This window comes from Botryllus schlosseri, chromosome 13, assembly GCF_051294905.1.
Source record: "Botryllus schlosseri isolate E-star chromosome 13, Bs_hap1, whole genome shotgun sequence".
NCBI lineage: Eukaryota > Metazoa > Chordata > Ascidiacea > Stolidobranchia > Styelidae > Botryllus > Botryllus schlosseri.
In genome coordinates, this window is record NC_137248.1 from 16,685,806 (window position 1) to 16,757,894 (window position 72,089).

The 72,089-nt window shown below is 41.2% G+C and overlaps 4 protein-coding genes across 7 annotated transcripts in view; 3 read left to right on the top strand and 1 right to left on the bottom strand.

Moving 5' to 3' along the window:
- LOC145453903 (uncharacterized) overlaps positions 1–3,172 on the top strand; it is a 13,265-nt gene extending 10,093 nt beyond the window's left edge. Inside the window, exon 7 of one of the 2 annotated variants that reach the window (XR_013919965.1) lies at positions 3,039–3,157. Coding sequence is in view for 1 of the 2 variants with exons in the window: in XM_080331870.1 (XP_080187996.1) it covers positions 3,039–3,110 (72 nt within the window). In the remaining variant the exon portion in view is untranslated. Of the gene's footprint in view, positions 1–3,038 lie in introns of both variants that reach the window. The other variant, XM_080331870.1, reaches the window with a different exon arrangement.
- Positions 3,173–14,057: 10,885 nt separating this feature from the next.
- On the bottom strand, positions 14,058–21,134 carry LOC145454058 (peroxisome proliferator-activated receptor delta-like). Of its 2 annotated transcripts, XM_080332044.1 has the most exons (2): positions 15,911–16,039; positions 14,058–15,840 (listed from the first exon to the last, which is right to left on the bottom strand). In XM_080332044.1, exon 2 carries the CDS (start codon positions 15,815–15,817, stop codon positions 14,921–14,923), a length of 897 nt encoding a protein of 298 aa, XP_080188170.1. In that variant the 5' UTR covers positions 15,818–15,840; positions 15,911–16,039; the 3' UTR covers positions 14,058–14,920. The 2 variants fall into 2 exon arrangements, with proteins under 2 accessions (XP_080188170.1, XP_080188169.1); XM_080332043.1 differs by having other exon boundaries at positions 14,058–21,134.
- A 7,078-nt stretch (positions 21,135–28,212) lies between these two features.
- Positions 28,213–40,349, top strand: LOC145454147 (uncharacterized). 2 transcript variants are annotated; one of them, XM_080332169.1, is made up of 12 exons: positions 28,215–28,869; positions 29,666–29,876; positions 29,940–30,046; positions 31,945–32,014; positions 32,070–32,202; positions 32,277–32,439; positions 35,076–35,244; positions 36,379–36,479; positions 36,555–36,626; positions 37,212–37,367; positions 37,669–37,831; positions 39,636–40,349. In XM_080332169.1, the coding sequence occupies exons 1-12, from the start codon at positions 28,768–28,770 to the stop codon at positions 39,752–39,754; spliced, it is 1,566 nt and encodes a 521-aa protein (XP_080188295.1). In that variant the 5' UTR covers positions 28,215–28,767; the 3' UTR covers positions 39,755–40,349. The 2 variants fall into 2 exon arrangements, with proteins under 2 accessions (XP_080188294.1, XP_080188295.1); XM_080332168.1 differs by having other exon boundaries at positions 28,213–28,869; positions 29,666–30,046.
- Positions 40,350–70,964: 30,615 nt separating this feature from the next.
- LOC145454544 (uncharacterized) overlaps positions 70,965–72,089 on the top strand; it is a 3,893-nt gene continuing 2,768 nt past the window's right edge. The window contains exon 1 of the mRNA XM_080332522.1: positions 70,965–72,089. This exon is cut by the window's right edge and continues 2,768 nt beyond it. Within this exon, the coding sequence (XP_080188648.1) occupies positions 71,807–72,089 (283 nt within the window). The 5' untranslated portion in view covers positions 70,965–71,806.

The following is a 72,089-nucleotide window of genomic DNA, read 5'->3' on the forward strand; positions in this document are numbered from 1 at the left end:
ATGTTATTCACTCAGAACATATATTCATGTTATCAAGTTGTACGTAGGTAGGTAGGCTCGGATCAGACGTAGTGACAGGTACCGAGTCCCATCGAATCCCAATGTAAGAGTAGGGCTGGGCACAATGATTCGAGTACTCGAATCTGAATCGAGTATTAATTTTAATGATTCGAGTCGAGTAGTAAAAGACGATTTTTCGAGTACTGAAATTGTACGCTCCTCACAACTGAAAGTTAATGAACTAACGAGAATTATAGTTTTGATAATATTTGCCACTGAGGAAGTCTTGAAACCTTGATTGGCCGTGTCGTAGCATGATAGACATAGCACAAAGCTACGAACATTACTGGAAATAACACATTTCCGAAGTCATGATCGTTCCACAATATTGGCAAGAAGAGCAATGAAGTCAGTATGGTCGAAAACATATCGAAGTATCATTAATGTGACGGGTAACAGGCATTATGTTCTTCGTGGTGGCATAAAAGGTACAAATTTGAACTTTGACATAGTACATTCTGTTGTGACGTCATAATGAGTGATACTCGAATACTCGACTCGACTCGAAGCATTTTACGTGATTCAGAATCGAATCACTTGGGTACTCGATTTTGCCCAGCCCTATGTAAGAGTCAAAAATGGGAGGGGAATGGCGTCTTTTGTTCCACAGCTACGCCTATGATGGCAACCTACGGCCAACAGCAACGAGAATAATTTTGATTATGCAATAACTGGAAGTTAATGCTGAAGTCACCAAGTATTCATGCAGGGTCATCAGATGTAGATTTACGGTAATTCGTCTAGTCGTATTTTGACAACATAGAGATAGCCATAATGGCAATTTATTATTTATTATTAACTTCCTGTGGACGTATACGGCAAAACGGCAACGAATCGTATTGGATTGAGGATTTAGAGCAGCGCCTAAATCTTCGGGGGTCGGTCGAGAAATGTCCGAATTTGGAATCATTGTATAGGCTACATATTGTAAGAGGAATATGAATTGTTCGCATCATTGGATTGAATGTTTCGAAATCGCAGCTTCAGTAGGTACCAGACGTCCAGACATTTACGCACAGCTTGTATAGTAAAAATTCTTTCCTTACTTCTCTGTTGTGTCCCATTAACCGAAATCACGTTAAGATTTGTTTGAAGCTGACCCAGACCCGTTTCGCTACCACAGTTTTTGCACCATATTGGAACTAACCTTGTCCGTAGTCTACAATTAACCGAAATCACTCTGAAGGCCCAACGGCCCCTCGTCGTCTCCCAGTCTATACCGCTCTTTGTTTGGTATAGGCCTACATCTTTATTTATTAATGTGACGAATAAAAGACTTTCTATCTATCTAAGATTTGTTTGAAGCGGGGGCAGAATCGTTTCGCCTCCACAGTTTTCGCACCATTGTGAACTAAAATCCCAATCACGCAAACGGAGTTCGTGGATGCGGGGATACGATCATTGCGTTTCGCGACGTAACTCAAACAGTGGATGGATATAATGTACACAAGAGATATACGTAGGGTTGCATTTAAAACAAAAATCAATTTGAAACAAACATGTTTAAAACAAGGCCCTAATATAAAACATGTTTTTTTATTTCCTATTTTATTTGCAAATTGAAATTACGAATTCACTCCAAAATCTTTGAGAGATTTCAATTATTCTTGAAATTTTTCTTCACAATCCGCGCAATTCAACATAACCTAATTTTTCGATTTTAATATAGTAGCGCCCTTCTCACTCTTAGCCGGAATCGGAATCGTGCGATCCGCACGAAAGAAATTTGTTTATGGTACATTTGGGCGATTTTAATATATTTCCACTACCAATACAATCGACTATCCTGATCGGGGGTCAAGCAATAACAGCATGCAACCAAGTTACTAATAACATTTGGCCCACCCGAAGATGCATTATCATTTATAACTTGCCCTAGATTTTCAAAACCACTCTCTCAATGAACCCTGACGGTATATCTGATCACATGGGCTAAGAGAGGATAAATATTTGATAATAATACGTGATACTGCTACTATTAATTACGGAATTCATTCGTGAATCTGAAATTTTCGCGCTCATCGCGACAATATACAATTCCAGCATAATATTGCGACTCGCGATTTCGGTACGTACAAAACAGGCTTTTGTTAAAAGTATAATCGTCCAGACTCCGTAGTTCACCGGCAATGGATATGGACAGTTTAGCATAGGTATTTCGCGTCCAGTTAGTTCATTACGGCTATGCCCAGGAATGCGGCCTCAGGCTACATAAGTATTCGAAACAGGCCGTGATTAGCAAAAAGGTTGCCTACCTCTGTATTAGATGATGTTCTCTTTTTGACATGACGAAAAGTGTAGGGGGAGGCAGGGGGCGCAATATTCTCGACCATCCCCAAGGGGGCGCATGTCCAAAAAGGTTGAGAACCGCGGCTCTAGGCTAAGAGACGATTTTCAAATCGCAAAAAGGGCCACGGCCAATAAATGGCTGAGAACCCATGATCTAGCTAGCAACTCCGGTTCTCACCAAAGCATTTTCTGTAACACGGATTCTACCATTCGGGCGTCCTATATATATATCGACTCTTCAATTAGAGTAAAATGAAAAGGGCAAAAGAAAACAGGAAACAAAAAAAACATCAAGATAATCAGTTTTAGGCTCGTATTAAGCGTCTCCAACGTAGGCGGTCGTGGGCGTCTTCAAGCGACAGCCCGCGTTGCGCTAGATCAGTCTCCATTGTCGAGCGCCATGTTTTCCGATTCCAGCCACCTCTGCGCCATGGCCCCGTCGGAATGTGATTGATGTCCTGTCCAACGCAATCTATCGCGAACCAGATAACTGCCATTTGTATTTTATTTTCATCTACAGTTGTTCATATCTAAAACAACAAGTGACGATAAAAGCAACATGTGACGGTAAAAGCACCATTTCAAAGCAAGGTTATAAAAAGGCCTTCACATTCGCTGCTGTGAATACCCTTTACCACGATTTAGTATCAGATCTACATATGTATATGAAATATGGTTGAAAATTTCAGGAACGACGCCCCCCGTATCTCTGGAAGAAGCCGATTCACAAAAGAATGAGAAACCAAAAAACGCGAGGCTGACGCACAACAATCGGCGGGTGCCAAGGGTGGTGCGTCATGACCGGGAAGAAGACTGTGAAGAATCAGAAAATTCGATTGTTTAGTATAGAACGAATCATATAAATGTCACATTTTTACGTCAATTGAATATCTTTTAGTGTGATCAATATATATATACATCAGATGTTACGTGATAACGTGCTCATTTTGACACACGCTAAACCGCTCGGGCATTGGTCAGGTTACATAAGTTGGATATTATTTTTGAATTGAGCGTAGCAATCTGTATCAATAGCGTAGCAATTTATATCGATAAAGGCGGAAATGGCATTGGAGTTTTACACAACAGATTGATGAACTTCCAATAAACTTATTTTATGTTCTTCTGCACAAAATTAGGCCGATTCATTTTTTTCTGAAGTCGTCTAGACTAGTTCGAACTTTTTTGGCCGCAACCAAAATCGGAGTTTTCTTTCATCTCGCGACCCAAGATTCCTACATCGACATGACCGCATTTTTAATGCCAGCAATCAGGTCCTAGTACCTAGGTCCTAGTGATAGGCATCTATGAAATATAGAGAAGGCGTGCATTACCTAGTGATAGGTATGTCTGAAATAGTGAAAAAGCGTGTACTACCAGTTGCACGCAATGCAGTTCTCTGAAACATGTGTGACACGCGCGATTTCAAATCGGGCTGTAATATATTCCAATGCGGGTCGCATTTGTACTTGGGGCTAGGATTGCAAGGACGAGATTATTCAGTATCGCCGAATTTAAAGACCGGACATACCAATAACATTAGGTAACCATACGTCCTTTAGAAGGATTTTATCTCCTTTTCCAAGAAATCGAAGATGTCCTCCGACGACACCCAAACGACGAAGCTGACGTCAGAGTGGGTTTACTAGGACTCAATTTTGAAAAAGTAGTTTTTTCAGTCAACCATACAACAGTATTTACAGTAAAAATATACAAATTACCCGTTCCATCATCCGATTCTATAAGTAGGGCTGCTCACAATGATTCGAATACTCGGATCTGAATCGAGTAATAATTTTGAGGATTCGAGTCGAGTAGTAAAATACGATTTTTTCAAGTACTGAAATGATACGCTCCTCGCAACTGAAAGTCAATTTACTGATGAGAATTATAGTTTTGATAGTATTTTCCACAAAGGAAGGCTTGAAATCATGATTGGTCGAGTCGTAGCACACGAGACATAGTACAAAGCTACGAATGTTACTGGAAATAACACATTTCCCATGTCATGATCATCCATCCCACAACATTGGCAAGAAGTGCAATGAAATACGTATGGTCGAAAAAATACCATAGTATCCTTAATGTGACGGGTAGGGGTAACAGGCATTATATGTTCTTTCTGGTAGCCTAAAAGGTACGGTATCAGCTTATTAATATTTTCATCATTTCAAATCACCACAAAACTGCGATACGATGAAATAATAGGCAGTACAAAGTACATTATTTTGTTACGTCAGAATGAGTGATAATAATCGAATACTCGAGTCGAAGCGTAATAGGCTACGTGATTCAGAATTGAATCACTCAGGTACTCGATTTTACCCAGCCCTATTTATAAGTTTGTGATTTGCCTCTTTTCCGAATCTCAAAATATGGTAACCCTAATCAATATTGAAGGTTTTGGCAAACCAGTCAAGATTTAATCGCATCTATCCGATATGTTGGCCCTGCATTTTGGTCATTCGCATGTGGACCAAAACTTTATGTCTTCACGTGTCCCCGGCAGGGGCGAATAGGGTGACCTCGAATTACCACACCCCAGACTATAGCACTGGCGTCGTTTTTTACAGAGATCGACCGACAATCGACACACTGACAAGGCCGATAACCGATATCATAGGCCGATATTATTGTGGAAGGAGCAGAAAACCATTTCGCCGAAAATATAGTATATTAGGCAAAATGGCACTTGTTCATGCCACAGAAAGCTGAACAACTAACGGGAAAACTGATATTATAAAGAATTATTGCTTAATTCCGCACAACATTAAAATTTGGGATACTGAAAAAGAGAAATGTGATACAGAATTGCAGATCAGTCCAGTAGAGGTAGTTTGTAATGCAGGAAGCATGGTTGATCTGCATGCTCTGCTCACTAATAAAACTCTTCCTGCAAGAGTCAGTCACGTATCGCCCTTTGCGTCGTTGATTTCTTGTGATTGAAAACACGGATCATTGAATTTCCAATATTTTTGAATTTTTTCATACATAAAATATCGGCCTTCATAGGCCGATATCCATAACCGAGAGAGCTCCAAATATCGGCCGGTCCGATAATCGGCTAGGTCGATAATCAGTCAACCTCCAGTTTTTATGTACACTATTGCAAATTAGGTTGATTAATTTCGGTACATTGTGAAATAAAGTACATATCTTGTGCGGTAGTTACGGCCACTTTCCCTCCCGAACACAGTGATCTTGTACACCACCTCTTCGGCCCAACGGCCACATGAGATATAAGAACCACCGCGTGGGCCACTCGAATGTTGATGGCCTTTTTTAGTCGTCCGATAGGATCAAACCGCATCAGGTAACGGCAAAATATAGGAATTTTATTACTATGCATCAGCATCGATAATAATAATTATGTCATGAACACTCTGTGTACAAGTCGTAGCCGCGCAATGAGCGAAATTTTTTTTAAAGTTGATAAATGAATTCGGTGAGTAATTATGTTGATTGAAAACTTGGGACACCTCGAGTAATCATCGCGCGTAATCCTTATCCAATGTTATGCGTCGCGATTAGCACAGTTTTCAATCACAAGATTAGCATTCTTCTGGATCAGCTACTTCTCTGATATCTGCCTAAAATGTGTCCCGATTAGCAACTTTTAATCACGCGATTTCGTGTTCTCCCGGATCTGCTAACTTATTGATCTCCGCCCCTAGTCTTCCTGGCTGCAAATCCAGTGGCTCTCCAACGACAGCTTAAGGCACTGGTAAGGGAATTGACTGCTGCTGCGTTGAAGTTGAACCCTGAGTACTGCAACTCGCTCTGCGTCCGGGTTGATGGACGAGCTAAGAGGTGGACGTTGAACCTTCGTACGATGGTGAGCGTGAACGGCAAAGGAGTCAGAGTCCTTACGTTATCTCGGGATATCGGTTAATGCACGAATCACACGTGCTGCGGTCATGGAAAGGGTCCAGCGAGAGCTATTAGAGATCAAGCAAACTTTCCTCGAGCCGCAACAATGCTCACGCACAATGCACATGCTTATGTTATTCAGTCCCCTATCACGAACTCGTACTCGCAAGTTGTACGGCCAAGTAACTGAAGCGGCTCGATAAGAAAGCAGCTGAGGAGCTGGCTCAAACCGCCGCACGATACCGCACTCGGGTACTTTCAAGCTACGCATAGTCGCATACCCAGATGACGGGGGGGGGGTCTTATTGGAGTGGTCTCACTGTTCCAAAAGATACCATCTTATAAGGACGCCGGTACGAGAAGCTGGGGGTCGGCGGAAGACTCAGAGGTAACCGCAGCTTGGCGATATCGTCAAAGACCCGTAAGTTACAAAAAATAACACAGACTTCCCAACTCGAAATAACACGGATTTCCCAACCCAGAACTAAGGGGAACTTCAACAAAAGAACCGAGATCTGCTATTGAATTCCCTGGTCGGAAGAGGGCTCGCCGAGTGCGCTTCCGTCTCCTTTTGCAATCGATGGTCAGATCGTAACAACCTCAGTTGACGTAATTTCATAGGTGTCCTGAAGGTTAATGGTAACCTGCTACCGACGCCCGCGAGATCCGCAAAATGTGAAGGTTCCTGTTTATGACCATTGGCCAAGGTATTCCAATTTGGAAGTGCCGATTCCGCGCCAGTTATAACGACCGAAAACGTTGGCGTGAATTGACCAATACTATGCAAACCTTCAAGTTGAGGTCCCCCTATTCGGCCTAATGTCTCATCAGCAGAGAACGCTCCACCTTCTAGTGACATTATCTCTTCTCTGCTCTCCATACCGTTTGCTAACCGCGAAACTAACTGTAATGACTTAAGAATTTAGTTCGCTCTACAAAGCATCTCTCGCAGTGAAGTAATACTCGGTGAGGCTTGATTACTCCCGATGATCTGCAATCTGATTTGAGGGTCTGGCGCGATAAGCGTCGCTTTAGGCAACCCCTAAGAGGACGATCTTTTAGAGAAGGTTCCCTAGAAATGCGAACAGATGATGTCATGTGAGGTCAGAAAGCTAATTCTCACAAAGCAATGCTTGCCTTCGTCTGTATAAAATAATGTCGGAGTAGTGGTCATTATTCCAGAATACGCTTTGTCTCATTCTAAATATGTGGGTGGAGCTGTCGATGTTACTTAAATTCACTCACACCGATTATTAGTATTGGGCTGCTAAGGAATCGCTAAAATCAGGAAGAGCTGGCGTCGTGAGTATCGAATGCCAATTTTGTTTCCAGTAAAAATAGATAACTATTCTGCGCAGGATAAGCTCATCATTTATCTCCAGTAGTTTTCAGACAAGCAAGTTTCGGCGACAGTGCCGAGTCATAATTAGTAGGGCGGGCAAGTTTTTGCAACTTTTTCTAGAGCTTCCGACAGATTCCTAGATACTCAGAACCTATGTACGGTCATGTATAATAATGTTTTAAGCTGTTTGGAGGGATTTTATAGTGCAACTTTTTGCAACTTTCCTCTATTTTTCATACCAATTATTACTGCAACTTTGATCAAATATTGCATCAAAATGTAAAGCAGTGATTTAAAAACTCTATAAACTATTTCTAGTATGGTTCTATTCTCTTTGATTTGCATAACAAAGAAGTATGTGATGGGTTAGCTGCATCTCACTCCGTTATTTATGACACAATGGCTTTCAAGCAAGATGTTGAAATACCCTTATCAAGCACGACCGTGTCCGAACAATATGTAGATAGCTCGCTTCAGTAATTCTGTCGTTCAAATCTGAGAGTTTCCCGTGGCGTAGCAGGATGTGCTGCCGCCCATGGCTTTCCTTGAAAATGCCGCCCCTCAAGTAGTCGGCGGCGAATTTCAACATAGTTTCGTGTTAAGGCAATTTTTTAATAAAAATAATTACAAATAAAATGCTGCGTCTAAGAAGTTCTATATTGCTTCAGAAAGAAGCCTAACCGTCTCAGCGTTTGTAAGGCCAAAAATAGTAAAGACAAGAAATTGTGAACGAATATATTAGACACATAAAATATCGAAGGCCGCCTCAAAACTGAACTTTTCGGGCTGTCGCCGAAGCTACATCAGCAACAATATCCTCAAAATCAAGTTTTTGAACGTCGTCTCTTTTTATAGAAAGAATGGATAAAGCTAATAGCCGATCATCATTCATGGTAAAACGTAAATAAGAATTTATCCGTTTGAGATTTGAGAAATCCTCTCACATCTCGCAATTGAAACACCAATGGCCAGACACGAGCATAAATATGGTGTCGAATCAAGTAGGTGTGATTTAACTAATCACTGTAAAACATCAAACGCTGTTGCATTACGATCAAACGTGGTTTCCCTGCTCCGCACCAGCCTCTTGAATCAATCAATCGCTCGTTACAATTTCTATTATCATGGTCAATTGGTGATTGTGTTGCGGCGCTCCGATTCGGCCTTGACGGCTATTTCGGAGTTCCATTGCCATGCTCATTGCTCACATTTTAATTTGTGTTTTCGGAATCAGTGCTGCATTAGCTTTCGATGGAGACCAGTTTGATTGAATTTTATCTCTCGGGTCGCCAGCTATACGCTGCTTTTAGCCAGCTGTGTACACTGTGCAAGTGTGCATGTGGACTGTGCAGCCTCGTTTTACCGCCCTCTTGGAGCCTGCCGCTCCTGGTGTAGAGCCATAACCGCTAAGTGGCTGCTACGCTACTGATAGTTTCCCATTTCACGGAAGCCCAGGTGAGACCTCCGAAAAATTACATGCTCACTGGGTCACCTTATTCAGGCTATTATTGATTTTATTACAGTCGCCAAGAAGGAGTTTTCCCGCAACACCTTGGGTCAAGTTTGCAGACCTATGGGGTTTGTGGTGAGTTATTGACCTGTTTTAAGGGGAGGGGGATATTGCTATGCTGTTTGGCTTTTTGGGGGGAAATTATTCCTGCATTGCGTAATTTTCTTGCTGCGTACCGGATAAGAGCATAAAATTTTGACGGTCTCGCAAGAATGTCCGTGAAATGGCAAAGTAGGAAATTTTACAGCTCTGCGGCAATTAGGTTATATAACAGAACCTTCCGAGTATCTCATATCGTACTAATTCAACAAAAATTATAAATTCAACTTTTTCCTGCAACTTTTGCCAAAATTAAGTGCAACAAAAACTTGCCCTTAGTATTCATAGCCAGCAGTGTGATCTTTCTAGCAGAGAAATATGGAAAATCAACGCAACTTCAAATATGTTGGAATACTTAATTGTCTTGATTCTCAACGACAATTTCCCAGCGTCAAATTTGACCAGCAATCGTAGCAGTCGTAATATTACAGCCTGTTTCGACAACCCTCGTGGGACCCAGGCGTTGGCAATTTCGCTATTCCGTGCGAACATATTACACGTCTTCTCCGAGTATGATGTCATGACATGGCATTATATTAGAATATTTGTTACCAACTTTTTCAAGATAACGGCCAGTTCAGCGCCGTTGCACAAACCTACTATGTACCGAAAAGGCCAGCACCGGCCCGGTCCTACTAATTATTACAAAATGCCAGCACTCAGCGCCGTCGCCCAGAACTACTCTCGGGCTTATTAGGGAAGCTGACTCCTAAGAAAAGCCCTGCACATTCGTCAATCCTAGGTCGTAACCGGTGCAGTACACCAGAAAAGTTCTGTGGCCCGCTGAAAACAACGTCATGCCCCATTAACTCAGTCATGGTGCATGGTTTTAAAACTTGTGCATTAAAACAAACTTGAATGGCGGCGAATCCTTCGCACGGTCAAAACTCAACTTCGTAATTGCATTCTGTTGGTTCATTGCATGCGATTTGTATAATACGGATGGATTATAATTATGCGGGGTTGTTATTACTCAATCACAGCATAGTGTCATATATGGTGTCGACACTAGCAAATCTCACGGCTCAATGACATTGTATCACGTCACACTTTCCATTTGGCTCAAGGCAATTTGACGGTCATTTTTGACCGACTTGCCGAGCATCAAATTTGATAAAACAGGTATCAATCGAAAGCTGACGCTGTACTGCTTGCAAAAATATAAATTTTATTCCGCTCGTCGCCCTGGAACCCCCACAGTCAGCCCCAAATTATTCATCGTTGAGGATATTGGCAGTGTGACGCAACAATGCTGTCTGGCGAAATGAGAGAGTAGCTCAAGAGCAAGGATGCGGCTGCGCGGCGAGAGTACTTCTGGTACTTCCTCAAGTAGATCTGATTTTCTCTACTTCTACTACTACTTCGTAATATTTTCTGATCTACTTACTTACTTTTCACTATTTTCAGTTAGTCAAGTAGAATTAGGTTAATCCCTAATACAAAAGATAGCCTGAGGAATTTCGGGGCTGTTTTCACTGAGAACCAACATTTCATATTCATAAAAGTCAAGTGAGGCCCAGAAATTTTGTTGCGCTTCGCACATAGTAGTTATTGGAGTGACAGATATGTTTCACGAAAGTATCAGTGAATATAATTTAGGTACCGGATTGCTTGATTGCTTGCTCATACGCCATTGTCACCCATATCAAATATCTCATCATAGTAGGCTAAATATGGCCCACCATAACGTTTGAAACTACCGTTTCGCAATCTAGCAATTACCTATCATATCGTAATCGATCAGCCTGTATCCATCTAATTTTTCTTAACGTTACACCCATTTTAGCAGATAACCTTTGAAGCTTTATGGACTTTATGGCTTTTTAGAAGTGGTATTTGTATTTCATTTTAAATTCCGAGTATCATACTTTGAGTTTTAATTACCTTCAGTTCTTTTGTCTGCAGAACATACATGTTGAAGCATAAAAGCAAGTGTAGTAATGCCTCTATTTTTCGAAAGTAAAGCTATACTAAATATAAATCTTACGATCCACAATATTTGGTATTACCGTATACTAATCGCGCAAAGTGTTGAAACCGTATCCGATACAACTTCTCCGTATTGCTCTCGGCAGAATTTGGGGGCCTTATAATATGGGGGAGGGTGCCATGTCATGATATTCTTTAAAACGGGGTCTTCTAGTAAACAAAGAGTTAATATCGCATTTCCATATCAATACTATAATTTGCATCCCATGATGCGAAAGAATGCTTATTTTGTCGAAAATTGATACCTAACGGGATGCATCAATACGAATCTCTGCAAGTTCGCAACGCTCAATTTGCAGCTTTTGACAGTCCATGCGAACGAATCAAGACTGTTCTCAAAACTACATACTTACTTGAGTAGATTTAGAGTCAGTAAATTCTACTTCTACTTCAAGTCGTTTTAGGTGGCTTTGGGAAAAAGTATTTCTACTTGTACTTGAGTAGATTTTTTCGTCGCCACTTCTACTTCTACTTGAGTAGCTTTCTTGACTACTTTGACCACCTCCGTGCACACTATATAGAAATACTACCTTGGAAACTTGGATCGTGTGCTCATCACGAAAGAAATTTGTTTCTGGTACGTTCGGGAGATTCCAATATCTTACCACTGTACCGACAATCCTGATGGGAAATCAAGAAAAAACAGCATGCAAGAAAGTGACTAAAAACAATTTGCCCACCCGAAGAGACATCATCATTTATAGCTTGCTCTATTTTTTCGAAATCAGTCCCTCCATCAACTCTACCGGTGAATCTGATCGCATGGGATGAGAAAGGATGAATATTTGATGGTAATATGTGAAACTAATAATGTTATTGACGAAATTCATTCGTGATTCTGAAAAAAAACTCACCCGTCCGTAATCACTCCCAGTAACTATTTATTATATGACCACTCGGGATTTCGATGCCTGTAAGACGATATGAAAGAGTAGATTAGTCCGTATTTCACTGGAAATGGACATGGGCAATTCATCATGGGTATTTGTTGTCCAGTTAGAACTCATTGCCACTGTATACTAGGGTTCCCATAATTTGGAATCGGGAAAGGAGCACACTTTGTCAAAATTTTCAAACTTAGAATACCGGTGGAGAATCCTGAAAATTAGTCAATTTTTCCCACTTCGAAGTCGGTTGATTAAAAAAAGGTCAACTTTCGCTCAGCTTCCAAAATACCCGCCAGTCCCGCCTGAGCGTCAGTTCAGCCAGTCCCGCCTGACCGTCAGTTCAGTGCTATTTTATGGTATCTCGGTCGAATTTTGCCCTGTGTTTACCCCAAAATTCTAAAAAAAGAGAACAGAATCTGAAAAAGCAGGACATTTAGGCGTGTCGGAGAACATTTTCAGAAATCCGAAAAAGTAGGACAACTCCTAAAGGAGGACGTATGATAACCTTACTATATACTAGAATGCGGCCGTAGCCTAAACAAGTAGTGGAGATGCGGCCGTGAATATCAAAAAGGTTGCCCACCCCTGCAGTCTAGTTGTGTAGCACAATTTACAAACCACTGTTACACACCTTGCCGAATAGATTTAACGAATTTTTGAGAAGATTGAATTGATTCTAATTGCGTTACGTTTAGTTCTTGTTTACGTTCATCCAGTATCGGCCATTCGGCATTTAATAAGATTTTATGTCAACTCAACATATTCCTTGAATATTAGATACGTACTAGATCAGTGGTTCTCAACAGGGGGTCCGCGAAGCAATTTCAGGGGTCCGTGAAGCCTCAAAATAGTTGAAAACCTAATTTGTATTTTTTATGTTCGGAAAATCACTATAATATTTCGCTTCATTACTAGTAAAATTCAAGAGCTCACATCAACAGAATGACCGTCTGAGATGAAATATCCTATACTATGTAGACTCATTTTAATTGCTAAATTGCCAATAGCCTACTGATACGAACAGTTTGCTGTTTAGAGATGTTTTGTTGGGGATTGTGAGGAAAAAAGTTGGATGAGTAAGGTCAATCACGGTGACTAAAATGCTTACATTTTTTTTCTCCTGTGATATTATATACATAATCATTTTCTCTACCCCCAAGATAAGCTGCTAGATAGAACTGACCAGGCTTGACGTTATATGTTCATTCATAGATTTGTTTGTCAATTTTGGTGCCATATTTGTTGCGTTACGAGTTATTATTACATTCGCCTATATTTGTGGAAATAGATTTTCGACACTCGTTCATATCATATCGAAGGCGCGAATTTTCAAGACACGACCACGTATTTCAAGAAATGCAGTTGCAGAATTCGCTTTGAAATAATAGAACTGAAACCAATTTCTACATGCATAGTATGATCGTATTTAAAAAAAAATTCATTTTGTTGCTGTTTATCATTGCGCCAACAGTTATCATTTGCTCAAGACACCTGACGATTGCACGATAAATGAGCTAAATTTGAACAAAAACTTCGTGGGGGTCCGTGACGGTCCGAAAGGGGCCCGCGAAGACAACAAAGTTTGGAACCGCTGTACTAGATCTTGTACCAGGGATGAGCGAATTTTAAATTTCTATGTCCTAATCCAATCCAAATCCCAAGATCCAAATCCTAATCCTAATCGAGAAATTTTGTGTATTCTAATCCTAATCCGATTCAAACTTAGAATTCCACTTAAGAAGCCTACATTCTATGCCTATTATTCTGTAAAAAGAAATAAAACGCGAAATGAATGCCAAAGTACATGTAGTACCATCGGTAGCACGTAAAACTTTGTCGTCGTTCGTTACAGGACATGAATCTTCCCTCCAATCGGTAAATCCAATCCTAATCCATTGAAAATAAATATAAATCCTAATCAAATCCTAAATCATTCAAAATTTCACAAATCCGGTTTTCCCAAATCCTAATCATACATGCTCATCTCTTACTTGTACACAAAATGCAATGCTTGAGATCAATATGGTTTTTATTGATAGTAGCAAGGCGCAGGCAAGGGTACAGGGCTTAACTCACAACTATCCTACAGTCGAAGCCGTTTACTGCTATACCCAAGAAATGGGACTGTTATTAGTCGTCTGGTTGCTTCACCTATGGATATATAATATATTGGTTTGATGCTAATTTCATATTCCCGCGATTGTGTGACGGAGTAAAGCTGGTAGACTTTTTAGTCTTCTCAGGGCCCTCCATGTCATTACAAATTGGTATTGTTAATGGCTGGACTAAACAACGATCTTAGCTGTCGGACTAAAAGGGAATCGTTGTTACATCAATGTTTTTAAGAACAGTCATGTGCGCAGTAGCCTATACATTTATGCATATTATAGAGATTTGTGTTTCTTGTCCTTTCTTCCATCACGTGGGCTTAGCCCAAATGTATCCACAGTAAGTGAAATTAAAAACCACTATACGGAGTGCACGTCTTAAAAAAACATACCTTTTACGTGAGATGTAAAATTGTTCTCTGGTCGCCAATGCTTATACTATAATAATGTCACAAGCGCATGGAGATTGGTATATGAATAAGAACGAAATATTCGGTTCGGTTAATTACCAATTTTTATCAGTTCAATACAACACAAAATTGCGATACAATGAAAAGATAGGAAGGTATCGAAACTACTTGGCGTAATCTTTGAAATGAGACATCCACCTAGACCTAGGCCAATCTTGTGTCCGGGCGGGTTGTCCATTCGTTCGTATTCATGTGCAGACGAATGGACTCCGCGGCATAAATATCATTAACCTACACCGTCTGTAGGCCTATAGATCAACAAGTTATTTTTCAACTTTTAATACAATACGCATTAATCATGATTCGAATATCTCATCCACCAATGGCGTCAATATATTTCGTAAACCCCCCGACCTTATCACTTTCGTATGCTCGAAAAAGATCTGCTTCAAATCGGCGATTCTGTGAAGTAGCTTCGCGTATATTTGTACTTGCTCGTGCCCCGCGTCGTCTATCGCAGCTTCAAGGGCCTCCAGTAAATTCGCACGCATGGCGTCGACTTGCTTCACGGAGGATAAAGAAGGTCGCTCGCCGTTTAGAAAAATCACGGCGGTGTATAGAGCCAACTCTTTATCGTTGAGATTGAAGGCTGCGATTTTCCGGGCGAATTCCAATTTCGGTTTCATAATTGAAGAAAGTCCGCCCATACTTTCCAGAAACTTTGTTGTAATGAAAAGCCTCGCCGTCGGTAGTAGCAAACCTTGTTCCCGTAAGCATGTCGACACCAATACGAAGGCCGCCTCGCATGAGCCATATTTCAAGAGGATCACTTGATCTGGAATAGGCAGGTCTCGAAAGCCCGCTATGCCTTTCAAAAAGTACGACATTGCACAGATAGCATCAGCTATTCGAAATTGTAATTTCCGCGCGAAATAAAGTACATTGGGATCTATTGATGAATCACTTGGTGTCCTGTCGCTGTTACGTGTTTCCTCTGCGACAGACGTTTCACCCATCGCATGTCCGCGAAATGAGATGTCGTTTGTTGGATTACCGGGGTGGAAAATATTGCCTATTTCCCCGTAATTTTTAACAAATCGATTCGTTTCATATGTCAGAATGGGCGTTTTGTCAACTGAAGGTGACTTCGGGCTTTCGCGCAAGCTATCTTCCTTCTCAACAGTTGGGGTGTCGCAAATATCACTTTGTGAGTATTTCATTTCCGGAATAATGCCGGAAGCTGCTGCGTCCATCACTAGAGCGTTTGCTGCGCTGTCTGAAATTGAATAACTGTGCTGATTTCGAGGCGTACGTAACTGTGGGTACAGCTTTTGAATATCACGCACCGAGTCAATGTGATGGTATGGTAGCTGATGACTGTTGAAGGAATTCCAATGATTATCCATTTTGTTTTGAGTGGTGCTAATATGCAGCTGAAATGACGAGGAAACGGAATGTATCAATCTTGAAACCCGGGGATCTGGAGGTGGTTTCGTAAATACTCGCGGGATTTCTCGATACGAATTAGAACCGGAAAATCTGCTGGCCAGCCTCTGCTTCTCATCTCGGGATATTCTACCGAAGCGTATCGCATTGTGGGACATCCCTGCGCGAATGCATTTTTGAAATCTGCAATATTGACAATTGTTGCGGGTCCTGACATTCACCTTGCACGAGTCGTTACATGTTTTGTAGGTCAGCTTTAACCGGTTAGTTCTGCGAAAGAAGCCTTTGCACCCTTCGCAAGCGTGGATTCCGTAATGAAAACCGGACGACTTGCCTCCGCAGACGGCGCAAGGTATCCGCAACTCAGAAAGGCTGGATTCGGTCCCGTGAAGCATACTGGTGGACCTATAGTATACAGCAGGGTACTATTCTGAACCCGGATATAATTGACTTGTATTGGCCAATACAAGTTTTCCTAACCATAGGCATTCCTGAGTATTAGCTATATTTATCCAAATTTCGTATAAACCGCACCTGCGGAAATGTGAATACAAACAGTGTAAAATATTTGTTACTATAATTGACGACAGGACATACTATCCCAATTATCAGATGAAGTCAATTCATGTATATACTTGAATGAGGACAAAGTTGACTACAGCAGGGGTTCTAGACCGCCGGTCTGGGTCGACTTTACGGTCGATCCGCGGACTATATTGCCATTTTGTTCGTTAGAGGTTGAACACGGTCTTTAAATTAGAGAAATAAACGACGGAATTGGCACAAAATACGATGATTGGCAGGTTGAGCGCAGTTAAAAACTATTAAAACAGTGGTTCTTACGGCCATATAAGTTGGCATATTCTTATCCTCCCTTTTAATCATAATCTGCCGCTGCACTGCATATAACGGTTATGCAATGGCGTTTTGACTTCTGTGAATAACTACTTTGGGTATTTTTTTCCATAGAACTCTCAATTCAGTGTGCGATTTTCGCCTTCTCGGAATTGGGTGTCAATGTCACCGACTTGTTCCTAATATTGTGTAGAGTGAAATTACGATACCATAGTTATAACGTGCCCTATAAGAACACGCTCGACATTTGCTTTCTTGAGGGTATTTAATGGAAGTAGTTACTACTACAGATTTCAACATTTGTCAAAAATGTTCTGGATGGTACATAATTTTTCAATTTTCTCAGAATCTCATTGTGGGCCGGATAAAATAGTCTGGCGGGCTGGATGCAGCCTGCGGGCAATCGTACAATGTTTATATCAACCGTATGCAGCTTATATGTTAAATTCCTTTTGTAATGTCATGAACATCTGTTTCTCCTCCTAATTCAACCGCTATTAATCTATTTATTGGTTCCTTTTGGATTAGAACAGAGTGGAGTTAACATGTGTGTAAGCTTGCGATCTCGGTCTATAATGATTCTCGGGGTAACCACCCCAATAGTTCGGTCATTTTTGATTGGCATTTCCTGCGACAAGCTTATAAATAGCACAGTGTACATAATTACAGGGACGTAACCGGGAGGGGGGGGGGTCGAGTTTGAGAGTCACCGTGTTATATGGTTGTCCGGAAACCTCGAGCCCTGATTAGTATTCAGTATTTCCTATTCGTTGGAGCCTTGCTCATCCTTATTTTGATTAGACTTTAGATTAGATATTTGCGATATTTTAATTCAACTTGAAAACTTTCTTCACGCGTGGCACGATTCAGGGTGATTTTGGATTCTTTTTATATAATAGTGTCCTAGAAATCTGATCCCTCTACCTACAACCCTGATGGGAGGTCAAGCAATAACAACATGCAACAAAATGATTAATAAAAACCGGTAAAAGCATAATCATTAATTTTGTACCCCAATGTTTGACGCCACCCCTTCCATCAGCTCTACCGGTAAATCTGATCACGTGGGTTAAGAATGACAATAATATATGAAACTACCAATATTACCGACGTAATTCATCGACTGGAAATCGGATCCAAATAACTATTCCTATCATTTATACTCCGAATTCGGTACGTATATAGTAAGCCTGGTGATGTGTTCTGCTTCTAAAATATTACCTTTCAAAGACAAGGTATATCTTCAAGAAATCAATGATGGCACAGTACACCACAATGGCTCTCCGCTGTGCGAAGTTTCCAGTAGCCAATCAAACACGAGTATTGGTCGTCCAGATGGGCGATGTCTATTCTACGCAGCAACGCGACTATATGCTATATATCAGGGAGCAATATATATATAGCAGGGTTTGGCAGACCAGCTTCATGCGCGAGCCGCATATCAAATATCTTAGCTTTAAAAGTGCCACAACACAGAAATTTCATAAATACGAATTTTTGACGTCACAATGAAATGTAGGCTATCGAATGAAGTTTATTATTTTGTGGTGATACGGTGCGTCTCCACCTGGGCTGCAAAGTGTTTGAAATCAGGCTGATATGACGACTGAGCATTGCGGAGAAGTTCCTTCAAGTGTTGGTGAGAGTTTAAGGAAGATTTCAGCTCGGTAATCTCGACGACATTTTCTTAGGCCAAACTCTGCAGGTATTGCTTGCCTAACAATACAAATGGAAGAGCCGTATTCATCATTGCTAACCCGGAAATGATTGTGACTAGTGCTGGCGTATAATTCATTATCAAGTTCATTGTTGAACACAATGATTTATCAGTGATTGATGACCAGGCATCAAATATTGAGTGTGAAACGTTTATGTGAACTCGATTCGAGAGTTCAATTGCAAATTTCTGACCCTGTAGAGGCACTATCCCCAATATCAGTAGTTCTCTTGACCTTATGTCCAGCGCCCCAAGGGGGCAATTTGGATTTTGAAGGTGACGGAAACGTTCATGGGGCGAAATGCGGGGCGTTGGGTTCCGGGGGCGGTATGGGGGGCGCTGAAAAATAAATGGCCTTTCAGTAGATGGTGTAGTAAGGACATATGATTATATAGTAGAACAATAAATATGTATATCCCTGAGTTCTCATTCCAAACTAACATTAGACAAAATCTGTCAAATCACAGCGTTTTTCGTTGCGCTCATCGCGAAATATCCACCTACGATGTTTCCATGAATACAGTGGTTTATTTTAATTCATGTAGAATTAATTTGGCGATCTTTTGGATTGCTAATTCCCCGTTAAAACACTCCCGTCACGCTAGCTACTCCGCGTTGTTTCGACACCTTCCTATCTTATCATTGTATCGCAGTTTAAGGTGTCTTGAAATGATGAAAATATTATTAAACTGATAATTATACTGATAGCTCGGGTTATTTTCTTCGAAATGTTTTGAACTAGGTATTGCATACCGCAGTGCACTGCGTGTTGAAATCGAAACGAACTGTACTGTACAACTTTTCAGAGTGATGCCCTTTGTACATTAAATATGTTTTAAAGCTTTTTGGACAAATTGAATAACTAAATATACTTGTATTTCAGAGTCACAAAATTAAATCGTCGAAATATTTTTTCATCGTATCATAAAAGATGATACTGCTTAGTGTTGTTACCCTATTCATGTCAAAGTTAAGAGCTTGGTGCCGTACTAAATTTAATGTAGGCTAATCTCTACCACATTCTCAGTTGATTTAGTAGTCACACAAAGCAATTAAACAAAACCCAATTAACTTCCCCGTATTGTCAATCGCAGAGGAGATTTCGGGATGTCTTCTTCGATCTCGAACCAAACGCTATGAACCCGTAGGCCTTACCCGGCGGTTGTTATAACAACCTGGATTTGAACCCGAAAATAACACATACAATTAAACCGGTAATTAACCGACTAGTCTAATAGTGAAGTCCCAACATGAAACTGGACTTCGACAATTTAACCATTGTTTTTTACTACATTACTTAAAATAGGGGGTCGCCAGATCCAGGCAATTTTTGAAAGGGTGCGCCGGAGAAAAAAAAGAAAAAAGGTTAAGAATCGTTGCCCTATATTATACAAGTCTTGGGTAAACCATAAGGAAAGAAACAACACGAATACAATAAGCATATTTTTAATACGCGATGTGAATTTGCAATCATTGAATAGCCGCAATCAAAGGCTGAAAGAGCCGCATGCGAGTCGCGAGCGGCAGTTTGCCCATCTCCCGCTATGTATGTAATCGAAACATAGGGTCGTGAATTGCAAAAAGGTTGAGCGCCCCTGGATTAGGCTGACTATACTGAATTTGTGTATTATGTGATCAGGGTTGTACGTGTTTTTAGTAAACGTTAAAAGGGTTTACCACGACGAGAAAGGTTGAAGAGCACTGGTATAGAGTTCATAGTCAACATTCCATTTATCCTGCGCCGCAACGTCACGTCTTATCAAAATGTAACGAATCTACAATATTTTTATGAATATGTGTATACGAATACAATACGCAATTTTAACGGCGGCCATTATTGCTGCGTAAACTAACTCCTGATACAAACATACCTGTGAATAAACTTCGCCTTGTTTTGCAACCACCGACCACATGTAGCTAATTTCACTATAGCTTTACTGTATAGATATATATCTTTCAATGTTGAAGCAATATGATACGATGCTATCAGAACAACACGCCTCCCGCGGCCTGCCACGGCTATCAGAATTCATAGCACTTGCATTTGCTACCGGCCTAACCCTTATAGACTATATGATATTAGTTCGGCTGCAGCCGTCTCCAGGTGATACGTATCATTTTTCGAATGCACGTTGAAGCACAATCACGAAATGAACATCTTATTGTGATGTTCAGCTGCGTTTCACATCGATTTCATATTCACGTATACGATGTTGTGCAACTGATTAAAGCGAGAGTGGGTCTGGCCATGAACCACGATAAATGCCAATGCCATCCTGCGTTCTTGCAGTAGCAGCAACTACAACAACCCCTACAGCTTAACAAAGAATGGAGCTCGAACTAAACTAACTATTCTGGATTAAAAGAAATTTTGGCAGATCCCTACCAGCAACTTAAATGGGACGGAAGAATCTAACTAACGTCAACCGCATATTTAATTCCTTGGCGTTTCGTATTATCATAATCACTAACGGTGAAGTTTATATGCCCCCGGAGCCTTTCCATTTTTTCCATCCGACCAGCGACTCGAAACATTTTCCTATCCCCTATTTAAGAGAATAAAAGTAAGATCATGGACGAGTTACTTTTATCGCATGACTGACTTTTCGAAATTTCAATTGTAACTCTGGAGGATCAGATATATCCATCATCATGCTAACGTAATTTATCGACAGTCCCGTTGAGATTAATTGGATAATCCTCAATCATGTAAGATCCAACGGAAATAATTTCAGTCATCACGCAGGAATTGGATGATTCCTCTTGAAACGTTATGAGAGGCCCAATTCAAAAGCTACTCGAAGTTGAAAAGGCCATTCGAGCCCCACTCGAAACATTACAGTTACAACAAATACGTAAAAGCGGTCAACTTTGTCTTTGATAATTCGACTTATGTGAGCCACAGTGGATCAGCGATCTAAATGAAGTTTTACACCGATGCCACTCTGTCCTAAACCCGCAACCATTCCTATTTTCCCGGGATTAAAAAGGGCACTGGAATTGATAGTGATGAGCAGTATAGATCAGACTTGAACAACTAGATAATTCTAGTTGTCTAATTTCACTAAATTAGAGCGAAATGCCGCTAATCTAATTCTAATCTAATTTGAAAAAGCTTTAAATTTTCTAGTTGTCCAAGTCTGGTATGGAGGCTTGTTTGCTTTTTGTGGCGAAGTTGTCCGATGATGTTGTTATTTTGCTATTCATGGTGTGCCGATTACATTTGTCAAAGCGATTCCCGCATATGGCCAAGAGTCTGCACAATTGTCAATTTGCTTCGCTGCTTCACTGTACACGTGCTCGACGAGATGAAGCAGTCACGCAGATAACCGACAACTATCTAAAATTACTTTTCTTCCTGAATGCTTGATACAGTCGATAAATACGCAATGGTGAGTAATGTGTATCAGAGGTTTCTCAAAGCGGTTACGTGAGACCTCTATACCACATAAAGATGGAACTACTATGATGGATGTTCTCTTTCACTTTCACTCCGCCGTCTTGAGAGTGCTGGTCAAAACCGATTACCGGAGTGATGCGATTCTGAATCAATTATTTGGCTTCAAGTCTAGTCGAGTATTGGAGTATTACTCAATATGACGTCATAAAAATATAAAAGCTTTGGAAAGTTTAAGTATCTACCTATTATGCGACCAGAATAAAGAACACAAGTTCTGCGTGTGAACGAGGGCTGAGGAGTCGGAGTCGGAGTTTGTTTAATTTTCGCTTAATGGAGTCGGAGTCACGAAAACTATAGTGGCTGGAGTCGGAGTCGTGGGGAAAATACCGGCTGGAGTTGAAGTCACAGTTTGTGAAAATGACCCTGACTCCGACTTCGGCTTCTTTATTATGAAAACAATTGCTTTCGAAGGTATCTTTAAATTACTAATAATAACTAAAATAGGATTTTTATGTACTATCAATCACTGGTATTAGTGATGATATAGAAAGAATTGGACATTATTTGCAAATTACAATTCAGTTGCACAGAGGAAGAAAAGCGCAATATGCATTTTCGCGATGCAGTCACAAATTGATGAAATTTTTGGAATTATTCCATGATACTGTGACAGAGTAAATACATCGTCTCGTTTTATAATATTTTAAAATTGATGTAAATATAACCAAACGCTGCTTGCTATTTGACAAAATTAAAACTATTTGTAGCGTAGCTTAGCTGCTTGGGTCGAACAAATGATTAAGACAACTGCAAGTCCTAGTCCTTGAATACTCGAGTAAGTGACTGTAGACTAGACATATGCTATTTCCCTACTTCCTAAAGTACGTTTCTGACCAATGTTTATTAGTAGTGAGAGTCTGTGTGCTTGTAATCAGTATAATGTGTACTGAGAATATTAGTAAGTTGCATCTCGGTATTAGTTGCTGACTCAAGAGCTACACTTCGATTGCTTTATCTACATTTTAATCATACCGGATTGGATATATGTCATGATTGAATGATTCATACGTATTAGGATATTAGAGAGTCCATGTGATAAAAACTTATAAAATATGAAAAAGGAAGGATATTTAGAAAGGCATTCTTCCATGTTAATTGCTTAGTGAATGATTCGAGCTGTCCCACAATGAAACAATTTTGCATGCCATCGTTAATAATATGTTTGCATATGTTTAATGGTTATATGATTGTCATTTAAACGTCACTGTGGCATATATTTTCCGAAGTAAATCGGTAATACTGTTGGAGTCGGAGTTGGAGTCGGAGTTGGAGTCGGAGTCGGAGACGGAGTTGGAGTCAGTATATTGAAAATGTGTGGAGTCGGTATGATGAATATGTCTGGAGTGAGTTGGAGTCAGTGGTGAAATTTATCGACTCCACAGCCCTGGACTGTGAACCATAGAAACTAAAACGTTCACGTTCATAAACGAACCTTGATAGGTTCTGCACTGTGAACCTTTTTTTACATATTACAATTTTCACGTCATGATAACATCCTTGGTAAAAATTCTTTGCATTTCAACTTCAGATCACTATATGCATGAGTTTTGCAAAAGAACTGGTTTATCACCCTATAGGGGCCCAAGACCATCGTATTGCTTTTTTTTTTTTGGGGGGGGGGGTGACGAAGTGCTTTTTCGGCCCTGAGTAAAGGTAAACCTAGACCTGAGCGGTCTTGAGATCAATGAAACACTTTCTGATAACAAGGAGTTGCTGGAGCAGATTGTTTCTGGTGAAAGTATGGAAAATGATATGCCACGCCTCGTATAAATTCACAGTATGCACGAAAACGCTTTTAAATGCTAATCTAATTTTTCGACTGTCCTTATTTTTGGGTCCATGTCGATGGCAACCCTGTCTATATGACTCCAAAACTTGGCATGCTGCAGGTGCACGTCGTTGCCCAGTGCTTGCTTGTGTAAAATCAATCGCCTGTTTTATTGCGTCAAGGTCCGTGCAAGGAATTTGTGACGATAAAAAGAATGGAAACAATTGATTTACGTATGGAGCACATTACAAAGGGGTCTTGCATTAAAAATACTACTACTAGGGGGACATTTCACTGACATCAACCTTACTAAATCGACGAATTTTGTAATGAATCCTGTTTCATTTACCGGCGTAGCCGACAACTGGTTGTCTGCACCTTCTCAGTTTATACATGACCACAAATGTTACAACAATAGAAACGTATTTCTTTCGATGTGTGACGCTTGGGTCGCGAGATGTCAATAAAACAGAGATTTGAGTCGCGCTCTAAAATAAATATTGATTGCCTTTCATGAAGGTCCAATGCAAAGTATTTGGAGATAATAAAATAAGGGTGTATAAATAGTCGAAGAACAGGTACACCAGATGGTGTGTAGTTGAAGATGGACTCCGATCGTATATGGTACACTCGTTGTCGTTCCTTTCGTATTTCATCTAAATCCATTCAGAATTTCGCGATCCAAGACGTAGGTCAGAGAATCAAGATATCATAATAAAATTAGTATTAGTATTACTTCAATGGAAATTTCAATGGCGTTACGATTCGTTCTTCAATTGCAATTACAGTCAGTTTGCAAAGTTGGTCCTCAATTAAAGCTACACAGAGGCTTGACGCTCTACCACTACGAGATCCCATCACTCATGTATGTATGTATTGTATATTCTATATATATATATGTGTGTGACTGTGTGTGGATATTAAAAACCAATCACCTGACGATTTACCTCCCAAGTATATTATTGTTCCGAGTGTTGTAGTAAGCGATTGAACCTCCGTCATTATTCCATATCCCATAGGAGTGTGAATGAGAGCCTAGAAAGGAAGTAATCGTGACGTTATAACCGCCAAATAATCAACCTCACTGACCATTGTAGCTTAGGCCACAGATGGGGATACGCCTGACGATTCCCTACTTCAAATTGAATGCGGGAATGCGTCGCGTCTACGACTGCAAACGCATTGGTCAAGCAATATTAGGCTCATACATCACTTTTGACTAGGCATGGAGCGATAATTTGCGGATTATTCAAGCCAGCAGTGGAAATACACAGGAGCCCCTTGAAAGAATCGCATAGTTAACTATACAGTATCAAATACAAAATTAACGTCAGACAATTACTCAATGAACGATAGTATCAGATGAGAGAGACGTGGCACGGGCGATTGGAGTACCGGTTAACGTGACAATCGTCGTCAACAATGTCCGAATCGTACACGATAAGTTGAGTAATTTTGGCTAATGATAAACAACCCATCGAGACTCTTATACATTGAGCACACTTCACTTTTGTTCGCGATTATGAAGAAGTTGATATTCAAATTATGAGCCATATAGAGTCCATGGGCGACAAGTATCAGGAAAGTGGGTACTCAATGACGTTACTTCACGCATCTCTTCTGAAAGACTCTCAATCATCATTAAATAACAACATGATAAAGTACACTTACCCTCTAGCTGACGGTAATCTACACTAAGTAAATACATGCGGGTATGCTGGATTAATATCACCTTCGCTCCAACACGAAGATTAGCATGAATCTTAGCCTAGTGCTTCCGGTATTCAAGCGGAATCGGATTGTCAGATGTATCAGATCAGGTTACCATTACACATCACTACCTGTCAATGTCGCCCTAGTTCACCAGTGAATGTTCAAGAAGACGGGACAACCGTCAACGCAGTGACTGGGAAGATTCTCGATACAATTTGTTTTGGTATTAGAAATATTCTCTGTTTAATAAAGTAAATGTTACACGAATAAGAATTCTTCGCTTTAGTCTCACTACATTTCTTGCATTTAGTACGGATACTCCCACCCCATTCCATCCCCATTGTTTTCAAATTTGTAAATCCTAATGTTTATAATATAAGGCCTTCAAAAACCCTCAAATTCACCAAGAAATCGGAAGTGGGACAAAGCTACGTACAGTAAAATAATACCACGTGAGCAGCAAATTAAATCTATCGCAATGTTGGCTTAATGATCCTACTATAGCAACGCAGTGAGACAATGTGCTATTGGATATCGACATAGCGGTGTATAGTATGAATTGTGAGGTTTGACAGGCCAACATGTATATTACAGAGCAATACATTCTCTTCCTGATGACAGTCGTTATGCACTTTCGCAATCATGGATAGGTAGTACCTTCCAATCCTGCGTTTGAAGAATGCTAATGTCTCTGAAGTTGTCAGTGCCTCGCCATCCATGAACCTTACCGCACGTCACGGTATCACTGTTCAGAGCGGTTGTTCTCAAACTTTTTTAGACACGCCCGCCTCTATGATACTGAAAAATGCCGCGTCCCTCTTATCATCATATCACAAAATGTATGTAACCAGAATGCTAGCAATCCCAGCGCATAGTTTGATGGCATTGACTGTTGATGAGACAATTCTAAAATACGAAATTCGAACCATAACACAGAGCTAAAACTCTGAATTGGGAGAACATTTTTTTCAGTGAACCGCAACTTCGCGCCTTCTTCAGGTGCTTTCACGCCCCCCAGTTTGAGAACCATTGAAGTAGCGGATCATCTCAACTGTAGCATTAGCAAGATTCTTGAATGACTGAGTTGACTGCTACCGCAATTTCACTGCTTTATGGCTATCGATCAAAACAGCTTTACCAAATATGTTCATTCCTGTTCGTTCGATTCTACAATCTACATGCTTGATTTGATTCAACCGGCGTATTGTTAATATTTTCGGTATTGGCCACACTGCGTAGGAATAGATGCCACCCACTGTCCTATAAAACACAAACACAATTCAAGTTATATTAATTTGATTGGCATTTTGGTTCGCAGGTCGCTGATGAGTCTCCCAGATTTACACTAGATGTCATGACAGACACACACTCAACTCTTACATATTATTCTTGATGACACGCTCGTCATTGCCGCCCATCATTGGCTACATACAATTGGGCGCGATCAGCCGTAGTCGTTGACGTAGTATTGGCATACGCAGGGGTGGTAGGGGTTCGAAATTGAAACCTCATCGTTCTGAAATGCCAAAATATCTTCAATAATTATAGCCCATTTGTAATGAAGCAATTCGCATCACGTTGGTGCGTTTCTTCTAAGAAATGGTATGCTGCCAAAGTCACAACAAACAAGTATCCTGTCCTCCTAGTACAATCAAGACGTGACAAAGCTGGGATCGCCATTCATTTCATCCTCTGTTCTCGAGCTTACCGTTATTGCAATTCGTCAGCCAAGTTTTTGTTCCTGAATACAATTTGTTTGGCAATTTTCACTTATCAAACGTTTTTTCACCATCTTCATTATCGTTATAGGGCTAAATCAGTTGGCAGAGTGAACTCGATGACATACGTGAAAAAGCATGGCTCTGTTTATGGAGCTTCCTGTTTACTTGGTATAACAAGGTGTGAGCACTTCTTATTTATATATCGATTTCGAAGAGTGCGTGCCGCGTACTTTCCACAGCCATATAAAGGTATACCTAGGCAGCATATACGTCTTTTATCTTGTCACACGTTTCGTGTATGCTTTATGGTTAATATTCGCATTCGATGGTAGCTCTGATGAGTGCCAGCTCGAAAAACTTCGGGTAATATGAGAATATATTATTCAAAAGTTGAGTCAATAATTAGGTTTATAATATACGATACATATATACTATTATATAGTTCAATGTTCTTAACACCAATCGAGTAGATGGATACAGTAGATAAACCGGATTGAGTACAGGCAACTCCTAGTAGTTGAATCACACACATCGTTACTAACCATCTGTTACTATATAATTTAGTAGATATTCGCTATTGCATATGGATGTTAACACGACAATTTCAGACATCGAATTAAAATTACGGAATGTACAATGAGCAGATGGATACTTCGTTTTGTCCCATAAGAAATTGAAGCATGAACTGGCTCCCACTATCCAATGCCGAGACACTAGTGGGTTGCGATTTGGCGACCAACCGAGGGACTCCCCAATCTTGAACCAAGATCTGGAGGTGCATCTTCAAGGTCCTCTATTTTATAGTCGGGCTAGATTCTAGGCCTAACCCCTATCGCCCCTGTCGAGAGTCAGAATTAGGAATAAAAGTAAAGACTAACGACTCGCTGTAAATTGAGATAATAACGATATGAATCCCAAACAACGACAACATCTCGAATTATAAAAAGATTTTTCGTTCATAAAACAATCTTTTGCGCTATGAACGAATGAGTAACTTCGCAGTCCGCAACTTTTTGAATGGAAACGTCTTCTCACAACATGCCAGACTACGCAACACGATTGGTAGCGTTCTCAAATTTACCAAAAGTTTAAATGAGTGCGACAGTAGATTAGAAACATGATTCGATTGTACGCTGTACCTCACGAGTGCTGCAGGCATTTGCGTATCTGGCGTTCTAGTTCTGACGGTACGATTTATTCACGGTTGACGTAAACATCTTAAATAGGTCGAATGCTTATACAATATATTCAGGTGCAGGGTCATTATAAAACTTGACGTATATGAGTTATATATATGCGACACGGTCGATTGCGATGAGACATAAAATCTTCGCAGTTGCAGTTTCTTGTTGCGAATCGACATAACTGCTGCAGATCAGGATATATACCGCTAGTCATTTAGGTTAGAGAAGATAGCAAATGGAAAATGAGATCGTTGCCACATAAAATCCACTTGAATCGAAATCGCGTATAATTGTAATTCCGATTTTAGGAATCAAACTGTAGCCGTATAACGCAAAGTTATGCCTGTCTTCGGAAACGAAATATTCGAATCGAAGAAGTCCTTGCAAGAACTAGCATGGGAATCCGCCCGCACTCACAAGTATGAAGACGAAACGGCAATCGTAAGATTATACATTTTCTCTATTCACTTGGATAAAATGAAGCACAACTGAACCGATGCTAGTGCTACTTAGTGGATGTTTGATTAACCTTCACCCTGTTTGTGATCGTTAAGTTTCAATCTCAACCAAATGTCGCGCGACGAGGAGATCGCAAAATTTGATAGTGCGTGACACCGTCAGAGTTTAAGAAATGAAAGTTGCTTCTAACTATATACCTTGATCTATCTATATATCACTATGTGATCGATCATATCTTAACAGAATAGTATAACCATCGTAATATGAATGCGAAGAATATACAATGGCTGTGAATTAGGATTATCGATTAGAAGCCAGTTTCACGATTAGAACGGAATCAGGTCAGAATAAGTGACTGCATTTATACAGCCCATGTTTTGTGTCACGAAGTCACGTTGGTCGTGCATGTGATGTCATTGCGCAGTGTGGAGAGTATGTTCATGAGTCGATAAAATAAACCACCGCCCAAATGCTTACATTCGTGGGCTATCCATATTGGCTATACAAAGACTGTCAAATTAAGTTAATATTCAGCATTCTGCAGTATCAGCACATATGTACAGGATTACCGACCATTAGCATATATATCCACAATTAGATGTATTCAAAGACATTTTATTATCACCCTTCCCATCAGTCTGATTAGCGCCACTACAAAAAACATGGGACAAGCCACGATTTCGGCGATAATAATATAGATAGAGGATTTTTTGTTTTTGTCACTGTGACGACTTAAATATCCGAATCAGCGCATATTTACCTTCATATATTCCACCAGATTGACGCTTCTAGCGGCGGCAAATCTATCACTTACATGGAATTACACGACCGTTCAAGAAAATGCGCGGCCTACATGCAATCTCTTGGTATCGGAAAAGACGATTTCGTTACTATATGTGCCGATGGATGTTTGGAGTTTGTTTGTGTGATGTATGCCATCATGACGACTGGTGCAGCGGTGGCGCCATGCAATCCCGCTCACAGAAAAGGCAAGACTCGCAAAACGACGCTTATACTATTCAATTGCACAACAAGCTGTATTTCCCGTTCAGATGAGATGCTGCAGCAGTTTAGCATCACACGCCCCAAACTAGTTTTCGTCAGTGAATATGCTCTCGAAACGATGAAGTCAGTGAAGAATGGAGTTAATTTTCTCGAGGTGCTTTAGTTCGCTCCAAACACATCACTTATGCGAGTAGACCTAACAGTGTTTGTACGGGGTCACCAAACTTCTTGAAACCAAGAGCTACTTCTTGGGTACTGATTAATGCCACGGGCTACCAGGTACTCCCGCTGTTTATCCGGTAATAGCTGGATTTCTTCACTTGGGCATTCATAGCACCGGGCAGGGTTTCTGCCCCTTACCAAGAACAAAAAACCCTCACTCACCGTGACCCACAGCAGCGTCTCAAGGCTCAGTTGCGTTGCCGCTCTGCGCGCCCAATCGGCAATCTCCGCATCGAGACCCAGGAATATCAACTCAAGTTCCGTTATGTTTCCGCATGGGCGAAAATTAGCAACGCCCCGATAGAAAACTGCGTTGGGCACCGCGTTGCTGACCCTTGGTATACACATCAACTGCGCAACCTTCTCACAGTTACAAGTCGCTAAGGCATTTTACAATCATCGCGATCATTTATATTTCTTGAACAGCTCATCTTGCAAGTGATAGCCTACATAGTTCCGAGTTATTGAAACTAGACTTAGTCATCGACAACAGCTCCCATCGTTGAATTTTGCAACGTATTCATGCAATTTGCAGAATCATTGTTGAGCAACTGCATACAGTATGAATGCGGGTATTGCTATTGTTGTGTACCCACAAATCCATAATCCGAATAGGCCTACTTCTGGAATCTGAGGTAACAACATAGAAATAGGGCATATGAACATTTGTCCAATGATACGCAATGCACTACAAATAGGGCATATGTACATTTGTCCAATGATACGCAATGCCAGGGCCGTAACAGCACTTCGTCAGCCCCCCCCCCAAAAAAAAAAACTTTGGTCTTGGGTCCCCCAATGGGTTATAGACTGAACTTCTGGGGGGCTTCGCCCCCCAGAGTACACTCCGACGATACCCTGTTTACCACTATTTATCGTATCCGTTGGGAGTTTGTTCAGTGAATCAGCTTATGTCGTCCAAGCGCGCGAAGCGCGGCAAATTTCTAGAATTGATGACTGAATCGGTCAGTAAGATCGGAAATTGGATATATATTATCAATTTTTATCTTCTCTCTGCTCACGTTATCAGATTTGCCGGTAGAGCTGAGTGAGGTGTGTTTGAAAAGGTACGACCACTCAATAATAATTGAACATCTTCGGGCGTATACCCGTTGGCAGGAACGAAACAACACCTCGTCAGGCCCCAAAAAACGTGGGTCTTGGGCTCCGATAGGGTGATGAAACGACCCCTCCATCACGTTGTTCGCGTTTGTCATGAAATCATCTGTACTGTACTGTGAGCCAGCGCGAGGCGCGCAAATTTTCGATAATTTATCATAAAATCGGTCAATTAGATCGGCGATTGCATATATATTATGCTATCAATTTATTGTCCTCTCTACTCACGTAATTAGATTTAACGGTAGAGCTGAGTGAAAAGAGTCTTGAAAACGAGAGGGCCCGTAAATAATAATTAAACATCTTCGAGCAGGCGGACCCGTTGATATGACTTCGTTACATGATGTCATTTCGTGACTTCAAGTCTGCTATATCAAAAAATATAGAATCGCCCAAACGTAGGCTTCTAAACGAAGAGACGCACACGATTTCAAATTAGTATTTCTTCACTGGCATAAAATTTTTCCCAACGGGATGGTATTTGTCTTGTGAGGTTCAGATTGCAATGACAGGAACATTCGGCGCCAGTCATTTAGGCGCCTATGGACAATTAAACCTATATGTATTTTGTATATATAACGAAGTCTTCGGTCAGCATAAGGGCATAGACCTTTTCGCCCCCCCTGAATTGGGGGGTTTGGGGTGCGGCAGTTACGGTGCTGCGCAACGCAATATCGGAGCATCGATTCAATCATAAAGCGTCAATTTCAGACTATCATCGTGATCGGTACCAGCACGGAATTCATCACTCTTGACCAGATTTTGAACAACGATGATCTCGGTATTGTTTCAAGTAGAATCAAATATTATTTCATGAGCATTGGCGTGCGTTGCAGGACCCCTGGTTGAGATTGCTGTGGATGTGGAAAATGACATTGCGATCGTACCGCAATCTAGCGGAACCACTGGACTTCCGAAATGCGTAGCCATGACTCATCGAAACTACACCGCGACATTAGGGAGGAGATTGTTAGTTTGTCAATTGCACGCATATATATAAACGGCAGTAATTTATAATGGTGCCACTTTCTGAAAAATTACAGGCTCGTTGACAGAGATCCATCACAAACGTTCTACGTGGACCGCCCGATGTATCACACCGGAGGTTTTATGTTCGTCCTCGGAAATGTTGCAACCGGCTTGAAGACAGTTATAGAGAAGGTTGCCAGTATTAGTAAATTCTTCGAAAATATTGAAAAATATAAGGTGAGCAGTAATCTCGTACACATTATAAACGAAAATCGTGTATTTCATCCATCAGAATGATTACGTACGTGCAAATCGGGTTGAACGTCATATTCTGGTACTAAATTATGCTTCCACGCACATTCCAACGGTTTGTAAGCGACTCAAGTACACCAATTCTTATGCAGCTATTCCAAATAGTCTGAAAAAGGGTGCTGTACTTTAACTAACTATCCTCCTGGAATAGATCTCCATAGAGATTTGTGTATTTCAGTCGTTCCAGCCCCTTGGAGTGGGTTTCATTCAAAGCTAAATTTTAATCAGAGGTGCAAATGGTCTGAAGGTGCAAATGGTGTGATTTACGCCTTGCGCAATGTTGGAAAACGCATCAATTCATGTATTTCCACCCATGTATTTACGGCAGGCTTATACTAGGTAGCTAAGACCGGTGTTCGCTCAAATCGATTCGTTGGCGTCACGCTGCATAAAAGTATTCCTTCATTGGCTGTACCAAGTTTCGCCAACTAAAAATGAGTGGCGGGTGGGGTTGTTCAAAAATAACGTTTTTTTTTTAATGTCACTCGCTTAGTGATAAAATCGTCAGGTTGCATAAAAAACACTACACACCAAATTTCAGTCAATTCCGACCTGTAAAGTCCGTTCAATCTTGAATTGAAATTTCGACCATTTTTGAAACAATAGAAATTACGGTGGCAAATTTCGACACTTCGGTATGACCAAACATCTTGTTTCAGGCATGTCTGAAGTGATAATTATGCTTTTTTCATGCTTTTACATCTTGATAAAGGCCTGTGATTGAGATTGGATGATGAAATTGCTAACATATGAAAAATGAATATGATAGTGATAAGCTGGAACTACACTGAAAGATCCCCGTGAAAACGATAGTGATATACATCACATATGAATACTATCAGCACTGAAATCTGGGACCATAAAGAGAAAGCAAATTGCCACGCTGGTAAAATACAGTACCATATATTTCCGAGACTTCAGCCGATATCTTTTATCGCACAAGTGTGAATTTAACGTAAACAGAGCAAATGAGCTTGTGGGTGTTATCTTCAGAACGCATTACGACATTTTTTTTTCGATATCCTGCGGTAATATGGCTATATTCCTCTGGCAAGCGAACTACTACTTGCGATATATTATTTCGACTCTCAGAGATCCCACATCATTCTCAAGACATTTATATTAGGGGAACTCGAGTATCTCGCGATTCGATGTTCAAGGAATCTCAGGTCATAATTAGGTTGATAGCGATGCTGCTCTCGTGTTTCGGTATTTGAGACAACGACGCCGTAGATAGGCCTACGCCATGTTAAACTCACTGTGCAATGTTTGCTTATCCGTTATCTTTTCATTGGATCACATTCTTGTGTGGTATTGAACTGTCTATCATTCCTCCCACATCGGCACGACAAAAGATACTTTCGGTTATCGATATTAACCTGCGAAATATATTTTGCCGTATTTTGCCGGTGCGTCAGTCCATTTTCTCTTCATGGTGCCCGATTTCAGCCTTAAAAGTATTTTATTTGCTAATATATATCACTATCGTTTTGACGACACTGTTTCAATTTCGTTGACTCATTTCCTGCGAATCAGTGTCAAATTAATTTTTCAATAATTAGCAATTTCATTATCTCAACTCTATCACAGCCAAGTATCAAGATGTAAATCCGTGAAAAAGGCTTCACGTTCCGTTCAGGCATGCCTGGAACACGATATTTCGTCATATCGAAGTGTCGAAATTAGCCACCGTAAATATACTATAAATTGAAAAATGGTCGAATTTCAATGGAAGATTGCACGGCCTTTACTGGTCGCAATTGACCCAAATTTGGTGTGTAGCAATTGTTTAGGCAACCTGACGATTTTATCACCAAGCGAGTGAAATTTGGAAAAGAAGTTATTTTGGAACAACCCTTTAGTGGCGGGCCACTCATCGAACGCGACAGACGCCGAGGGCGGCAAGATTTTATTGTCGAAACCTTATTTGGTACCAGACTATCTGTTTAAATCAATATAACTGGATGATGTCTGACATGGGTGGTAGACATCGGTTAAAAAATTACAAATCGGTCAATTATGTGTTTTGAATATAGTATGATGTATATTTTGAAGAAGGTCCCACACCCGATATCCGCCCGCGCTTTGCTGTGACTTGACGCTGATAGGTCGTTGCTGGTTTGCCAGTGTCAAAAAAGCTTGAAGATGGTCTGTTAATTGCGAGCGCATAAGACTGATCAATTATGTTGTCCGGAACTTGCTCATTGCTAGTGTCAGGGAGAGGTAGATTCGGTCACATCGGCCTGTCCCCTTTGACGAGGGGAAGAAATCATTGTGATATCGATAACGATTCTTAAAATATCCTTATTTCAAGAATTTGGAAATACAACAATCGCATATATTTTTTTACGAAATCGGAAACCAGGTCGCGGGCCGCAAATAAACACCGGGCTGGCCGCGCGTTGCTGACCTCTCAATTATGCAATACATGCAAAATAATGCAAAGTATTTTTTCGAAAACCATCTTCGCGTTGAATTGACGAATAGAGTCAGTAGCCAATACATATTAGATCCACAACTTCCATTTAGTTCAGTAATCGTAATTTCCGTTTTTGCCTTAGATATCCATAGCTGTCTGTGTACCACCAACTCTGATCGCAATGGCGAACACATCCATCCATGACAACTACGATTTATCTTCCTTGAAAGTATTAATTGGCGGTGGAGCGGCGCTGGCGCTGGACATCATTAAGCGCGTGATGACGAAGTACGGCGTTACATTCTGCCCAGGTAAAGTTGCATCATCATAACTCGAGAAAAAACGTATCGAAACATTGTGTTTTGCCAAATTAAACTTCGTATGGTCCTCATCTTCCGATCAAGCACTGGCTTTCCAAGACTGATATCAATGCCTTGATATCAAATGATGGTGAAAAATCTCTGTACATCGTGCAGTTGTCGATTTAGTTCGGCTATCATGAACTACGAAGCAGTGTTAGGATGAGTCGAGTTAACTTTTTCTTATGAATTGACTCGAATCACTTTTCAAAAATGACTTGACCTGACTTGACTCAGCGTTATACTGCAGTAATGGGCAATTACCGCATAAAACGCACAAGAATTATACCTTCACGTTAGTTGTATTGTACAGTATTTCGATTCCAAACGATTCAACATATACTTTATATTACTGCGTAACACACACATATAGGGAAATATTACAGTGATTCCTCAGATCCAGTCCTACAATAAATTTTTCATCATGGGCTTAAGCGGTAGGCCGTGCTGTAAGTCGGCCGTGCTTACAAAAAGCCTAGAAGTGGGCCGTGCTATAAGTCGGCAGTCACGGAATATAAATCAAAGATATCGGCCTGGTGTAAATGACCATAGTAGTCGACTAACATCGTGAATTCCACAAACAACAACAACTTTCGGGCGAAAAGTAACATTTTCTGCTAAACCCTTCTGTACTATTCTGTTCTACAAGTTGCGGATGCAATTGTAGGGAAGTAAAAGCGACTTTGAACCTGGCATTGCCTTATGTATGAGTTTATTGTCGACTACTACATCGTTGATAGTCAGTGTTTTACCATAATCACTCATAATGCAAATCCATTGTTTGTTAAAACGAACGAAGTACCTTTTGTTGTGTCGACCTAACGATAGGGATTGCAAAACTGTGTCCTAATTAAGCATGGAATTGTCCGAATAATCCAGGGAGTAATTTTCCTGCAATTTGCACTTTTTGCCGTTCCGAACATTTTGGATTCACATAGGGTTGCACGGATTATCCGATGTCCGAGTTGAGCGGAGTTAACTGTGAATTTATATTACATACCTACATATTATATACATATTACATACATACTTATATATAACATACTTATACGCGTTGAAACAAACGCCAATTCTGCATCATTTCAGCATACGGAATGACTGAAACAGGCGCAATATCGGTCGGTGCGATAGCCCCCGGCGAAGCTGTCGATTTGAGTGGAACGATTAATCGAAATATTGACCTGAAGGTAAGCGCTTATATATGACCGACTCTTTTAAAACAGGTGAGATGTAGTCACCGGATATTTAATTGATTGCCGCAGATTGTTGATGTTGCAACGGAGCAAGAATGTGAAGATGGTTGCGACGGAGAGATTCGAGTTCGCGGTGCTCAGGTGAGAAGCAGATATGACCAATGAACATGGATTTGGATTTTATGCTGAACAAAACGAATGTGAAGAATTTAGCTGGATTAGGATAGGATTTGGATTTATGATTATCTTGAAAATTGATTTAGATTCGAACTTGAACATAGAATTTGTAATAATGTATACAATTTCTTCTCGAATCTTCAATAAGATTTCATTCGTTGCCGGATATATAGGGAATGTTATTTGGATATACCATGTGAAATTAATTCTGGATTGGCATTCGCTAGTCTCTGGTAAGCACGGATTTGAGATACCCGTAGGTGATTTTGTTTTAAGTTTCACCGGCTCATTAAACAACTGTCGTTTTTTTAATGATTCAATACCATTCATTTATGTGTCCTATTACATTTGATGCCTGGTTTTATTTCGGATTTTATCGGCAGCAGAGGTTCTAAAACTGTTTTGTTGCCGACGTCCTTTGAAAACTTATAGCCACTCGCGGCGCAGCAAGGAATTCGAAATTGAACAAATAAATATAAAGATGAATTGTCATAATAACATACAACATCGGATGATATTTAAAATTTCTTTAATAATATTTCCTTGTAGATCACAAAGGGGTATTTGAGAAACCCCGAAGCCAACGCTACTGCGTTTGACAGTGACGGTTGGTTCAGGACAGGAGATCTGGGCCATGTCGACGAACATGGCAGACTGGTTATCGTTGACCGATTGAAAGAGGTTATCAAATATAACACTATTCAGGTAACATATCGGTAAAAGAATTAATTTATATCATATAGGGTTACCATACGTCCTTTAAGAGGATTTATCCTCTTTTATGACTTTTTTGAAAGTGCCCTCGGAGGACGCCTAAATGTCCTCTTTTTTGTGAATATTGGTTAAGATATAGGAAACCATCGGCCAAGTAGCGGTCCGACGGGTTAGTCAACCAACGAAAAATCTCGGGAAAAATTTACCATATTTTCAGGATTTTACTCCAGTATTCCTAAAATATGGTAACCCTAATATCATACCGCCAATAATAAAATCAATGTTGTTATAGGTGTCTCCGGCAGAGCTTGAATCCGTCATTATTAGACATCCGAAAGTTGATGATGTCGGTGTAGTTGGAATTGCCGATGAAAATCGCGGGCAGCTTCCGAGAGCATTGGTTGTACGGAACGATCCTGCTTTAACTGTGGAAGATATACATGAAATCGTGAATGGTGAGACATGGTGAATAAATTTCTAGTTTTTGTCAGTCATACATACCGCTAGGCAATCACATTGATGGATGTATTAATTTTTGTTTTGTTTTTATATATCAGGGGTCGACAATCGTTCGTAGGCCGTGTGCCAAGTATAATAAAATATTAACAACTTGCGTACCTAACATTTTCGTATGTATTTCGTTTTTCTTCAGTACTTAAAACGTTATCCTACGGATTTTTGAGTGGTAACGAGCAGTTAGTAATCAGTGGTTCTCAACCTTTTTGTCTTCGCGGACCCCTTTTGAACCGTCACGGACCCCGCGGACCCCCTCAAGTTTTAGTTCAAATTTAGCCCAATTGTCTTGCCACCGGCATCTGTCATTTGCATATATCAACTATAGGCTTGTGATAAACAGCCACATAATGACCGTTCCTGATAATAAAATCATACTATATGTACAAATTGGCCGGAATTTTATTATTCCGGAATGTATTCTGCAGCTGCATTTCTTAAATTATGTGGTCGTGTCTTGAAAATTCACGCATTTCGATGTGATATGAACAAGTTTCGAAAATCCATTTCCAAAATGGTAAAGGTGGAGGCGAATGTAACATTGCCACCTGACTCTTCCGACGACACCTTCGTGTGTCATCGAAACATATTATTTGACACCCAAATTGAGAAATAGATTTCAATGAAATTATCACGTCCAGACTAGTCGTTTCTGTCTGCAGCTCATCTTCAAGATATTCTGGAATATATAGTGGTTATATGTGTAAAATACCTGAGTTAATCACACACGATTCAGCAACTGCTGGAGAGACTTTGTCAAGTTTCCTACCGCCGAAGCGGCTGGATACAAAAGAGCAAGTGAAACCACGACGCAATTATTATACAACTGATATAAATGGCAGTATTGCAGAGCAGGACTGCCACATATGTAGGCTATAACATAGGAGAAAATGGATTCCATGATGTGGATTTAACCCCTTTTTAGTAAAAATAATTTTCACCAAACCTAAACAAAACATCTCTAAACTACAATATGCTTGTATCAGTAGGCCTATGCTATTGGTAATAAAAGTTAGTTTGCATGGTCGGATAATTCATATCATATAGTGTCATTCTATTGATGTGACTCCTGAAGCCTTAGTAGTTTTGAAGCGAAACTGTCTCGTCATTTCCCTAATTTTAAAAAAGTTACAAATTGGTAATAAGTCATTTTGCAAATTTAGAGGCCTCGCGGACCCCCGGTTAAGAACCACTAGCGTGGATATTTCATTTCAGACGACCATTCTGTTTATGTAAGTCCTGAAGGTTAAGCAGTTACGAAGCCAATCTGCCTCATGAACTTCGTAGCTTAAAAAATTAGGTAATCAATCATGTTGCAAACTTAGAGGCTTCGCGGACCCCCAGGGGTCCGCGGACCCCCGGTTGAGAACCACTGAGTTAGTTGCTATTTCGTTGCTCTTCGGTGATTTTATCTATACTTATTGCAAAATTAATACTTATCATCATCATATAAAGGGGTCAATATAAATTCCGTAGTAATGTTGCGTTTTTTGGGCTTTGAAAGGCCGCAATCGATTCAATTCCGATCAGCAATATAGTGCAACGATTCCTGTTGTGGTCTTGTGGATAGGTAATGTCTTGGATATTGTGATTGTTTTCGGAGCAATGGAGCAGGTAAGACGGGCAATCATCCCATTCAACTTTATCTATAATGCTACCAACAGTTATCTTTTCATAGACCCGTCATAGTTTCAAATAGTCAGATATTGTTTTGACAGTGACAGAAATTCTTTCTCATATTTTCAGAGAATCTTTTGGAACACAAGCACTTGCGAGGAGGAGTACAATTCGTTGAATCTATACCAAGGTCCGAACTGGGAAAAATACAACGAAATGTGCTAAAAACAATGACTGGACTACGATAGAACTCTATACCAGTGGTCACCTCCTCAGACTGAATGATTCTCAGACTTTTGATTCCCATATAAATTCTGTCACATGTCTACGACAACCCTAGTTACCTTATTTTCTCGTGGCACCCCTGATCACTCCAATCGTTACCTCGTTTGAGAACCACTGCCCTATAGGGCAATATTGATTGCATTGTTTGTAAACGGACGAACTATTGGATATTTCCTTGTTCCCAGGTCGACGGGTCAAGCGATGTCTTCATTTTGGTCGATTTTCGAAAAGATCACATTTATAAATGCAAACGCTCGAATTTACTGTTAGTCACAAGCACAACAAGAGTTTCTGAAGCAATACCCTGTATATAGTTTTATTTTTGAAGTTCATATTCCTCGATAATGTCCATCCTTTGCTTTTCGCATTGATGTGTTTGTCGCTTTAAGCATAACAGTTTTGTATGCGCAGCTGCTATTCGTCCGGAATCGGATGAAAAATCTCTCAGGCTATTCGCCTTCGCCCGGAACTGTATGACGTAACTATGGGTTATGGACTCTGCCACGGTAACTTTACTTTGCAGAGTCGAGAATAAATAAATCGATGTCTTCTCCCAAATGTTGGGCCCGATATCTTCGATTCAACCATAATCGTCGACTATGGTTTGACCATGGTCATTGGCGAATGCAACAAAGCTAATGAAAGGAACAAACAAAGTGTCAAAAAGAAAGATAGCCGTATGATCGAGATGGAAAGTGTTACATCAGACCACACTTGTACAAACTATCCATTTAGTTAGTTTCCGGTCAACTACCTAACGGATTTTTAGTATAGTTCTAGTTCTCGTTAGGGATTTTGAAGATTGAGTAGTTCTAACTCTTGTTCTAGTTGCAGATATTGGAAAGTGTGTAGTTCTAATGCTAGTTGTAGTTCCAGATTTTCAAAATTCAGTAGTTCTAGTTCTAATTGTTGATGCACATTTGAAAAATATATTAGTTGCCGAACAACTAGAAAGTAGCCTACATGTCGTTTGGTCGGTTTGCTTGAATCGAGATACCAGTGTTGGCTCCTATTAGGCAATTAGGACTAATAGGAAGTTAGAGTTAATGTATAGTTATTAATAAAATAATGGTAAACAAGAAACATCGGTAACTCCTTTTAATCCAGGGGTGGGCAAACTTTTGAGCTCGCGGGCCGCATTCAACATCTGAATCCATTCGCGGGCCGCACTATTTAAAACTGGGATCATAAACTAAACACAATATTGGTATTTGATTATACAGCGAGGACATGGAGATAATCTATATGCTTATTTAGAACCAACCAAACATTGCTTTGACGAAATCGTACACGCGTGAGAAATAGTGGCAAGACTTTATAGGATGGTCGACCTCAAAAATCAATTTGTCAAAACTATAGGGATAAAAGTCGGTTGTCCCGATTCTTAGAAAAGGGGTTGAAATTTAAATCGGTGAGCAGCTATATGTTCTTAAATTATCTAATTCCACTTTTGGGTCAGTTCCAGGACACACAATGTTGACAGCATCGAAACCATGTTAGCTTCAAACACGCTTCTACTATGTGTGGATAAGATATAAATAGCGTACTTTTACGACAGGTGTGGCCAACCTTTTGGCCATTCACGGCCGCATTTCGACTACTCAAGTAGCCTAAGGCCGCATTCCTGGGCATATTCGTAGAGAACGAGCTGGGCGCCAAATAGCCATGTTACAGTGACTATGTCTATATTTCCGGCGAACTCCGGACTCGTCTATTTAATGATAGGCTTACTATAATACGAACCTAAATCGCGTGTGGGCATTGGAAACGGCAAGGAACTGTTTGTATTGCGATTTTTTTTTCAGAATCACTAATGAATTTCGTCATTAATATTGGTAGTTTTACATATTACTATCAAACTTCAACCTTTCTCAGCCCATGTGATTAGATTCACCGGCAGAGTTGATGAAGGGGGTGTTTTCGAGAATTTAAGGCAAGGTATAAATCATGATGCATCTCCGGGCGGGCCGATTGCTGTTAGTCACTTTGTTGTATGCTGTTATTTCTTGACCTGCCATCGGGATTGTCGGTATAGTGAGGAGAACTCGTTTCCGAGTTGGTATTGCTATATGAGGCAGATCATTTTCCTCTGCTTTTCGCATCTTTGTGGGGTTCTGATGTCGTAGAGCCCTATAGTATATTAGAACCGAAAAAGAAAGTAAAATTGAACCGCGCGCAGCGCGAAGAAAGTTTATAGAATAATTAAAATCTTTCAAGAAATCGTGAGTCAATTCGGAAATTCAAATTGTATGTCGACCGCCGCTAACACATACTAATTGAATTGCATGTCCACGGCCGCACAAATTTCCTTCTACGGCCGCAGATTGGCCACCCCTGTTTTACGCATACAGAGAACGAATCTACCTAATACACCCGCGAATCGTTTTCCCCAAGCACAGCACTAAAATTAATAAACGTGGAGTGGCCAATCTGAAATCACACTCGTGATACGAATTATATCAATCCCGTTTAGGATTTCTGTGACGTTTAGCAGTTCAAACCTTTCAAAATGCGTGGGCCTTGAGGTCGGGCTGTCGCGCCAGAGATTATACATCAAAAATAATATAGGAAGTATTTACCTTAGAATTGACACGGTAAAATATATTAGGAACAAATTTAATTAGGTCCCTGTAGATTTTTAATGCGAATTTTATCAATATTTTTAATAAGTTTAGTGAGACTCTCGCGGGCCGCACCAAACAGTGTTGCGGGCCGCATGCGGCCCGCGGGCCGTAGTTTGCCCACCCCTGTTTTAATCAATCACGCAACCCTAGGCACGTCATTCTATTAAGACACTAAAATGTATGGGATACTACAGCTTGCTCACTTCATCCCGAACGGTGTGTACCTTGGTGAAATAGCCTTGGTTGTGTTGGTAGTTTTGCCTTCTCGCAGCCTTGGCCGAGAGACAGCGTGTTTATGTCATAATTACGACTTAACTTAACCCATGTCATATCGAATTTATTTTGAATCTAGATTACGCATACGACAAACGTAGGCAACGGTGCATAAATAAATAAATAAATAAATAAATAAGCACCAAACACCCTTCGAAGTAAACTGATTTACGGTTCAATTTATTCAGTCAATGGTTTTAGTACACATTCAAATGTTTTAGTTCAAATGTCCTAGCAAGTTTTCGCGGTTCAGATTAGGCGCGCAGGCCGTAAAATACCAGGTGTGCCCAACACTAACTTCAAGCCTTCGAGTAACCTGTACTTTTCAGTACCACATTATACATCTAACCACACATTTAATCCACTACGTACATTTTATCACCAAATTTCTTCATCACATCATAAAGCATGGGTTCTCAAACTTTTAAGGCCACGACCCAAATCTGAGTGTAGTGGCAGCTCGCGACCCAGGCCTCACACATCTAACATAATGCATTTTTAATATCTTTATGCTACGTTTTTACGGTTACGTAGACAGCGCAGACTATACAGTTGTATGCAACTCTATTCTATGAAGTATTTCTGTCGCACGAGATTTTAAACTGGGGTGCATCATTTTCTTCTGCGGTTAAATTTGTACCGTATTTACACTAATCAAATTGCAAGGACGTAACTGCGCGGGTACGGACTATTCCGGAAATCGGACATAGCAATAGTCAAGGTTTTGGCTAACCAGCGACGGTCATTCTTGGCCAAGGTTTTATCGCCACCGATTTGTTTCGCACAGCACTTTGCCCATCCGTATTCTGGCCGAAATTTCATGTGTGCTGGCGCGGAGGGGATTTGACTCTAAATTAGGGTTACTATACGTTAGGAGCAATGTACCCTCTAAGCTGCGCACGTGCGCAAATGCGCAGTGCTGACACGGTCTCTGCGCACAGAAAATCTAACTTGTACACAAAAAATCCGAAGTGATGACTTTTTTTTATTCGTTACGCACTGTTGTCCACGGGTCTGCGCAGTAAGTTGGTGAGTGTGCGCAGGCCCGTCAAAAATTAGAGGTTACATTGGTTAGGAGGATTTGCCCTCATTTTTCAGGTTTTTGAAAATGTCCTACTTTTTGAGATTTTGTCCTTTGTTTAAGAATCTTGGTAATATAGGTAAAAAATTCGACTGAGATACAGTAAATCTGCACTCAAGTAACGCTCTTGCGGCTATTTCGGGAGCTGAGCCGGAAAGTTGAGCTTTTTTGAGTCAACCAACTGATAATGTGTAAGGAAAACTGTATTTTGGGAGCTGAGCGAGAATGCTGACCTTTTTTTAGTCAACCGACCGTGAATGGGAAAAATTTACCATTTTTTCAAGATTTTCCTCCAGTATTCTAAGTTTGAAAACTTCGAAAAAGTGGCCTCCTTTCCCGATTCCAAAATATAGTAACCCTATCTAAAATACTGTTATGACAGTCTCGCACCCGCTCGTTGTACAACCCTTCACTAAAGCATCCAAACGGTCTCCGACGGTATTTTCCTATCATGAATCCAAATCAATTTGTGTAATACAAAGGTTGACGTATTTCCATGATCAAGCCTTGCTTTACTAAAGACTTGAATGCTTTTTTCACTTAGGCTACCTGTTATGTTCGTGCATTTACGTTCGGTGTCGTAGAACTCTTTCTTTCCATAGGATTAGTAATTTCAGCCAATCATTATTTCCTCGTGTGTCATGCTTGTATTTATACCCTGTGTTCTGTTGTCTCGTGGTCTTTCATTTAACTGAACTCTGGATCGTGTCGCCTGTACTAAAGTTAGTCTGCTGATAATATACTGATTCTGTATTGCAACCTCGTCGCATTGAGTTATTGTTCGAACAAGATCTAGAACATAACAATTGGTGTCAGAAGTCGGATCGAAGTTATTTCTGCGACGAATATATATCATGGAATCGGGTATTTTGAAAATTCTCGAGAAGCAGAAAGAGATGATGGTGCAACAACAGGCGAAGCAGCAAGAGATTATGGCGCAACAACAAGCGAAGCAGCAAGAAATGATGGCGAAGCAACAAAAGCAGCATGAAGAAACGCTGGCAAATCAAAATGCACAGCGTAAAGAAGATATGGAGCAGCAAAATGCTCGGCACGGGGAAGATTTGGACCAACAACGCGCACAGCATAAAGAAGATATGGCACAGCAAAAGCTGCAGCATGAGCAAGCCATATCGCAATTAGCGCAGAGGTTGAGTCCCGGTGCGTCAACATCTGAAGCTACCGCTCCCAAGTTTGATTCGTTCATCAAATCAAAGGAGAAATGGGACCAATATCTGCAACGATTCAACCATCACCTAGCAATTTACGGCATTTCCAGCATGGAGAAAAAAAGAGCGAGTCTACTCTCATGGATCGGACCTGAAACGTACTCGCTCCTACGTAATTTGTTTGGGGCTGCTGATGTCAGTGCGCAAACCTTCGATGCGTTGACTGAGATGCTGTCTACACACTTCAAGGACTCAATTCATGTGCAAGCTGCCAGGTACGAATTTTACAATTGCAAAATGCAACCGGGACAATCGTACGCCGATTGGATCGCAACTCTACGCGGAATCTCCAAGGATTGCAACTTCATATGCTCAAGAGATGGCTGTGATCAGAGCTACGTTGATGAGCTAATGCGCGATCTCATCATTCAAGAAACGCCGCACGCGGATGTGAGACGGCATTGTCTAACACAAACCAATCCATCCCTTGACGACGTTCTCAAAGTAGCCGCAACACACGTGAGAACGCTGGAAACTGATAGGGTTATCCAGGGCGAGAGTAGCGGTGAAGACACTTCCATCGTCAACAAAATGACGGGAAGTTATCAGAAGGGGAAAAACCTTCCAAATCCATCCAAGGCAACTTCCCGGAAAGACTGAAATCCTGCACCCGCTGTTTCATCGATCACCAGAGAAAAGACTGTCAGTGTCGACATGCAGTATGTCAGAAATGTGGTCGTAAAGGTCATATCAAACCTGTGCATGTCAACCAAACCTAGTATCACGCAACAGGTCACATCCGTCAATTTCTGCTCAGTGCCACTCCTCTCCTTCGACATCGATCAACTATATCGACGCGTAGGAAACCAGCTCTGGATCAACTCCAGCATCAACGGCATTCCGTTGCCGACACAGTGGGACACTGGTGCACCCTCCGCCATGGTGGGATTGACTGGGTACAAAACTTTGGGCTCTCCGAAACTCTCAGCATACCATTGCTCTTTCGTAGCGTAAGGCGACAAGCCACTGAAAGTGAAAGGTATTTGCACTGTAACTGTGCAGGTGGGTTCGGAAGTTCGAGTAGGCTTAAAATTGGTGGTTCTCGACGAACACCGTGGGCAAAACATTTTTGGTCTCGATTGGAGCGATGCTTTCTCCATGACCGCCAAGGGAACGTCTGCTTTGGATGCAATTTCCTCGCAGATGGTCAAATCGCAATCATGTAATACTATTGACATTTTTGATTCGAACGACAAATTGGTATCTTTTCAGTCCAAATTTCCCTCCGTTTTCTCTAATGTATTAGGACGATGCACCAAGACAAAGGTGACAATTCACTTGAAACCTAATGGCAAGCCCGTATTCAACAAGCCACGCCCTTTGCCTTTCGCAAGGTAAATCGCTGTTCAAACCGAATTGGATAGATTAGTCAATCAAGGTATCCTCGAAACAATCAATTACAGTGATTGGGCCGCACCAATTGTTGCCGTCACTAAGTCTAATGGATCAGTACGCATTTGTGGTGACTTTAAAGCATTGAATCAACAAATTCAGATAGATCAACATCCCCTGCCCTCCTTGGATGAAATCCTTCACAGGTTACAGGGTGGTTGTATTTTCACGAAAATTGATCTTGCCGATGCTTATTTTCAGCTAGAATTAGATGATGCGAAGAATTTGTGTGTAATCAACACGCAATTCGGTCTATTCCGTTATCGACGCATGTGTTTCGGAGTCGCATCTAGTCCCGCAAATTTTCAACGCTGTATTGATGCCATGATCGCCGGCTTACCCGGTGTTGCTAGTTTTATCGATGACATAATCGTTACTGGCATTGATGAACGCGATCATTTTCGCAACTTATCGCTACTCTTTGAGCGCCTCACCGAATACGGTTTCACCGTCAACTTCGCTAAATGTGAATTTTTCAAAAGTAGTATCGAGTACCTTGGTCATGTAATCGACAAGGACGGCAAACGCCCGTCTCAGAAATCCGTTGAAGCAATCAAACAGTTGCCTAAACCTCAGGATGTTCGCCAGCTACAGGCATTCCTGGGCAAAGTCAATTATTATCGCGCGTTTATTCCTAATTTCACGAATAAAGCCGCTGCCTTGTACCGTCTTCTTCAAAAAGACGCGAAATTTATTTGGAATACGGACTGTGACGCAGCTTTTCGCATTCTCAAAAACGACGTAATCGACGCTACGCAGTTAGCTCATTATGATGTAAACAAGCAGCTCATTTTGTCAACGGATGCTTCTCAGTTCGGAATCGGCGCTGTCCTCTCAATCGAGCACAATGGCGAAGAGAGACCGATCGCGCACGCATCGAAAACGCTTTCCGATTCGCAAAAATCCTACTCACAAATAGAGAAGGAAGCTCTGTCAATCATTTACGGAGTCACTAAATTTCGTCAATTCTTGTATGGTAGAAAATTTACGCTCGTAACGGACCACAAACCGCTTTTAGCTATTTTCTCGCCGGACAAGAAAATTCCCGTTATTACAGCGCAACGCTTACAGCGATGGGCACTAACGCTCATGGCTTACCGATACGATATTCGCTATAAACCGACTAATCAGCACGGAAACGCCGACGGTTTATCTCGCCTACCAAAGGGTCCAGACCCTGAGTTTGACGATCTGGAAATTCGTGAAAACGCGGAGATCGTTCACGCTATTAATATGGCATTCGATGGCTTGCCGTTAACTCGCAATGAAATTCGCGACGCGACGCTGAAGGACAAAACCGTGAAACTAGTAAAATTATCTGTCACTCATGGTAATTGGAATCCAAAGACGCACATTGATGATTTTTCTTGGTTTTCGACTCGCAAACATTCGCTTTCTCTGCACGAAGACATAGTCATGCTCAATATTGATGGTTTTCAGCGCGTAGTAATTCCGCAGTCACTTCGCTCGCGAGTCTTATCATTGTTGCACGAAGGACATTGGGGTATCGCGAAAATGAAGCAGATGGCCCGACGTTACATCGCATGGCCTTCCATTAATCGCGACATTGAAAATCTCGTGAAGAGTTGCGACGCTTGTCGCAAAGTAATGAAAGCACCTGATCGTCAGTATCGCGAATGGCCTAAAACGTCTGAAAGCTTTGAACGAATTCACTTGGATTTCGCAGGTCCAATAAACAATAAAATGTTTCTAGTCATCGTCGATGCGCATTCGAAATATCCTTTCGTTAAAGTAATGAATGTCGGTTCTACCACAACCTTGTGTGTGGTCAACGCTTTGAGGGAAGTCTTCTCTAACGAAGGCTTGTCCATAACTATTATCACGGATGGCGGGCCGCAATTCACATCGAATGAATTCGATGCTTTTTGCTCTAATTTGGCAATCAGCCATATCGTATCACCATCTGTTCACCCTGCCTCGAACGGGGAAGCGGAGCGTTTCGTCCAGACTTTAAAAGCTGGATTAATAAATTGCGACGGGGGAAAAGACCTCAACTTAGCGCTCCAAACACTTCTCGCTACGTACCGATGTGCACCGCACCCGGGCATAGACTGGAAAACGCCTGCCGAGATCTTACATGGTCGACAGCCGCGCAATTTGTTAAGTTTGTGCTCGCTCTTCGACAAATCGAAACCCGTTACGCCTGGACAATCAGTCACTCATTTCGAGATTGGTTCCTCGGTTTACGCTCGCAGTTACCGAAGCGGACCAAAGTGGGTTGCTGGCGTGGTGACGGAAATACTGGGGCGTGTTGTGTACATCATAAAAACAGATCATGGGTATTGGAGGAGGCACAAAAACCAACTCCAACCACGCTTGATTTGCACTGGTCATGATACAGCCACACAGGAAGTTGCTCAGCCTTAACAGTCCCAAGCTGAGCAACCATTGGTCAGGAATAGGGCACAACGTCCTGCAGCTAGTCCTGCTCGATCGTCGGGCAGACGTTATCCTCTTAGAAATAGGAAACCCACCTATTTCTATCGACCGTAAATGTGGGCAACCCTCTAACTTACGAGGGAGGACTGTTATGTTCGTGCATTTACGTTCGGTGTCGTAGAACTCTTTCTTTCTATAGGATTAGTAATTTCAGCCAATCATTATTTCCTCGTGTGTCATGCTTGTATTTATACCCTGTGTTCTGTTGTCTCGTGGTCTTTCATTTAACTGAACTCTGGATCGTGTCGCCTGTACTAAAGTTAGTCTGCTGATAATATACTGATTCTGTATTGCAACCTCGTCGCATTGAGTTATTGTTCGAACAAGATCTAGAACATAACACTACCCAAGACAGTGACTTCGGATATGCACCCGATACACCCGATTCAACAAATATTACATCGATAGTAAAAGTCCCTCGGGTGCCGTCTCGACCCGAAATTATACGCTTTGCGACCCATTTTGGATCCAAAAATAATCGCCCTATACTTATGACTGAACAGTTCCAAGTTTTTGAGGAATCACGGCCTAGAATAGTCCTATCTATACTTGAAAATCGCTCTAGAGCAGAGGTCTCAAACTCAAATGTGCTCGCGGGCCAATTTCCTACTTTTTGATGGCGCCACGGGCCGCAGCACCATTAATAAGGGAATTCAGTGTGTTTCCAAGTAGGTCTTATTTGACGGGACCTTGCATACTGACATTCCTCACAGGGCTTTATAGCAGTCGTAAATTCTAACTGCTCCAGCTCCGGCTCCGGAGCTTTCTTCTATGATGAATTAGCTCCGGCTCCAAGCTCCGGAGCGCATTTGACACCACTGCTCCGGCAACTATGGTTCGGTTGTAGCCATCGCATGGAAACATCATTTTGTGTTTATATAGCTCAGTGGAATATGCAAAGTCCTGTGACGTAATATTCGTGTCGTCTGTCGATGACGTCATATCCGCACGAGAACGCAACTTACTTCATGGCACTGCCTGTACAAGTGTACATTGTACACATGATACCGCATTAAAACATTGACGTGGTGTTTTAATACTGGAACTGCGCTCGTTATTATCAAGCCATGCAGTCCAATTTTGTCATGAAATGGTGCTATTTGTTCATATGTAACTGCAGAAATGAGCACATGTCGCGATTTTATCAGCAGAAATCAACTATTTACCAAAAATACCAAATGGCTTCAAATTCCATATTGGTGCGCTCGTTACCAGTCCGTCCGTCGTCGATCAAGCTTAGTGGAGCATAGAAGGTTTCCCTTCATACGAATCGAATAAACTCGAAATTAGTGCCACTGACAATCTGGTGGAGCGTCAAAATTTAAGAACTTAATTTAACGTCGTGCACTGTACAAGTCGGTAACCAAATATACTGCAAGCTCGCAATTGACATTGCGGGACAATTCAAGAATACAAGTGTATCAAGCAGACGAGAATGAATACACAAATTTGATGATCAGAAATTGGAAAGCGCGCATCTAGTCACTATTTGTCATCTTATATTCAACGCCAGGCAAGGTTCGGACACCGCATTGACTAGCTCGCATCGCGGCGTGTTTAGGCTATGCGGACTATAATAGCGATCTGGGACTGCTTCGATGCATTTCCATATTTACGTTCGCAAATAGTTACTGGAGTAAACGATCGTGTGCTTGAATGAATTTCAACTCATAGACAAAAACTATAACACGCTATCCAATTTGGCGCGACGAATAAAAAACCATCAACGAAGAGATAATTGCGCGTCCAATTCAGAAAGGAGACAATGTTCCTCGACATGGGGCATGCGCGCCTCTAAATCATAATGTGCAGCGATGTCATGGTTATATCCTATGGCTTTACTTATGTATTCGTCTCAATACTAATTAGGTATATTGCTCATCTCACTCACATAATCATTAATCTAGTTTTGTGACATGCATGGTTTTCACTATTTTTTCAAGCCTCCGGTGTTGTGCTGAATGCTGATTACGAATTTTAGGGTATATCTATAATACAGTAATTACGGAGTAAGCGCGGTAAATCCAGCCTATACCCAGGTATGGCGAACGTGTATAAACAATTAAACATGGTTACTGGTTATAGATAGAAAGGTGGTGCCAACGAGGCAACAATTCTCAATTTTTTGAACGATTATCGTAAAATTATGTGAAATCAGCCATCAGTAAAAGCATAGCATAACTCAGTGATATCATCTTATGAAATACATCGGAGCCGGAGCTACTGTTCATAGAACCGGCTCCAGCTCCGCCTCCGGATCCTCTTGAGTTTTATGTTGAGCTCCGGCTCCAGCTCCGGCTCTGCTGAAAATGCACGGCTCCGGGGCTCCGGCTCCTGGCTCCGGCCCTGGCTCCAAAGCCCTGATTCCTCACGCACCGTGAAAAATATATTTACTATTGTGAATTCACGCCTGGCACGAAAAAAAAGTCGAATTTTTATATATTCGAATAAAATTGTTGCTGTACTTGGCATAGCTGCTGCATATTTAGTGGTAGACATCAATAAACAGTACAAATTCATCAGGATATCCGAAAAGCTGTCGCGTTGAAATGTTGCAGTTAGCGGACAATTGTCGTGTCACAATTATATGTAGAATATTTTCGAATTTTACAAAGATGGATCAATTTTATATCAGGGCATTGGAGCAGTACAGCCTAATCCGGGTTTCGGTCATGCATACTCCTGATAACTGGGCTATTGATCATGTTATTACCAAAGTCAAATTAAAACAGCGTTAGATTTACCTGCGAATATTGGAACAGATCTATAACAACTTGAATAAAAATGATTACTGTGCCAAATAGCAATAGACATGTCAAGAAGAATCCATTGGTGTTACAGCTGTGAAGCGTAGTCTACGATTACTTCATAATACTCGCCTCATTTAATTGGCAACGATAACAAGGATAAAGATACCCAAGATGACATAGGATGTTCCTAACTATACATAAAGAGGACAACATAATGCCAATGGTTACCATACCGAGCTGGTTAGATATCTAAATAAGCTACGCAACACAAGCCAAGACCTTTTGATATTTTACCATTACCCATACCATGCAGTTTCATAATTTGTTGCATGCCTGGTTGCACCAAGTCACGGCGTTTCGAGTCGCAATAATTCCTTCTCTGATGGTAACATTTGACGCGAATCAACTCGTGTCATTTTTATTTTATCAGGCAATGAGTCTGGGTTCGAGTATTTCTACAAAAAGTTGCGCCCAAGTCCAAATCAAAGTTTTCAGTCGCGAATCATCAACGGGTCATGTTTTACCATCATAAACAAGTAATGTGACGTCATAGTTGATCTTCCACTGCGTGTTAAATTTTGAAATTGATGTAATAGTGAAGTTTGATGAGTAGTTTCAAGTTTCTGCAGTGGTTTCCAGTTCTCAAATAATAAAAAAGATATTTGGGAGTTAAATATTGCCAAATACTTCGAAATCCAAAATACCGTCGCGGGCCGCATGCGGCCCGCGGGCCTCGTGTTTGAGACCTCTGCTCTAGAGCAGTGGTTCTCAACCTTTTTAACCTCGCGGACCGATAAAATTTAAAAAAAATAGTGGGCGGACCGGTGGACCTTCTAAAAATGAAATAAACCCGAAATGTAAAGTATGAAACCGTTTTTTGCAAGTATTGTACTAGAGAAGGGGTGGACAACTAGACAACCTTTTTGCTATTAGCGGCCGCATTTACATTGCTTATATAGACTACGGACGCATACCTGGGCATATCCGTAGTGAACTAACTGGACACCAAATTATGTTAACTGTCCACCATGCAGTGTCCATGTCCATTTCCGTTGAACTCCGGACTAATCTAGTTTTTCATATCGGCTTATTATACGTGCCGAAATCGCGAGGGGTCATGTTATAAAAAATTACTGGGCTCGGCTCTGGTCGCGCCAAGCGCGAAATATTTTTCAGATTCACGAATGCATTTCGTCCAATATTAGCAGCTCTACATATTACTATCAGATATTTATCCGTTTTCAGCCCATGTAAACAGATTCAACAGTAGAGTTGAGAGTTGAGGGAAAGAGTGTTTTCCAAAATATAGGGCAAATTATAAATGTTGATGCATCTTCTGGTAGGCCAATTGCTATTACAATCACTTTTTTGCTGTTATTACTTGACCTCCCATCAGGATTGTTGGTCGAAGTGGAAAGATATTGAAATCGCCCAAACGCGACAGAAACAAATTTCTTTCGTCAGGAGCACACGATTACAAGTTGTTAGTTTTTATAGGGCGCACCATTTCCTTATGATATTCACATGGGGCTCAGATTGCAAAGGACGCTATGATATTAAAATTGAAAAATGAAATCGCATTGAATCGCGGCTTTAATCGGGAGTCAATGCGTAAATTCAATTTTCCTGTCGACGGCCGCCAACACATTCTCATTGAAATACGTGTCGACGACCTCAAATTTTCTGCTACGTTTTTTTCGTAATTAAATATGTTCATGATGGTATTCATGTGATTTTACGGTAGTGTGTCTGCTGAGTCAGGTAAAATTGCTATGCCGAGAGTAAAACTCTACGCAACATCGATACCTGGTCCTCCACAAAATGATGAATCGAAAACGAATGATCGTGCAAACTAAGCGGTTTTACGAGTCCGCACGTATATGTCGTCACCGGCGATCTCGAACTTCAAGTCAAATCGAACATGTTTCGAGGCCTAATGTTACCTCATGCAGTTCTGAATCAGTTTACAATTTGATGAGTGGAAAAGCCTTTAACATATTGCATCTTGAAATTAAGGTATAAAATCCGAATTTACATCGCGGACCGGTAGAAAAGTCGCCGCGGACCGGCGGTTGAGAACCACTGCTCTAGAGTATATATTTGTACTGCTCATGGTCCTGGAACCCCTCAAAATCAGCTTCGAATTTTGCATCGTGACCGAGTTTTACCCTGTGACGCAACAATTCCATCTGAAAACACGAGAGTGAAGCTAAGAAGAAAGAGCCAGACAGCATTGTTGCATCACAATGCCAAACTCGATCACAATCCAAAATTCGAGGCTGATTTTGGGGGTTCTAGGAACATGAGCTTAATAAGATTTATATTTTCGTAATAAGTACAGCAACAGCTTTCCATTGATACCCGTTTTATCAAATTTAGCGCTCGGCAAGCCGGTCAAAAAGGGCCGTAAAGTTTCCTTTAAGCCAGTGGTTCTTAACCTTTTTTCCTCCAGCGCCCCCTTTAACAAAATTATCGTGCTCCAGCGCCCCCCAACTTCATATTGTGAGGAATGTAATAAAGACAATGAGTAAGAGGGAGGGCCGTAACAGCACTTCGTCAACCCCCCTAAAAACGATTGCCTTGCGCACCCATAGCGTGATAAACCAAATTTCTGAGGGCTTCGCCCTCACGAACCCCATAGCGTGATTTCGATGGTCAGCAAAGTTTGTGTGGCCTGGTCGCCCTAGGTACCAAAATTTTCTATGATGCATGAATGAATAGGTGGTAATTACATATATAAGTCGCTATAAACTTTTTATCCTCTCAGCCCACGTAATCAGATTTACCAGTAGCGCTGAGTGAGCTGTTGTATAGGAAAATGAAAGGCACATAATTAATAATTAAACATATTCGGGCGTGCTCGTAGGTACAATTATTCGTTACCAGGCCGTAACAGCACTTCGTCAGCCCCCCCCCCCAAACAAAAAAACGTTGGTCCTGGGCCCCCATCGGGTGATAAACCGAACTTCCCGGGGACTTCACCCCCTGACCACCATTCGGCTGTCCGTTATTTGCTGATAAGGTATCTACATTGGGTGTCCATTTACTGAGGGATCTATTCTCGCCTAGACGCGCAAAGCGCGAAAAATTTCATTAATTAATGATTGAATTGGTCAATATGATCGGGAATTGCATGTAAATTGAGATCAATTTTTATCCTCTCTCTGCTCACGTAAACAGATTTACCGGTAAAGCTGAGTGACGTGTGATTGAAAAGGTAGGACCCCTCAATAATAATTATACATCTTCGGGCGTATACCCGTTGGCAGGAACGAAACGTCACTTCGTCAGGCCCCCGAAAAAACTTGGGTCTTGGGCTCCCATAGGGTGATAAATCGACCGCCTCCCATCACGTTGTTCACTTATGCTACGGAATCAGCTGTACTGTTCAGCGAGCCAGTGCGAATCGCGAAAACTTACGATAATTCATGCTAAAATCGATCAGTAAGATCGGGGGTTGCATATATATTGCTATCATTTTCTTGTCCTCTCTGCTCACGTTACCAGATTTACCGGTAGAGCTGAGTGAGGTGCAATGTTACCTCTAAGCTGCGCACGTGCGCAGTGCTGACATGGTCTCTGCGCACAGTAAATGTACGTTGCGCACAATAAATCCGAAGTTATGACCTTTTTTTAATCGTAACGCACTGTTGTCCAAGGGTCAGCGCAGTGAGTTGTTGAGTTTGCGCAGACTCATCAAAACTTAAAGCGAACATTGTGAGGTGTCTTGGAAACTGGAGCGCCCGTAACTAATAATTAAACATATTCGGGCGGCCGAACCCGTTGATATGACTTCTTTGCATGATGTTATTTCGTGACCTCCTGTCTGCAATATCAAAAAATATAGAATCGCCCAACAGGGATATCGCCCAACAGGAATGTCCCGTCGCCCAATCGTACTAAACTAAAAGACGCACACTATTTCAAATTGGTATTTCTTCACTGGCATATAATTTTTCCCTTCCAGATGGAATTCGTCTTCTGGGGTTCAGATTGCCAAGACAGGAACATTCGGTGCCAGTCATTTAGGCGCCCATGGACAATTAGACCTATATGTATTTCGAAGGCAATATATAACGAAGTTTTCGGTGTTAGTTTGCTCTGAATACTCATTAAGGATATGTCTTATCACCACATCATCTACTGCGAAGCCATTTTTCTCCAGCACCCCCATGCCACTCCCTGAGCCCAGCGCCCCCCATATCGCCCCCTGAGCGTTTCCGCCCCCCATATCGCCCTCTGAGCGTTTCCGCCCCCTTCAAAATAGCCAGCGCCCCTTGAGGGGAGCTGGGGGCAAGGTTAAGAACCAGTGCTTTAAGCAAATGGAAAGTATGACGTAATCCAAATGCAGTGAGCCGTTGAATCTCGCTGTATCCACACCTGTGTCATCAGTAGGGCAATTTGTTTACCTAACAAATGCAAGATTTTGACCTAAAAAATCAAAATTTTGACATTTTTGACCGAATTTTGACCTAACGTATGAAAATTAGGTGTTTCCCACATAATGTTAAAGTGTACCACTTATCGTCATCTGTTTCGAACTGTCTGACCTTACGAAGTCGTTCGGCCTGAAAAAAAAAATTTTGACTCACAAACTAACAAATTATTTCATAAAAAACTTGATTTTAACGAAATCAGACCTCATGAAGAATTCCAGTCGTTGCATCACGTATTATGGTATAAATAATTAAAATATGTTGTAGTACAACGAAATATACTCTTTCCTACATTCTCGGGTAGAAAGTGTCTCCTTACTAAGTAGCTTACCAAGAATGAAGAAAGAACGTTCAACAGTAGCAGTTGTTGGCTGACAACACTGAAGTTGTGCGTGCCTACATTGCTGGTGACACACCGTGTTGCTTCATTCTGACCATGGTTGTTGTTGTTATTAGTATTATAGCATATGGTGTTCGGCTACTATGGCCATTTACTGGCCTTTTACACCAGGTCTTAAGAGTCTGATGAATCCATTAGCGTCACAACTATCTGCCGGTGAGGATAACGAATTCAGCCACTGGTAGTAAAATTCGTGGATCTGATAACAGTTTTTCGAGCTGAAGCGGTATGCCTAGATTCGCCGCTGTCGTCTTCGAGTGATCGCGGTGCGTCGAATAGCATTCGCAATCTATTAAAAAGTGGTCGACCGTCTAGTCCAGAGGTCTCAAACTCAAATGTGCTTGCGGGCCATTTTTCCAGTTTTAACGACGCCGCGGGCCGCAGCATTTATAAGGGTATTCTATATCATTCCAATTAGGCCTTATTTGGCGGGAATGAATTTTCCTGTTGAAATTGAGCCGATCCAGCAGACTGACAGTAAACACACATCGTCAAAATGTGATTTACTCTTGTATCAATTTAGGCCTGGCACGAAAAGAATCATCACATTTATAACTATTTGAATAGAATTGTTGTTGTACTTGATATGTATTAACTATAAGATATAGACAACATATGGGCGAACAAATGTATGATGCCATCATAAAAGCTATCGGGTTATAATTTTCAGCTACTGTGAATATTTTGAATCCAACAGACTGATCTGATATCAACACATTTTTAAGTTGAGCATTGTAATTTCAATCCAGGATTCGTGTATACTTCTGATAAGTAGGCTATTGATCTCATGGCCAAATATCTTCAAGTATAGGAGCAGAAAAAATAATGTCGGAACGCCGAACGGCCCATTGCTGTTACATCGCTGGAGCGTACCACTACGGTACTTTTAAGTGGCCTTAATAACATATGGTTTAGCGACCAAAGATGTAACTAACAGATTGCCAATGGTTGCCATAACTATACTTGCTTAGTTAGCGAAATACCAAGCTGCGACCTTCTGATCTATCACTATTCCCCTGATACGCGATTAGTTTGTTGCGTCCATGGTTTTAACAAATTTACGGCATTCCGAATCACTTCAAGTTCACTCGAGTCATTTTCATTTTGCCATCGAGTTAGCCCGAGTCTGAGTAATTGTAAGAAAGGTCGCGTCCAAGTCCAACTCACAAATTTCAGTCTAGAATCGACTAAGGGTCCGGTTTTGTCATCATGAATTGGAAATTAGCGAAATAGTGAATGTTCCACTGCATGGTAGCGTTTGCAATTGATGTGATAGTGAAGTTTGATGAATAGTTTAAGGCATTGGTTCCCAACCTTTTTCGGTATCAGAGCCAAATTTAGAATTTCAGAGTACAGAGTACGCCCAAATGTCCCTTTTTGGGGGGATTTAGTCCTCTGTTTTGAGAATTTAGATAAAATATAGGGCAGAATGGACTGAGATACCATAAATCGTCACTGAAGTAACGCTTCCGCGGGTATTCCGGGAGCTGAGCCGTAAAGTTGACCTTCTTTTAGTCAACCAACCACGAAGTGGGGAAAATTTACCATTTTTTCAGGATTTTCCACCAGTTTTTCAAGTCTGAAAATTTTAAAAGAAGTGTTCTCTTTCCAGATTTCCAAAATATGGTAACCCTACGTCCTCTTTTAAGAGCATTTGTCCTCTTTTTTGGCTTTTTTGAAAGTGTTCTCGGAGGACGCCCTTTTGTCCTCTGTTTTTTTTTACTGTAAAAAATCAGCACCGGAGTGAACCTCTGGCGAGTATTTCGGAAGCTGGACGGAAAGTTGACCTTTTGTTTTCTTTCAGTCAACCACCTGTGGAGGAAAAATGGTATTTTGGGCGCTGATCGACAAAGTTGACCTTTTTTGTCAACTGACTGCAAAGTGGGAAAAATTTACCGTGTGTTGAGAATTCTCCTACGGTTTTGCAAGTCTGATAATTTTGAAAAAGTGTCCTCTTTTTAGATTTCCAAAATATGGTAACCCTATTATAAATGATTGCAGCTAAAATTTTCACTTTATAACCCGAAAAGATATATGTGACACTTATATTTTGTAAAATTAATAAAAATCTAAAATGTCGTCGCGGGCCGCACAAAATGCTCTGGCGGGCCGCATGCGGCCCGCGGGCCGCGTGTTTGAGACCTCTGGTCTAGTCGACATCGCACGTATCGCATAAACCCGTGTCGTGACATCCGATTCTGCGAAGGTGTCGGTGCAGTCTACAGTGGCCTATTTGCAATCTTATCAAAATTGATGAGATTGTTCGGGAGGATATGCTGCAGCTAGGCATGATTGTTTGCGAAGCGAATATCTCGCGATATTGCGAATAATCATCTGATTGCTTGAATTCATCATTCCCTCTTACCTCACAGTTTTGGCGATTTGCGATTTGCGATTGACAGCAAGATTTGTTCGACCTCACGAGCTGGGGTTCGGCACGCTGCACTTCTGGCGAGCTGATCAGCCTGCTCGTTTTTACCCATTCCTCTGTGTCCAGGAATCCATATTATATGCGTAGTTTTGTTGCTCCGCGACAGATGTCTGCAAGACAGAATAATTTGGGTGATTAAAGAATTCTCGTACTGACGATTAGCTATGGCTGAAATGACACTTAGACTGTCTGAAAGAATGGCTATTTCACACTGTGAGGGAAGATTGTTTTCAGCCCATAAAAGACCCTTTAATATCCCGACAAGCTCCGCAGTAAATACAAACACTTGTTTTGGGAGGGCGACATTATATGAGTACTTATCACTAGGGCAAGTTTTTGTTGCAGTTAAATCCGTGGAAAGTTGCATTTATTTTTGACAAAAGTTGCAGTAAGAAGTTGCATTTATATTTTCACAAAAGTTGCACTATATGGCCACATTTTGCTCGGTTGACTAAAAAAAAAATAAAGTCAACTTCCCAGCTTCACTTCCGAAATACAAATTTCCATCCGCATTCTCTATTGATTTACAAAAAAAGGTCAACTTTCCGGCTCGGCTACCGAAATACCCGTAAGAGTGTTACTTCAGTGCTGATTTACGTTATTTCAGTCGGATTTGGCCGTGTATTTCACCAAAATCGAAAATACTTTCACGAAAAATTGAAAAAGTTGCATGAAAAAAATAGACAAAAGTTGCAAAAAGTTGCACTATAAGATTCCTTCAAACAGCTTAAAAAAGCATTCTACATATATTACGAGTATTTAGGAAGGTACCGAAAGCTGTGGAAAAAGTTGCAAAAGTTGCAAAACCTTGCCCTTTATAACTCTCGACAAAGAATCATGCGCAACATCCGGGGTCGGTTTTAGAACCGTCACTGTATATCCTTGTGTTGTTCCCATATTTTTCATTATTGTACTGGTTACAAGTTATTCAATAGCAATTGGGGGGGGGGGTGTATATTGACAATTTGTGAATAAAAACTTTCGTATACAATACACATATATTAATATCATCCCACGGGGGACTAGGCGGAGATTGTATGCGATTAACATGTAGCTCATCCAGCCACCGTAGTCTACTCCTCATGTTGAATGTGATGAATCGCATTTCAGGCCACGATTAAATTATCAAGTTACGGCAGGGGTGTCTGAAAATGATGTCTACATCACAATTTTTCATCATACGCTTCTTGATATAAGAACTATGCAATGCCTACGCAGTCTTGCTTCAGTTAGGATTTTGCGATACGTTGAGCATAACACCAAGACAACCTATTTGTGTTATTTGAATGTTAATGATTAAGAAGGAGCAGACAATGGACCGTCTACAACGGTAGGCCTATAAAGTAGGCTACAAGCTGTAAAATGTCAAGTGATAAGTTCCCCGAAAGTGCAAAATCTACGATACAAACGAAATGCAGGTTGTAAAAAATTTTGACATCGTTTTCAATTTTGACATTTTTTGACCTAACCCTACAATTTTGACCTAATTTTGACTTTTTTTGACATGTCAAAAAAAATTGCCCTAGTCATCAGTATAGTGTGTGGCGAGAGAATTGATACAGATCTCAGTATTAGTTGTTGACTCAAACACTAGCTAGATTACACTAGACTAGAGCCAGCACCGTAACGCCAGCAACCCAAAAACCCCCAATTGGGTGGAGGCTAGCTCCAAGGGTCCATAAAATTATTTCGTTAATTAACATAAATTATAGAGCATTTTGTTTTGAAAGTTGATGCAACTTTTTTAAAGTTTTCTCGCGCTATGCGCGATTTAACGTTGTCAAATATCTTGATTATTCGGTACTCTTCACCCAATAAATAATAGGCATGATTTATAGAAATGAGCATTTCGGCGTAGGCCATTACCCTGCCACCACGAACCAAGATATATCAAGTTTTAGGCCATGTAACATTCGACTTCGAAAAGTGTGCCAGAATGATCGGCAGCGAGAAAAGCTTGGCCGAAAAGAACTGCCTTTATGCTGACCGCTCACTTCGATATATATAGATATATGTTCAATTGTCCATAGGCGCTTAAATGGCTGGTGCCGAATGTTCCTGTCCAGGCAATGTGAACCCCACAAGACAAATGCCATCCCCGTCAGAAATATTATTTTACAGTGAAGAAATGTCAGTTTGAAATCATGTGCGCGGGGCCTACGATACCTAAACTTGAATTTCGTAGGCCCCGGTGTGCGTCTCTCAGTTTAGTACGTTTGGGCGATTTCAATATCTTTTGACATAGCAGACAGAAGGTCGCGAAATAACGTCATATAACGAAGTCATTATACCCACGGCTCCGTCAGAATAGGTTTGATTTATTATTTACGGGCCCTACATTTTACAAGACACCACACTCAGGTCTACTGGTAAATCTGATTACGTGGGAAGAGAGAGGATTAAAAATTGATAGCAATCTGCATTTACCGAAAAAATTGATCGATCAAATCGTGAATTATAGAATTTTTTCGCGCTTACCGCGGATAGACGATGGAAGCTGTCTCACTAAGCAGTACAACAAATCTCGCTGATAAGTAGTGGGATATAGTAAAGCCTGAGCCCATAACTATTGCTAATCACCCTATGGGGGGGGGGGTTAAGACCACCGTTATTTGGGAGTTGACGAAGTGCTGTTTCGGTCCTGACTAGAGATACACTTCTGCTGTATTATACACATTTTAATTTTATAGGATGGGCTATATATCATGTTTGAATGATTCATACAAATTAGAGTATAGCTTTTCTGTGTTATAAAAACTATATCATATGAAAAAGGGAGAAGATTTCGAAATGAATACTTCATTGATAAATGCACAGTGATAATTCGAAATGTGCCACAATGCAACAGCTTTGCATGCCATCGTCAACAATATGTCTGCATATATTTAATGGTTACGTGAAAGTCGCCGCCATTGTGGCATATAATTTCGAAGTAAATTTGTAGCAATACATAGCAAAACTAAATTTCAGGTGAAAACAGGTCTGCACAGCACAGCGCACAGATTTGATTTGACCATTTCACTACGATGTCTAATTACTTAAAGATTTTCTTTTCTGCAATATTGGGTGAACCCACAATCCTTTATTTACCTTATTTCCAGTCAAAAGTAGCAAAGTCAACGCCAAAAAGGGTCACTTTTGCTTACGATGTCTACTCATCGATACCGGCATTGCGATAAACTCATTCGATTCCGAGTTACCGTCGCTATGCGATTCCCATCCCAACGCCACAGGCGAAGCTTAATGAAGCGTAACGAGGCGTAATGAGGCGCTCAAAATTATAATAAACAAACAGAGCTTTTGTAACAATGTAAACCCGTGTCCATCGGCCTTAATACCTGACTTTGCATCTGCACGCAACAACGCTTAACCACACAAGACATGTTATATCTCCAGAAATGTTGAGTATCGTATCATGACAGGTGAATGAGATTCCAAGTGATGAGTGATTCGTGCTTCGCCGATGCTGTGTGGGTTATGGAGAGTATAGCGCGGCTTTTTCAACTGACAAGAACGGATCCAGGTATATGCAATACACAAAGCGATATTATACCCCTGTTATCGTGACACTGTAATTACAATAAGTTGACTTTTATATGACTAACAACATTAAAAGGTATTATAAATGGTTCAAGTGTATTCAGACTTTGGTTGCCAGAGTGGTGGACATTTTCGACAGCAAGTCAGCTTTTTTGCATGATCTCGGTCAAAACTCTGCAGTGCGCAGACTACTATATGGATCTAACTAATACATATGTTTCTTTGTTGCGTGTTTAACTGTGTGTGTGACAGTGTGTATACGTCGAGGCAGTAGGGTAATGTCAAGAGTAGGCCTACTCTACCTGACGATTAACAACCGATCGCCATCGCACTGATTGCATCGCGCATGCTGCTATCGTGATTGCTGTATCATCGAGGTATTTTGGCGAACATTTCAAATAAGGGAAGAACTAAGAATGAGAACGTAGTTAAATAGTGGCCTTGCAGGTTCGTTGAAATTTAGAATTTGGCTGAAGTGGCGGCGCGACCAACGATCTGCTAGTAAGTGATACCTATAGTTGTTCAATGCTGTGTTTTGTCGCTGGCAATACAATGTACAATGTACATAGTCTGCAGGCAATTTCAGTCCTACTGTCGTCGTGATGCGTGGGATGATAAGGAATAAGTGCAAATCGATAGATTCCGAACTTCGTTCCAGTACGCTTACGTTTGTCTGTCTGGTGTTGCGATGTTGTCATTTGTATCCTCCAATGTCTAAATCAGGAATGGTCCTTAGTCAGTCGCAGGGATACTACCTGTTCCAACAAGACATAGCTGGGGTATAGTTGCCCAGCACAGTTACGCAGGATATGCGAGTATCAACTTTGCGCTGTAGTGGGTGGCGCTTTAAATGAAGCTTCGATTGATCTGATACCTTGTCTACCGGGATCCCATTAGTTTTTCCTTCTATTCCAAAAAATATTCGGAAATGAGCTGCCGATGGCGTCCATATTTTGCGTCAATCGCTAGGCTCTAACGTGGCACCAACGGGATTCGAGTTTGGCCCCTCAGTATTTAAACGTAAGAGATCAGCATAAGACGAGCATATTCAATATTTCAAAATCGTAGTCCTGTTCCGGATTTGAGACTCAACTTGAAGTCCGAATTATTGAATAATTGCTTCTCAGGTTCATATTCGAATCCAAGTCTGGCAATGGATGAATAATGTTCAAGATTAGAACAAAAATTTAAACGCAATAAAAAAAGTTTATGTCCAAGTCCAAATTGAAGACCAAATTCAATACAACTGTATATCCAATTCCGATCCAAATCTGGCAATCACCATAACAATGAAAAATTAGAGGCTGATTGTGGGAGTTCCAGGGCCACGAGCGGAATAAAATATATATTTTCGTAATCAGTGCAGAGTCAGCTTTCGATTGATACCCGTTTTACCAAATTTAATGCTCGGCAAGCCGGTCAAAAATGGCTATCAAATTACCTGCAGCCAAATGGAAATTGTGACGTGATACAATTTCACTGAGGCGTGAGATTTGCCTGTGTCGACACCATAGAGGACATTATGCTTTGGGCATGTTCATGTCATTTTCGGGCCATAGCATAGAGATGTTTTCATCCACTGCTGGATTTGTTTGGCACACATGCCACCTCAAATGAGGAACCTTTTGCTTCAATACATAAGATCAGTGGTTCTTAACCTGGGGAACGCGAAGTCTGTATGAATTCTGACTAAACATGAGTTTCGCAACCATTTTCAGAAGACGATTGTTGAAGATGAAACTTATTTCGTATTCAAGAAAGCTCGCCAAATTCAAACTCCAGCAGTCGCGCTCTACTTCATTTGAGCAAATTTTCGATATTCTTTGAAGATTTAGAGGAATTCCCACGTGTAAGTCATTCATTACTTCATAGCTTTGGCAGTAGCCTAAAGCTTGGTGCGCTGTGTCGCTGTTGTTAATAGCTGACGAACTGCACTGCGTAAGACGGACTTAGATGCAATATAGGTTGCTCGGTTTCGCCCTCAATTAAGCTACCCTATATCGGTTGCCGGTGAACTCGGACCTCGGTGAACTCGGCCATCGGGAAATTTTGTAATTAAGTGTATTAACAAGTATTAATATTATTTATTATACTAATAATGGTATTATCAACTGATTTTTCAATCTTGCAAGGTCAGGGCATGCGTATATCACGCAATCACGGCGTGATCAGATCACGTGATCACGATTGCGTGGTCGGCTCAGTGTTCTTGGCTTGGCTTGACTTGGCGGGGGACGGACGTGCGACGTTCGACATCCTCGTATCTGTTCATGACGTCGCGTTGGGTCTAATCGCATTGTAGATTGTGTGTGACTTGTTCAGATGAAAAATATATCCCAACGATTTTTATTGCTCACATATCAACCACGCGTGGTCTGCTCGTTATTGCAACTGTAGGTTGAGATGGGGTGTTAGGGTTGGGTAGGGTAGGGGGAAGGGAGTGATTATTAGGGTTGGGGTAGGATATTAGGGTTGGGGTGGCATTAGGGCTGGGGGAGAGAAATATTAAGGCTGGGGAAGGGGGATATTAGGGTAGGGGTGGCATTAGGATTGGGGGAGGGAAATAGTAGGGTTGGGGAAGGGGGACATTAGGGTTAGGATATTAGGGTTGGGGGAGGGCGATATTGGGGGTAGGGGATATTAGGGTTGGTGGTGGGTTAGGGTCCAAGTTGGAGTTACGGTATCCCAAGATCAGGGTTAGGGGAGGAGGGACATTAGGGTTGGGGGTGGCATTGCGGTTGGAGGAGGGGGATATTAGGGTTCAAGTTGAGGTTAAGGTATCCCAAGATTAGGGTTAGGGGATGAGGGACATTAGGGTTGGGGGAGAGGGACATTAGGGTTGGAGTAGGATATTATGGTAGGGTATATTAGAACGGAACGAAGCAGCAAAATCGGTCGTTGACATTCCACCACGTGATTCTTCCTTATCTGAGATTGACCAATCACTTGATAATAATAGTAGTAGATAATTAATCATATTAATAGTTGTTAATGCACTTTATTACAAAATTTCCCGAGGGCCGAGTTTGTAAGGCCGAGTTCACCGAGGTCCGAGTTCAAAGGTAATCCCTATATCAACACAATTTAATTCAATTCCAAATCTGATCAAATTGAGCATGGCAGTACAGAACCTTGTTCTCTGTAGTCACTACCACCAGCATTAGGATTAGTCTCAGTACAACCTACCTTGAAATAAATCGATGTCCTGTTCAATGTTTCTTTGCTATTTTCAAACAAGTTTGGGGAAATTGGTCAGAAATGTTGAAGACTGGAATACTGATTCGAACTTGGCGTAAGACATAGGGCCTACCATACGTGTATTATTAGATCAGGGATGGGCAACCTGCTGCCGTAGAAGGGAATTTGTGCGGCCGTCGACACCTAATTCAATTAGTACGTGTTAGCATCCGTCGACATGCAAAATAAAATTACTAATTCACTTCCAATTTTTCAAGAGATTTTAATTATTCTTGAAATTTTCTTCGCGCTCCACGCAATTCAACATAACCTAATTTTTCAATTCTAATATAGTAGCGCCCTTCTAAATCTGAGGTGGAATCAGAATCGTGTGCTCACGAAAGAAATTTTTTTATGGTACATTTGGGCGATTTCAATATATTTCCACTACCGATACGATTGACAAATAACACCATGCAACAAAGAGCATGACTAATAATAAAAAGCCCACACTAAGATGCATTATCATTTATAACTTGCCCTACATTTTCGAAAGCACTCCGTCCATGAACCCTACCGGTGAATCTGATCACATGGGCTGAAAAAGGATACATATTTGACGGTAATATAAAATACTGCTACTATTACTTACGGCATTCATTCGTGAATCTAAAAAAATTTCGCGCTACGCTCTGCGCAAAAATATGGAATCCCAGCAACTACTCATAACATTGCCACTCGCGATTTCGGTGCGTACAATAGGCCTTTGTGAAAAGTGTAATAGGCCATAGTTCACCGGGAATGGATATGGACATTGCACAGATTAACATAGCCTATCTCTGCTATCTGTATGTTAGATGATGTGCTCTTTTTGACATGACGATAAGCGCAGGGGGCGCAATTTTTTGGCTATTGCCAAGGGGGGCGCATGTCCAAAAAGGTTGAGAACCGCTGCATTAGATAAAGTAAGTCATGAATCTCTGCTATATCATGTAAAGGCGGAACCGTCATCACACAATGTACCAGTACCGGTACTTCAAAAATTGGTATATTTTTGTTAGCTTATTTGTCTTAGTAGTCATGTCTAGGTTAGGAACTTTTCTTATTATAGCGACTTACGAATGAATTCTTTTTAGTGGAACTGCAAGATACTATGTTACACAGAAGGAATGAGGACGAGAAAAAGACACAAGTGGAAGTTTGGCCGATGGTGGGAGACCACTCGTGTCACTGCATGTCTCCTAAAGAAGAATTAAACCTCCAGCAGCAATACTTTTCCATCGATAACCTTCTCGTCGTGAATCATGAATGAATATACAGTTTGTTCCAATGTCGTTTTGGGGGTGCGAAGAAGCTTTTGCGATATTTTAGCATTGGGTTGCTTTGCGATAGGTATTGAATGTACGCAGCACCGTAACTGCCGCACCCCAAACCCCCCAATTAGGGGGGCGAGCTCGAAGGGGGGCCCAAATTATTTCGTGAATTAGCATAAGTTATAGAGTATTTATTGAAAATTTATGCAATTTTTTCCAAACTTTTTCGCGCGGGGTGCGATTTAAAGTTGCCAAATATCTTGATTATTTGGTACTCTTCCCCCAAGAAAAAACACGCAAGATTTATAGAAATGGACATATCGGCGTTGGCCATTAACACGCCACTACGCACCAAGATATATAACGATTTATGACTTATTACATGCGACTCCAAGAAGTGTGCCAGAACGATAGGCAGCGCGAAAAGCTTGGCCGAAACGGACTGCCCTTACGCAGAACGAAAACTTCGTTATATACACAAAATAATAGGTTTATTTGTCCATAGGCGCCTAAATGACTGGCGCCATATGTTCCTGTCTTGGCAATCTGAACCTCAGAAGATAAATACCATCCAGCAGGAAAAAAAATATATGCCAGTGAAGAAATACCAATTTGAAATCGTGTGCGTCTTTTAGTTTAGTACGTTTGAGCGATTCTCTATTTTTGATATAGCACACAGGAGGTCATACGAAGTCACACCAACGGGTCCGCCCGCTCGAAGATGTTTAATTATTATTTACGGGCCCTACAGTTTCCGGTAAATCTGATAACGTGAGCAGAGGGGACAAGATATTGATAGCAATATTTATGCAATTCCCGATCTTATTGGCCGATTGTATCATGAATTATGGAAAATTTTCGCGCTTCGAGCTGGCTCACTAAACAGCGCAGCTAATTTCGTGGCAAAAGCGAACACTGTGATGAGGGCTCGGTTTATTACCCTATGAGAACCCAAAACCCAAGTTTTTGTGGGGGGGGGGGAGGGCGGGGCTGACGAAGTTCTGTTTCGTTCCTGTAAACGGGTATACGCCCGAAGATTTCTAATTATTATTGGGGGGGTCCTACGTTATAAAACAGACCTCGCTCAGCTCTACCGGTAAATCTGATTACGTGAGCAGAGAGAGGATCAAAATTGATAGAAATATTTATGTAATTCCCGATCTGGCCGATTCAATCATGAATTACTGAAATTTTTCGCGCGTCTAGGCGCGAAAAGCTGTCTGACCAAACGGACACCCAGTGGAGATGTCGAATAGCGTAAAAAAAGCGGATAGCCAAAGGAGGATCTGGGGGGCGAAGCCCCCCATAAGTTAGGTTTATCACCCCATGGGAGGCCCAAGGCCAACGTTTTTTTTTTTGGGGGGGGGGGCTGACGAAGTGCTGTTACGGCCCTGAATGTACGTGAATTTACAAGCTGGTATGTAATCCTGATTTACACAGACAGCATGTATGTTGGTAGGCGGTAAAATTACAGTCTCAGTGGCGAATATACAGGAGGAAATGTAGATTGGATATACCGGAAGTGACTGTAACATTACAGTCTGGCGTGTAAAGTGAGATTACCGGACGAGTGTAAGTTAAATTTACATTGACTAACGGTAATGTTACATTACCACGATATGTCTGACTACCGTGCTTTCAAACATTTCGCGGTAAATCGAGGTTTATTTTACAGTGTATACGCTTGATACAGTGACAGTGTAATTCCACTGAACTGGCTACAATAAGACTAACAGCAATACAAGGATAGGTTCATGGCTGGTGAGGCACTGCCCCCCCCCCCCCCCCTACAAACACACATGTAAAGGACCGGAAAAAGATACACAAATATGTGAATAAAAACAGCAGCAAGGGAAGCATTTTCTCTGCACCCTGTTAACCGTTGCAATTCCGCATTCTACAATCCATGTTTGAAATTTTTTCTTCAGGGAACTATTTTGTTATTTATTACAGATTGCTCAACGGAAAGGATTAAACTAAAAACATAAAACATATTTTATTCAAGGTTCTCATTCAGGTTTCATATTCTCTGTTGTCCTTTGCACGTCCAATCCCCCTTTTCAGAAGATTGGAATGGACACTATATCAGCAAAACTAAATGTGTCACTAACTAACATAAAACTTGGTTTAAGACATCATTCAGAAGTTGGAAATTCATTATTAGATTCATGATTTTTATTACGGATGCCGATTCATGATTTTTATTATGGATGCCGATTTATGATTTTTATTATGGATGCCGATTAACTTGATTCACACATATATAAAACCTACAAGGTTAGCTGATTTCGTTGGCGGTCTGTTTCCAGGTCCGTAACTGCCGTACCCCAAACCCCCTAATTGGGAGGGCGAGCTAGAAGGGGGCCCAAAATTATTTCGTGAATTAGCATGAATTATAGTGTATTTTTTTGAAACTTTATGCAACTTTTTCAAAAAATTTTCGCGCTCTTCGCGATTTCAAGTTGCCAATTATCTTGATTTTTGGGTATACTCTTCCCCCAAGAAGAAATACGCAAGATTTATAGAAATGGGCATATCGGCGTTGGCCATTGCCGCGCCACGACGCACCAAGACATATAAAGTAGGCCATGTAACATGCGACTCCAAGAAGTGTGCCAGAACGATCGGCAGCGAGAAAACCTTGGCCGAAAAGGACTGCCCTAATGCTGACCAAAAACTTCGTTATATATACAAAATACAGTCTGGGCAATCTGAACCTCACAAGACAAATACCATATCGCAATGAAAAATTATATACCAGTGAAGAAATACCAATTTAAAATCGTGTTCGTCTTTTAGTTTCTTAGCCTACGTTATGGCGATTCTATATATTTTTTATATATAGCAGACAGGAGGTCACGAAATAGCATCATGTTAAGGAGTCATACCAACGGTCCCTACAGTTTCCAAGACATCTCACTCAGCTCTACCGGTAAATCTGATTCGTGAGCAGAGAGGATAAGAAGTTGATAGCAATATATATGCAATTCCCGATCTTATTGACCGATTTTATCATGAATTTTCGCGCTGGCTCGCTAAGCCGTACAAACTCATTTCGTGGCAAAAGCGAACAAGGTGATGGGGGTAGGTTTATCACCCTATGGGGGCCCTGAGTCAATATTTCTTGCGGGGCCTGACGAAGTGCTGTTACATTCCTGCCAACGGATATACGCCCGAAGATGTTTAATTATAATATTGAGGGGTCCTACCTTTTCAACACACCTCACTCAGCTCTACCTGTAAATCTGATTACGTGAGCAGAGAGAAAGGATAAAAATTTATGCGTATATGCAATTCCCGATCATATTGACCGATTCAATCATGAATTACAGAAAAATTTTGCGCTTCGCGCGTTTAGGCGAGAAAAGCTGACCCACTAAACGGCCCCCAATCTAGAGGATAAGTAAGTAGCGGTAATAAGCGAACAGGCTGAAGTGGAATCTGGGGTTCGGTTCATCAACATATGGGGGGCCAAGACCAACGTTTTGGGAGGGGGCTGGCGAAGTGCTGTCATGGCTCTGCCTGTTTCTTATCACATTAGCCAGCATCCATCTATCTACACATGCAGGCTATCTAGGCTACTTCTAGCCATCTGTTCCACGTAAGCGGCGTTTTACAAAATTCCAGAAGTGGGCCGTGCTACAAGTTGGCAGATATGGAAATAAACATTGAATATCGACCTGTTGTAAATGACTATTGCAGTCGAAAACACCATCAACTCCACCCACAAGCAAAGACATCGTAGGCTATGTACGATTGTACGTACGTAGATATCACCTACCACAAATTTGCGTAGGTATGGATGGAAAATACATAACAGCTACAAGTAAGGGAATGTATTTGCTCCGCATTACGTATTGACTATCGCTACTATACCATTTGTACAACACCGTCAGTTTCCGAAATCAATAGTGCGTTTCACTGCGCTGCGATTGTCTGATTGTTAGCGAAGAGTAGGCAAGGCAGATTCTATACTGCCTCACCTGGCTATTGTTTTTCTTCGCTGCCATATGCGCTGCCCTTGTACGTAATAAATCCGCATTTCACATTCCTTGGCGATGTGAGGGAATTATAGTAGTCTAAGATAGTTAATATTCGGATTTTCGGAATCGGTGTGACAATATCATTTGATAGATACCAGTTATTACGAATTCTGAGCTGTTTATAATGAATTGCATTGTCGCACGTGGGGCACGACCAGCCCGTGCCTCACCTCTACTTTTGCGCTGCAATTTTGAACAGTAAATATGAAAATTAGTGATGTTGGATGATAAAATATACAAATTTAGTTATTCATGGACATCGACGGTTAATACCAATAATCATTGAAGGTTTTCACAATTTTCTTTACTCATCCAGGCGACAGGTGAGGCAGTGCCTCACTTGCCTCCCCTTACCGAACGTCACTATGACTGCCAGAAAGATGGGCATTTCATACAGCATGTCAGCTCGATTTGTATTCTCACCACCAAATCAGTACCTGTGCAGTGCGCTGACTACTATACGGATTATAACTAATGTATGTGTTTTGTATGTTGTGTGCGTATACGGTTAGCAAGTACGGTAACGTCAATAATGAGCCTAGTCTACTCTATCCACGGTAATCAACTCCTCTCTTTCGGACTGAATGCATCGTGCACGCTACTACCTTGATTACTGTATCATTTTGGCGAACATTTCAAATCAGGCAGGACTAAGAAGGCGAACGTAGTTGAATAGTGGCCTTGCTGGTTCGTTGAGACTTTAGGATGTGGCTGAGGTGGCGGCGCCACCACCAGCGATATGCTAGAAAGTGATGCCTACTTTCTCAATGCTATGTTTTGTTGGTGGCAGTACTCTAGACCTCTATCACCTAACTATCTAACATCAATCCATCGCATTGAGACGAAGCATTTGCGTGAACCGAGTCATGCTACCGAATAGCAGTAGAGACAGGAATAACAAAAACAGCCCTTTGCTCGGCGAAAGAAGGCGAAACATACTTGCAAATAGATGGATTATACTACTCGTCGTATGCGCCATAGTATCCTTGGACACGTTCAGCGCTTCGTTTTTCGGATTCATCAACGACGTGTCGTCACAGTATTTCAACGTGGATCCACAAGAGACTGACTTCTTGTCTACCGTCACCACGATAGCGAGAAGCGCTTTCGGATTCGTGTTAGCGCTAGGCAGTGGGATGCTCCATCTGA

Excerpts from the sequence above, each read along its gene's own strand:
- LOC145454058 (XM_080332043.1), bottom strand. The coding sequence starts at position 16,405 with ATGCTTCACGGGACCGAATCCAGCCTTTCTGAGTTGCGGATACCTTGC.
- LOC145454147 (XM_080332168.1), top strand. The coding sequence starts at position 28,768 with ATGCCTGTCTTCGGAAACGAAATATTCGAATCGAAGAAGTCCTTGCAA. Across the intron at positions 32,203-32,276 it reads GCGACATTAGGGAGGAGATT|GCTCGTTGACAGAGATCCAT; the intron begins GTTAGTTTGTCA and ends GAAAAATTACAG. Across the intron at positions 37,832-39,635 it reads TATACATGAAATCGTGAATG|AGAATCTTTTGGAACACAAG; the intron begins GTGAGACATGGT and ends TCATATTTTCAG.